The sequence below is a fragment of the Melanerpes formicivorus genome, unplaced genomic scaffold (genome assembly GCF_026170545.1).
Source record: "Melanerpes formicivorus ecotype bairdi unplaced genomic scaffold, bMelFor1.0.p_v2 SCAF_27, whole genome shotgun sequence".
NCBI classification, from domain to species: Eukaryota; Metazoa; Chordata; class Aves; order Piciformes; family Picidae; genus Melanerpes; species Melanerpes formicivorus.
The window spans coordinates 6793314-6865402 of record NW_027142379.1 but is presented as its reverse complement, the minus strand read 5'-3'; positions in this window follow the sequence as shown (position 1 = coordinate 6865402).

The following is a 72089-nucleotide window of genomic DNA, read 5'->3' as shown; positions in this document are numbered from 1 at the left end:
AAGCTGAAAATATCAGAAACTTTAAGAATGTGAAAATGTTGTCTACACAGCATGCCTCTTTTTGTTGCTGTTGCTGCTGATCTAAATACATTTTTTCCAGCCTTTTCAATATTCCTTCCTTTCCTCCAGAAATACATCTAGATTGCTCTTGAGCTAATTTTATATACAGGCACTGCCTTTATAATTTAGTGTTTCTGCAGTGAACAATTTTGTTTTAACCAAATCTGTGACTGGGAGCTTTCTTAAAGCCATCCTTCCTACTTTTGTTAATATTTAATCACCAATTTAACTTAATTTCACGTTTGTCATTACCTTTTTAAATATCTGAAGTATCACAGAATCACCAAGGTTGGAAAAATCCTCAAAGTTCATCAAGTCCAACCTGTCACTACAGACCTCATGACTAAACCATGGCACTAAGTGCCACATCCAATCCCCTCTTGAACAACACCAAGGCCGATGACTCCACCGCCTCCCTGGGCAGCACATTCCAATGGCTAACAACTCTTCCAGTGAAGAACTTTCTCCTCACCTCGAGCCTAAACTTCCCCTGGCACAGCTTGAGACTGTGTCCTCTGTTGGTTGTGTCAAAATGTGTCCCTTCAGAGTAAATGCATTATTATCCTGGTGATGAGATTTAGATTATAAAAAGGATCTCATCAAATATTTGACACATGAACCTTGGTTTTGCTGGTTTCCTGCTGAAGGAAAGCTAGACAGGTATCTGCATGTTGACAAAATGGTAAAACTAATCTAAACAAACATGTTTGCATGCCTGGGATTGTTGACATTCCCTTCCTTTTTTAGTTGCTTTTGATGCTTGTTTTATTTGCTTTACTTTGTTGTAGTAGTGTTAGCAAGTGCTTACAAGTGACCCCGATGTTAAACATACAATCAAACAAGAATCTGCAAATACATTTTTTGGTCCTGTTGTTATTTTTGTTGTTGTTTTTTTCCTTTCTGCAGAAACCAATTCTTTTCCTCTGTCTTTTCTTGTCAAAGCTTGTATTTTAAGTGAGAATATTCCCTGAGTAATAAGCCCACACAGCAAGTCATAGAATATGACTGGAAAAAGTCATATAGAATATAGACTTTACAGTAGTTGAGCTGACAGTCACAGTACTGTTTACCATATGTTCATTGTTATTGCAGAGGATAGTGAATGTTGTTCACTAATGGTTAGGTTTTATAGAGACAGTGTTTAGGATGATGTTAATTGTGGTGGAGAAAATTTCACAGTATCACAGTATAACTCAGGTTGGAAAGGACCTCGAGGATCATCGAGTCCAACCTATCAACACAGACCCCATGACTAGACCACGGCACCAAGTGCGACGTCCAATCTCCTCTTGAACGCCTCCAGGGTCGATGACTCAACCACCTCCCTGGGCAACCCGTTCCAATGACGAATGACTCTCTCGGTGAGGAACTTCCTCCTCACCTCCAGTCTAAACCTCCCCTGGCACAGCTTGAGACTGTGTCCCCTTGTTCTGGTGCTACATTTGCTACATTGGAGGTTCTTTGAGAATCTACTCTAAATGAAGTGCCGTTTAAGACAGGAAGAAGTCCTAGTAATTGAGATCATCAGTGTTATCTGGCCTCTTTTTAGAGGTTTAGGGAAAGGAAAAGTGAGACATTTAAATACTTAGTAGCCTAAATCTTATAAAAAGTCGGAACTTTTAATGTCTTGCATGACAAAACTGTGTGTAAAGAAACTTAAAAATGTGAAGTGATTTAAATGGACATTTCATTCAAGCCCTCTTGCCCATTGGTAAAGCTCAGATGTCCTCTACTTGTAACCCACTATAATGATAGTATTCTAGCACTTAAAAATCATATAGTTTGAACTGTAGGCTCACACTGTAGTGTTTTCCAGAATGAGGGTTAAAATTCATTTTGTGGAATGAAAAATCCTGGATAACTGGTGGGGTTTTTTTTGATACTGTCTGCCCCACACAGGCATGTTCATCATGTAAATTCTAGCTGCTGTGCAGAGCAGAAAATAATTCTTGCAATTTTATTTCTCAGAAGAAAAGGATAAGACTTGAAAGAGTAAATAAAGAAATGAGGCAGCTAGGAATTCTGTATTTCGTTTTAACCTCTTGATATTGGCAGATGGTTTTGAATCAAAGGAAGTGGCATCCTGGCCTGCATTAGGAATGGTGTGGCCAGCAGGAGCAGGGAGGTCATTGTGCCCCTGTACTCTGCGTTGGTTAGGTTGTACCTTGAGTACTGTGTCCAGTTCTGGGCCCCTCACTTTAAGAAGGACATCGAGACACATGAATGTGTCGAGAGAAGGGCAACGAGGCTGGTGAGAGGCCTTGAGCACAAGCCATATGATGAGAGGCTGAGGGAGCTGGGATTGTTTAGCCTGGAAAAGAGGAGGTTCAGGGGTGACCTCATCGCCCTCTACAACTACCTGAAGGGTGGTTGTACCCTGGAAAGGGTTGGTCTCTTCTCCCAGGCAACCAGCACCAGAGCAAGGGGACACAGTCTCAAGCTGCACCAGGGGAAGTTTAGGCTGGAGGTGACGAGAAAGTTCTTCACCGAGAGAGTAATTCATCATTGGAATGTGCTGCCCAGGGAGGTGGTGGAATCTCCATCCCTGGAGGTGTTCAAGAGGGGATTGAACGTGGCACATGGTGCCATGGTTTAATAGTCATGAGGTCTGTGGAGAGGTTTGACTTGATGATCTTTGAGGTCTCTTCCAACATTGCTGATACTGGGATACTGTGAAATGACAAGGTATCCTTCAGCATATGGATATATCAGGACATAAAGTTCCAGAGAAGTACTTCCTACAGAGCAAGGGCTGAAAGAAAAAGTTCCTGTTAGTTTCTCATGCTATTGATTCCAAAATGTTTGTGCCTTGTCTGTTTCACACTGAGATTGTAAATTGTGATCTTATGACTGTATGCAAGTTCCATCAATGAAATAGATTTTCTTCCATCTTGGACAAAAAATATTCCTCTAGGATATTAATTTTTTTTGTTGACCTGAATGTTATCTAATTTTTTTATAAATTGAGCATAGAACAGCACTCTGAATTGCTTAAATAGCCCAAAGGTCTTGAAATGGGCAAAAAATACTTGTAAATGAGGCAGTCACAGTTGGGTGAATTCTGGAAATCATGCAGGTAAATAAAGGCAACTTGCACTAAAAATAATCAGCTATTCTTAGGGCAACTTGAATCATTGTTATAAAGTTAACATTTGTATTAAAAACTTCAAAAGGATTCACACTAACGTGGGACCTTTATTTCTAATCTTCTTATTACAATTCAGTTGTTACATGACAATTTTTTAGTGTATTTAAAAGCCTCACTAAAGCATGGTAAACATAATTCTCCATTTGCATGTGGCATTCCACACACAAACATAAATTTGAAGAACAAAATGGTCTCTTCCATCATCCACTGTTGAACAGACATAAATAACCAGCAGAGGCTTTTCTTAGACCAACACCCTTCATGGGTGCTGAAACAGGCATTACAAGGGGGCAAACAGAGTATTATTTCAAGGTGTTCATAATAATAATGTTCTTGATGTTGAGTGTATTTCCAAGATAAAGCTATTGGAGTTATAAAACATTTGAATTTCGCTTTGCTCAATAGTCCTTAAAAGCCATTTATTTCTTCCTGCGCTCGTAACTCTGTGAATTATTCTTTAAATAACTGTTACTGAATTTGAATATCTCCTTTATGTTAAGACATTGCACTAACTTAACTTAAAAATCCAGTCAGTTACTGCAGACATATTTATCCCAGTACACAGAGGTGAGCCACTAATATGCAGTCTGGTTTCTAAATAATCGTAAGCTCTGAATTTTCTTTTCAGTCAAATTTAAGTAAAAGATAAAAAAGATGGGGTGAGGGGTTAGGGAAGAACCTGAGGAAAAGGACTGTCTCAATGCCTGGAGAAGAGGAGGCTCAGGGGAGACCTTCTTGCTCTCCACAGCTACCTGAAGGGAGGTTGTAGCCAGGTGGGGGTTGGTGTCTTCTCCCAGGTACCCAGCACCAGAACAAGATGACACAGTCTGAAACTGAGCCCAGTGGAGGTTTAGGCTGATGTCAGGAAGAAATTCTTCCCAGAAAGAGAGATTGGCCATTGGAATGTGCTGCCCAGGGAGGTGGCGGAGTCACCATCACTGGAGGTGCTTAGGAAGAGACTGGATGAGGTGCTTGGTGCCATGGTTTAGTTTAGTGTTGGGTGATTGGTTGGACTCAATGATCTCAAAGATCTCTTCCAACCAGGTTAATTCTATTCTGTTCTTTGTGTCCTGCTCTGCAGGAACCCATTGGAATGGTTCCTTCTGATTCTTTCTTTGACCCTAAAAGTGGAAGATGAAGGGAAAATCAAGATTCTTTCCTTAAAATAAAACAATCAACCAGCTCCAACCTCCAGCCCCCAACCAAACCACAAACAAATAAAAAGACCTCTACAAAACAAACAAAACCAACCCCCAAAGAAGTAATGAAATAAACCCAAATTCCACAAAAGCTCCTTCTTTCTTTCCCTTTTCTTTGCTTCTTGAAAAAAATATAAAACAGTAAATAATAATATCAAGAATACCTTGTGTCTTAAAATTCAGTTGATTTGTCTCAGATTCTTAAGGACAATTCCCTGGTTATAGTAGCTTCCCCTGCTGAATCATGGCTCTTTGGCATGAGAATAATAGGCACAACCCTCTGGCAATAGTGTTTGAGGTAGACATTACTTATTTTGAACTGTGATTTTTTTAGTAGCCGCAATCCTTTGATGGATTTAAGGTCAGCATATTCAGAAAAGCAAGGGGATTTATTAGAAAGGTTACACACAAGATAAGTGCATTTGATAAACACAGGGTACTCTGTTCCAGCTGTATTCCAGTAGCCCTACTTCAGAGTTAAATCACCTGTAGGATAAATAATCCTTACCTGGTTTTGCAATGGAATTTAATTTATAATGAAGTATAATGTGTCTCTTTTCAACACAGAAATGTAATTATCCATTGATTTAGCCATTCTAGTTGCCTATCATGCTTAACCTTAGCTTCAAATCCTAAATCATGGCACAAATGCTAAGCTCGGCTGTCCATTTTAAACCTCTCTTTCAATGAATGACTGAAGAGGGTCATGGGTTCTCGGATACCAATTCTCAGAAGCTTTTAGAAAGAGAAAATGAAGTTCTGGGTGACACCATAAAATACATTTTTTTTTTCCCCATTCTTTTATTCAGCAGGTCATTGCAGTACTCTCAAATTTCATAGCATCTCAGATTACCCTTGAGTTTACTTAAAAACAGATTTTGATACTAAACAGAGCACAGCTGCAGAGAATAATTTATGGAGGGATTTGAGTTTGTCTTCCTCCTACGTTTTGTCCTAATTAAAAATAATTTTACTATCATTAACCCCCCCACACATAAATCTTATGTAACATCCTTGTAACCTACTTAGTTTATCAGAGCAAGAAGCTTATTGATTTCTTAAAACATTTTATTTGTACTTTTTGTAATGAACCTCTTTAGAAAGAACTATATTAGGATGCCTTTCTGTGCTGACTACCCTAAGTGATCCTGCTTTGGTAGGGGAGTTGGACCCAATGATCTCTTGAGGTCCCTTCCAACCTCTAATGTACTGTGATATCCTGAATATATCTCCAATCAAGGAAATTTTTAGTCTCTATTTTGATGTTATTCTGAAATATATATATAATAGACCTGAATGGACATCTTTGAAAAACAATTTCACCTTCATAAAGTGTGATATTATGGACCCTGAAGCTGAGCATTACAGAAGTTGGCTGCCCATTGTAATTTGCCCTTCTGAAGGGGCAAACATCCATTATTTCACAGTAGGGAAGGATATGTTCATAAAGAGGGAATGAGAAAAATATTTGCTAATTTGTTCCCTTCTTTGTTCTCCTGTCCTTCTACAACAGTAACTTCCAGCGCTGCTGGAGCCATTCGTTGTGACCCAGGGGGCTGATGGAGAAGGGATGGAGACACCCTTCAGTTGAAGGCTTCACTTGAAGTTACAAACCCAACCTTCCACTACCAGAGCATTTGTTTGTGGTGAGTTTTTTCTTGACAAAAAGAAATCCAAGATGTAGACAATTACATAGCAGTTCTGTGGGTATGAAAGCGTGCCAGCAATTTAATCCATTTCACATTCAGAAGCTCCTGAAGTTTGAGAATACATTTGGTAACATCTATATTTAAATTTGTTAGACTTAGTCATAATTTCTAAACATACTCTCCATAAGTCCCTTTTTCTCTTATTTTTTTTTGTCTTGAAAGAAACATTTGCTTTAGAATAATGAATATGAATTATGCAAAGAAAATCTTTAAAGAAATTGTTCTTGCATATTTTAAGCCTGCTGTAAAGTGGAAGTTTGAAAGACATTGTCATCCAGAGAGATTCATTTCTTTTTTGTAATAAGAAAAAATTGCCACAAAATTGTAGTACAGAAGATGTCAGTTAAGTTACTCTAGGCAGACAAATTTGCACCACAGCTATTCTTCTGACTTTCCAGCCTTACAAAAACTTTACACTATTCATATCGTAGAAAGTGAAAATATTTAATTCAATGACCTTACCTCAACTTGAAGTAAAGACAAGGAAAAAAAGAAAAAACCACCACAGAACTTAATATTACCTGGTGGACAAAACTTTTCACATTTAAGATATAAATTAACTTAGGGAAGCGATTCAGCTGTAGAAGATGGAAGCCTGCTGCCCGCCTCAGAATTCAGAACCACTAAATTCAGCGGCAGCTCCTACATGAATTGCTGGCAACTCGAAATTGAGCTCTTACTCGAGAATTCAGTTAGAAAAGGGATAGACACAGAAATGAGGAAAGCTGTGCCAACACATTACACCTTCTCATCCCAGGGTAAAAAAAATCCTGACATGTCTAGACCTGGTTTATCTTCCATTGCTGACGTGAATCCTCTCCTGGATGCAGACGTGAACACTCATCTGGAAGCTAGCTTTAGCTTGGTGACCTATTCCTTCTCCTAAACATACTTTGAGGGTTACAAGTAACATCAGGTCTTAAATCTCCCTAAAACTCTCCTCCTAAATCTAGCTATGAAATGACCCTTGCTCTCAAATTTGGGCAGAGCATCTTCCCAGACCTGCCTTCAGTGCTGCATTGCCTATGAGGAGTCACCATGTGCAGTGATCTCAAGAGCATGAGAAAAAGAGTACTGTGAAATTCAGCACCTCCTAACAGCAGTAGATTGTAAGGTTTCCTTTAATCTAAAGCTTAACTACATTTCATTAAGAATACCTAAATGCACCATAAGCCCACATGTTTGGGAATACTCAAAATGAAATTGTAGTTTCGTTGGATAAACAAATAAAATACCATTCCTGCAACTTAAAACAAATCACTCTGTCATTTATCAAATAGCTTTTAAAATGTTTCTCAGACATGCTTTCTTCATACATACCTGTGCAGAGAATGTTTGGGGCTTTGTGATTATGTTTCTTTAATAAGCATCACTTGCTTTTGTCATATTACCATTTGCAGGGGTTTTTCCCCACTCCAAAGAAACTGTTCTCAAGATTAAAGATTTAAAGAATTACTTTTGTTTCTTTAGACAAATAGACCTTATGGGTCAAATCTTAGTCATATTCTAAGCATAGAAACTTTGTTCTTAAAAGGTCATCTAATTAGAAGGCAAATGGAGTGTCATTTAATAGAGGGAAATAAGCTAAAATGAAAAATCCAACATTTTGTGGAGTGTCCTGATGATTCTGCAGGCATTTTTTTCCCCCAAGTGTTCCAGTCATCATCATAGCTGAGGAAAAAGTCTTTACTGCAAGCAATAGTGCAAAATAGTCTGCTGCTGCAGGGTAGCATTTTTGTATAAGTATCATAAAGGTCAGACACTTCAGTTCAGGGGGGAAAAAAGGAACCCAACACACTACCAACACAAAACAACAAAAGACACCCCCAAAATTTCACAAAGATGTAATGTTAAACCATTCTTAAGCTGCCCTGATTTGTGAGACTTTGTGTAACATTTTTCTACCTCAGCCTGCCTGCGTTGCAAGCAAAATGAGTGTCATTTCTGACATTCAGCTGTCATCAGCAACTAGTCGTACATAGTATTTTCTTTTATTGCAACTAATAATTACTACTTGTACTAAGCAGATAGAAAGGATGGTGTAGAATTCATTCAAACTGGAACACTTGTTCAGATCTGCTGTGCAAGAAGGACACTTCATTTCCTCTGCACACATATATCTAACTATCAAAGTGTCTGTAAGATGCCCTGAACAAACAAGATCTTGGCTCTGCAAACACATATGCTGATTTTTAAGTTATTAATCCACTGAACTTTTTGAAGCTAGTCATAAGCTTGTAAACAAGGATACGTATATTTGAAGGACTGCAAGCATTTGGCTTGGAAGAATGGATTTATATTATAGACAAGTTAAAGAAATGATGATTCCTAAATAACATTTATAAAGCATAATAATGGATGAAAACCAGATAACCTTAATCATTTTTGGAAGACAAACATAAGTGTATGCAGTATTAGTTCTATTTTGACAGTCCCAGTAGCAGATGACCTACAATATTACATATCATAATATTACCCTGTAATATTATGACATACATTCCAGTTACTTAAAAGAGAATAATGATTTTAAATTTCAATACTTAAAACTAAAACTACAAAGCCACCTTGAACCGTGAATCTCTATAACACCACATAAACAACGATAACTCAAGTTTCAGTCATTCCATGTGGATGCTCTTTATATCAAATAAAAGTAAATACTGCCAGGGGAGGTTTAGGTTGGATCTTAGGAAGCATTTCTTCACAGAAAAGCTGATTAGGCACTGGAATCTGATTAGGCACTGGAATGGAATGCCCAGAGAGGTGGTGGAGTTGCCATCACTGGAGGTATTTAAGAAAAGATTGGATGTGGTACTTGGTGGCATGGTTTAGCTGATGTTGTGGTGTTAGGTCATAGGCTGGACTTGATGATCTCAGAGGTCTTTTCCAGCCTCAACAATTCTGTGATTCTGTGACTTCCAGCAAATCTTTTTAAAAGATGACATTTCATTCATCTTTGCTTCTGATCAGATGTTAGGCATGTTCAGAAGAATGAGAATATGACCATTCCACCAAGAACAGACAAAAACAAGAGTCAAGAATTAAATAAAGCCTCCAAATTAGGAATGAGACACAAGAATTGTCTTGTTCTAGAAGAGTAAAATGACAAACCACCACCTGAGATTCACTGTAAGTCAGGAAACTGGGGGGTTTAATACCTACATATGTGACTCTGCACTTTTTCCCCTCTGTTAACTATGTTTCCACTATTTTACCCAACAAGATCAGTCTGGCTCCGTAAAGTGATTTGGTATACAACTCTTCCTGTTGTGTATTTTTGTGGTTTACTAGGATAAATTAAAGTGAATAATGTGAAATGCATTAGCCTCTGAGAATAAAAACATCAACTTCCTCTTAGCATCTAGCCAAATATACTACTGTTTGTTGTCTTCCCATTAAGTTGACTTCTAGAAGTTCAGTGTCGCTGGAAAGCAGACAGAAAACTTCTACTCTTGTAAATATAAAAGATAGAGCAAGGCATGAGAAAATAAATTCTTCTCTGGCTGAGCCAGTGTCTTTTAAAAGCTGTATCTGAACCCTTTGGGAACAGTGGGAATACTACTGAGAAGGGAGAGTCTTGGATGTCTATCTAACATCATTTATATCTTGCACTTACAGGAATAGAAGCTCCTAAAAAGCAAAGTTGTGAATTCCTGGCTTTAAACTTTTCTGCTGGGATAAAAGCCACAACAGAACTCAAGCCAAATGCTTCTGTGTAAATACAGAAGGAATGCAATTACTGTTAGACCACAGCCCACAGAAACAGAATGCACAGGGTAAGGATGAAAGAGGTCCTTTCTAGAGCAATCCAAAGGTGATCTTTCCTTTTCATATCTTTTCTGTTCCTTGGGTGGGTGGTAAATAGCTGTAGCATTTCCAACCAAAACAATTCTATGGTTTACATAAGATTGAGACACAAGAAGCAGGTGCATAATACATCCATAGAGGAAATATTTTCTCTTGGACATCTGATGGGTAATTCCATTATAAACAGTAAGAAGAAGACATCTTAGTCCAGACAGTATGCATTTTCCACAGCAACAAATGTTCCTAAAGGCATCTTGGTTAGCTGGTAAGATTCCCAAGTCCGCTGTTTCCCTCCTGTTCTTCTATTTGAACTTCCCACATGTAGCCATATACCATAGTTTATCTGTGGAATGTATTTTGGTTTGTTGTCCCCATTTGCAAATCAGTGTTTTTATCATATACTTTATCATATATATTTTATAACCTATTAAAAAAAGGGAGAGAAAAAAAGGAAAGTTATATGCTGCTAGAAGTATTTTTAAACTGCTGGCATTGAAATTACAAAACAAACATTGGATAATTGGCAAGAATGCCAGATGAATGCATTTTCATTTTAAGTGTCATTTGGCATTGATTTGAGGTATTTCTATGCTAGAAATGTTAATAAATAAATAAGTAAATTAATGCATTTGGGAACTGTATTGTAAGATTAATTCCAAATTAGTATTTTTGTTCCGTGTTCTCTTCCTTATAGTTTGCCTTGTTTATATCATACTTAAATTAGATTGAAAGCTATTTGTAGAAGTAATCAGGCCTATTTTCACCAGCATCAGTCATGTCTTGTCATTATCAAAGAGGTCTCTGCTCAAGATTAGTTTCTATGGAAACCATGACTGATCTTACTGATGCTTGTAACTTTAAGCACGTGACTTTTGTTCTCACTGCTCATTTTCTCTCTGCAACTTTTCTGCTGTTTTATTTTGCACGCTTTAGGGATGTGGCAAAAACCCAGTAATAATTTTCTGCATCATCTACTAAGATGTTAAGGTTCTCAGAAGTCTCCTCTACACAGTGAGAGTGACTGCCCAGTGGGATGTGCTGCCTGGGGAGGTGGTGGAGTCACCATCATTGGAGGTGTTCAGGAGGAGGCTTGGGTGCTTGGTTGCATGGTTTAGTTGATTAAGTGGTGTCAGATTAGTTGATAGGTTGGACATGATGATCTTGAAGGTCTGGTCTGGTCTATTCTATTCTATTCTATTCTATTCTATAGTATATAGGGCTTTTGGAAGTGACCTCAACAGTAGAAGGCATTACAACAGAAACAGTTTAGACAAACAAGCACAGATAGAACACAGTCAAATCACATTCTATGGTGCAATAAGCAAGATGTCAGGAACCACAAAAAGAATTTAAGGCAGTTACAAAGCAATATATAGAAGAAATTTCAGTACTGATCATATTACTTGGCTAATAGACAGTGTGTTTGCCAAAAATGTAACAGATTGTAGAAATATCAGAAAAGATTATTTAAATTCAATAAACCATCTGCAAATTAAACTAGACTATGCCGGCTGTGCAATCACTGAAGGTGGCAGGGTGCCAAATGCATCCCAAATACAAGCTATTACATGATCTCTACAGCAGAAAGCATGAAACAACTGTAATAATTCCTAGGATTCTACAATCACTTAGCCTAATCCAAGTCTTGTTCAACCTACAATAGTGTTGTTTCAACCTTAAAAGGCAGGAGCTCCCAACAAAGTGTATTTTTGAATTATACATGTGTTTTGGTTGGAAAAAAACACCCAAGAGTGAGTCCAACCATACACCCAGGACTACCATTACCATCAAACCATGCCCTGAAGGTCCATGTTCCCAAGTTCCTTGAACGTCTTCAGAGATGGTGGAATCACCATCCTGGGCAACCTGTTCCAATGCCTGATCACTTTCAACATGGAAATCCTTTAGTCTACGTTCAATGATGTCCATTAAAATAGAATAGTTTCTATGTTTGTTGCTTGATTGTATTACTAGAAGTTGTGGTATGTAAGCACAGTAGCTGTTACCTTTTTTAATGTTCCTGAAATGATGGACATGTTAGCTCAACACATCATTGGGAGAAAAAGATGGAGCAATTGCTTAGGAATCACAGTTGGACTCTAGGTGAGGTGCCAAGCTGACTTTGTCTGAAAATCTTAATGCAAAATGCAACTATAAACAGTATAAATACAGTATAAATACATAGGAATCACAGTTGGACTCTAGGTGAGGTGCCAAGCTGACTTTATCTGAAAATCTTAATGCAAAATGCAGCTATAAACAGTATAAATACATTTGATACATGCAAAGATATATAAATAGATTAGACTTAAGTTGCAGGGAGGGGGAATGCTCTAGACTTGGTGCTTGCCATGGTTACAAGAGCGTGCTAATTCTAGTTCATTGGAGGAAAAAATTATCCTGAGGATTGTGTTCTGCTAAGAAAAATATATTAAGAATTCTAAGGGGTGATTTCTCTGTCACAGAACTCATGTTATCGCTCTTAAAGTAATTGGAAATCTTGGCCATCTGTATTAATGGAAGAGAATATTCCTAAAGCAGGTAATTTGTGAGTTGTTCTTGTTTTCTTTCTTATGTTAAATTTCAAGGCACATAAGCCTGAGCCATAATTTTAAAGGCTGCCTGATAGAATTCCCCACAGTAATGGTGGAGAAGTGGAAGTACAGAGTGTTATTTTAAAATAATTTAAATTAAAATCAACTTTGGATGTATTTTCTATTGCTAATTTCACTGCTGTATGACCTTTAGCATTGCCTGAATTGTCACTGTCTTCCTGTATGCACACACACAAAAATAATATAAGAATTAAAACTCAGGCCTTGAGTGTCCAAAGTTAGGCTGTGAAACATTCAGAATAATAAGATATTAAAGATATGGGGGGACAGGGGGAGAAGAGGGAGTGAGGAGCAGATGGGAGCAAGACTGGTGTTCAGATAGTCCAGCATATTGATTTTAATACTCTCCTCATTGGTAATAGGTAGCTTTGTGGAGGTGACTCACTTTAGAATTCTTGCAATGACTTTTTTTTACTACAGCTGTTAAAATTGGGAATTTTTTAATGGGTTTCAATTCTAGCCTGCTTCAAATTTAATTCCTGTTAGGATACAGCAGTCACAGATCATGAAAATGTTTCTTAGAAAGGTATGCTGGGTCTGAAAGGAAGCATTCATTTTGAAAAGACTTGAGGAATGTCTTTGAGGTCAGTCCTTTAGAGAGAGAGAGTTGAAGAGCAGGCAGGAGAGGAAACATGGTAGTAGTGTAAGGGGAAACAGAAAAGCAACACCATTTCAAAACAAAGGTATGGATGGGTATATTAAGTGGTTTACTTGGAGCCAATGGATCTTTGGGCACCTGTCTACAGCTGTCTGAAGGGAGGTTGTAGCCAGGTGGGGGTTGGTCTCTTCTCCCAGGCAACCAGCACCAGAACAAGAGGACACAGTCTCAAGCTGTGTCGGGGGAGGTTTAGGGTGGCTGTTAGGAAGATGTGCTTCATAGAAAGTGATTGGCCATTGGAATGTGCTGCCCAGGGAGGTGGTGGAGTTACCATCACTGGAGGTGTTTAGGAAGAGACTGGATGGGGTGCTTGGCACCATGGTTTAATTGATTAGACAGTGTTGGGTGATAGGTTGGACTCGATGATCACATCTTACAGGGGTGTAGCAGTGTTTTCTGCGTTTGTAGAAAACTAATGTATCTCAAAATGTGAGAGAAAACTGCCTGAAAGAATCCTGCTTCATCATTCTAGGCTGACTTTTGTATCAGGTCCAAAGCTGAATCCTGGAAAATACAGATATATGCCACATTTCTGATTTGCCAAGACATTAAGCTGGCTCCCCTAAGCACGTGATACATTTTAAAGTGGTAACGTGCCTTTCCACCTTATGGACTAGATTGCTTTTGTCTCCTGTTTTTCTTGTTCAGTGTTGTGTTTCCCTTTAGTGAAAATCTCCACCTCCCAGGAAAACCAATACCAAGTGGAGGCAGAGTACATTAGAAAGAATCCCGTAAAATATGACCTCAGGTTGTGCACTTCAAATGAGATGGATTTTCCAAGCCATCATTAAGGCACCCTATGACTTAGATCAACATAATGAGCAGCAGTGCCGGAGGCTGTGTCTGTTCTAATACAACAGTCTTGGGCTAAACATTTTCATAGGGTACTCATTGAACCTGGTAACTAAAGGAGAATAAATAAGAGGCAATAGCAATGATTCATTAAGTCTCCTCCTTTGTTTAACGCAAGCTAAAGCTAGTTAGGTGATGATTCAAATTAAGTTAGTTTATATATGCTTTGAGAAAGTGCGTGATTCTTTACCTGTGCAAGTGTGCTTTCTGATTCCATCAAGAGTTCATTCTGGTATTTGTCATGAGATACTATGAAAATTGTTTGGGGTCTCCTCATATAAAACCAGTTTCTATTAAACAGGCCTAGGTATGCACATGCATGCACATGTTCATTATGAAGACACTTTAAAAACTAACCTAGAATTTGATGCAGATCTACAGTTTAGTTCCTGCCTTCAGTTCAGAGCTTGTTTGGGATAAGAGCAGAACAAATAACTGCAGTATAAAATTTCTGGCAAGTTATTTGAGTGCAATCAAAATAATAAAATTGACTTGGTTTAAGCATTTTTTTTTTTTTAATTAGTGTGATGAAACAGCAAACTTAATTACCAACAAAGGTAATGTGTGAGGCGTGACTATGGGGACCACAAGAAGCCCCTGGTCTGTCTAAATTAATTTCTAGTTGTATATTTCTCAACAGAGCAAGGAAATTAAAGTTGTCCCTTTGCTGAACTGAGGAAGTTGTTAAAAAGTATAAAAACCACCAGTGCACTCTCCTGACTTTCTGTAAATGTTAACATCCTTTCTGCCATGTCTATTGCATTTATGTCTGTTCATTCAGGGTGAAAGTTGCTGGGTTTGTAACCTTTGCTTCTGAAGATCTGGATTTAAAAAAGCCCTGGAAGTTTTTCAGCAGGTCTGTTCTGTTATTGTCTAGTTTGTTCAGATGTTATCATACCTTGAACAAGGATATTTCAGTAAACAGATGTGTTTCCCTTAACTGTCTTGCTCTGGAGTGTGGCTTTTCCAGGTCTTAATGGTAGTCTACCTCACAAACAATAGGTATTCAGATTCTCAATATCGCTCATTTGCTTGGAGATTTCATTGTTTTGCTCTGTTTTGTCTTTTCTTTCAAATTAATAGAAATATAAATACTACTTCTCTTATATTCTTCTTCCTTATACAAAGTAAATTAAATTCAGATGGAATTGCTTAGAGGTAAAACAAGATGCAACCCCCGTGGAAAACCTGTTCCAGAGTCTCACCACCCACATTGTAAAGAATTTCTTCCTAATATCCAGTCTAAATCTACTCTCCTCAAGCTTCAATCCATTTCTTCTCAGCCTATCACTACAAGCCCTTATAAGAAGTCCCTTCCTGGCTTTCTTATAGGCCCCCTTCAGGTATTGGGAGGCTGCCATATTGTTACCCTGGAGACTTCTTTTCTCCAGGGTCAACAACCCCAACTCTTGTAGCACCTGTCTCCACAGGGGAGGTTCTTCAGCCCTCTGATCATCTTCATAGCCTTCCTCTTGACCAAATTCAGCAGTTCATTTTCCTTTTCTTATGCTGAGAGTGCCAGAACAGGATGCAGTACTCTAAGCAGGGTCTCACGAGAGCAGAACAGAGGGATAATCTCCTCCCTCGTTCTGTTGGTCGCACTTCTTTGGATGCAGCCCCGGACACAGTTGCCTTCTGGTCTTCAAGTGCACATTGGTAGCTTATGTTGAGTTTTCATTTTGAGAATACTGTTTTAGTCTGCATATGAAGAATTTAGGGTAGTGCCCAAACTGACAACCATGCACGCTGAATAACGCAGTTAGGAAAGTTATGGACTGTTAATCTGGTATCACATGACATTGCAGTTGTAGTATGAATTTATTTTCAGGAAATGAGAGAGACACAGTAGAAAGGAAAACTGACTTAAATTAAAAATAAATACACCTGTGAACACTTAGCCAAAATGTACCAGCTCTCAGATGATGTATGGAGGAGTTAAAAACAGACCTGGTGTTTATCTTGAAAATATGTGTTGCTGACATTTGATAATATCTGTTTTACCAGCCTAGTAAAATTGCCAAGAAAACAGGCTGTTAGCAAGGTTTCAGGTACACTTACATATTGGAATTACTGTCTCAGTTAGTTTCCTTTATCTGTTCTGCAGAAGATCATATCTGATGCAGTCCTGGTGTGATGAGCTGTTAAACTGCTAATCTGATTTGATATGGTTGGTCTGCTTCACCTAGAATATTGGTGTTCAGATTGGTGAGAGATATTATTTCTACTTCTTAAACGTGGATTTACTTCTGTAGTAGAATGTCCCTGGAAACTTGGGGAAACATATATTTTACTTTTCTTTGCTTTTCTGCAGCCTGCATAATTGGAACTTTCTATTATTTATCTTAATTCCTCCGTGTTTATATCAAATTAAGAAGAGATGCCTTAACAAAACTCTTAGAGCCACTACCAATAAATTTAAGCATGCCTCTTGTGCCAAGACAGCTGGCAGGACTTCCATTGTCTTTTCCCGAGTTGAATTATTTCTTTTTCACCTTCTGTTCATTAGCAGCTGTGCAATCCCTGTATGCACTCAATTATGTATGTTTGAAAATAGCCACTTGAAAAAATTGTATCAGAGTTTTGAGATTTTTTTCTACAAGTCTTTGAAATTTCAGGCTTTTTGTTTGGAAAAGCTGAATGAGAAAGGGCTGGATACAATGTCACATACTCTTTTCTCATTTTCGTTGAAAGTGTGCTAATCTGTTTTTCTTTGCAGATTGAGGTCTACCCTGTGCTCTGAATGTTCAACTAAAGTAATCAGTAGGTAAGTTTACACAGCAGCTCTATTTGGGAGATGGGAATAGAGCCATAGGCTTTTTAGTTCTCTCCTTCATTTCAAATAATAACAGGTGTGATCCATACTTCTGTGAAGATCTCTTCTGTTCACTAAGCCTAATCTAAGTTTTTGGGGGTTGGTTTGTTTGCTTGTTGTGGTTTTTTGTTTGTTGATTCCCCCACTTCAGGATTTTTGAGTGCAAGTGATCTTGGTGGGATATGTGCTTAGTTGTTGTCTTTTTCAGATGTGTTGCTTCAAAGAGCCAAATCTGCTTGGAAAGATAAGCTGCTGCTTTCATGGCTTAATGATAGTGTTCTAAATGTGTTTGTCAAGTATTTTAAAGTTCCTGTGCTGTTTTTCTTCCTTCCAGTGTAAAACCACGTGCTTTAAATCGTACATCCTTCTGCCAGTGGAATAGTTAAAGTCATTGTCAGACCACCTGGTAGTAAATATAATTAATTTTCCTTATCAGCAAACTAAGCAAGCCTTTATTAATTCAAATCCAGTCTTTATTAATTTTGAAAATTCTTAAACACTACTATTTTTTTAGTGGCATGGATTACTGCACAGTTGTATAAAGCATGCAAACTGGTTAGGCTGCACCTCAAGTACTGTGTCCAGTTCTGGGCCCCTCAGTTTAGGAAGGAGGTTGACTTGCTGGAGTGTGTCCAGAGATTGGCAACGAAGTTGGTGAGGGGCTTGGAACACAGCCCTGTGAGGAGAGGCTGAGGGAGCTGGGGTTGCTTAGCTTGGATAAGAGGAGACTTAAGGGTGACCTTATTGCTCTCTACAACTACCTGAAAGTGGGGTTGTAGACAGGCAGAGGTTGGTCTCTTCTCCCAGGCAACCAGTAGCAGAACAAGAGGACACAGTCTCAGGCTGCACCAGGGGAGGTTTAGGCTGGAGGTTAGGAGGAAGTTTTACACAGAGAGAGTGATTGCCCATTGGAATGTGCTGCTGAGGGAGATGGTGGAGTCACCATCACTGGAGGTGCTTAGGAGGAGACTTGACAGGGTGCTTGGTTGCATGGTTTAGTTGGGTGGTGTTGGATGACACATTGGACACGATGGTCTTGAAGTTCTCTTCCAACCTGGTCTGGTCTGGTCTGGTCTGGTCTATTCTATTCTATTCTATTCTATTCTATTCTATTCTATTCTATTCTATTCTATTCTATTCTATTCTATTCTATTCTATTCTATTCTATTCTATTCCCATTTTTTTTTACCCAATATCAAGACAGGAACCAATCAAAAAGTGTGCAAAGACTCCAAGCTCCTGTAAAAACCCTTTCAATCACCTGGGACATCAGACAAACTGCATCATTTCAATAAATAACTTAAATCCAGTAAAAGACACTAAGATAAGGGATTCTTGTGAGCTGGAGTTTCTTGTATTAAAACAAAACTCAAGCTAGCAAACAAACAAAACTTTATAGTACACCCATTAGAAAATTTCATTCTATAGCAGGGTCCCATTTCATGTCCTAAAGTATATTGCATTCCTATTAGAAATAAAGTAGCTCTATAGAGAGGATAAGTGTGATTTAACCTTACATGTTAAGTCACTGAACTGGAGCAAAGCCACTTTTACATGTTATTCATTAACTCTGAATATCTCAACTGCTCAGATACTGGCTGTTTCAGGATGTACAAATTCATCAAGAGGGGACCGAACGTGGCATTTGGTGCCATGGTCTAGTAGCCATGATGTGTTGGGTGACAGGTTGAACTCGATCTTTGAGGTCTTTTCCAACCTTATTGATTCTATGATTCTCTGTACTGCCTCAAATAATGCTTTTAGAAATATAACCAAAAATATTGATTTAATTCTGACATGATGAAATAAACCTAATCCATTGCTTGATAGAATTAAGATTTGTTGTTTTACATCACTTTGAAAAATGTTAAACAAAGAAATTCAATTTACATAAGCAAACCATTCATTCCTCATTATATTTATTTCTTAATCTGATATTAGGCAGAATTTATGATACAGGCACCTTCCCAGGATACCCATCTTAGACTGGACTGAAAGCAAACTTTTACATAAGAGACTCCAAACAACAAAACGTCCCCCCTAAGTTGTTGCTAACAAGAGCTTTACCACAAACAGAATGCATCAGCACAAGAGTATTTTACAGCTCTGTCACCTCCTCTGAATTAAATCATGACACCTGCCATTTTCTCGTATTTCTCCTTCCTTTCTTTCATTTATATTTACTTTAAAGGTGAATGGAAGGTAAGAAAGAGAGAGGGGGAAAAAAAAGCACCAGAGCGGAAAAAGGAAAATTGAAAGTAGATAAGAGAGGACTTTTTTCTAAGCTTGCTAAAATGAGGAAGAGCAGCATACACAAAAGAACAAAAGAAATTCTTCTCATCGCTTCCCTACAGCACGGTGATAAAGCACAGTGCATGAATCTGATCTGCCCTCTCTTCCTCTTCTGGGAAGTAAAGACTCTCTCTCTTCTGTACTCAGGGCAGAGCAGGAAGTTGTCAACTAATTTTTAACCAAAATGAAAGTAAACTCAGGCTATAGTCCACCCTTTGCCTCTAACTGAAGCCCTTCACTGCTATCTGCCTTGAATTATGCCAATACTGGCATTTTTTCTTCCCTTTGGAAAGGATGTAAGACCTTTTACATTAGACAGAGATTTTAACTAAGCCCATGTGAGGCTGTCATTTTGAACACATTGCACTTTCATTTTATGTCTCTCTTCCTCAGTGATGATGAGAGTTGTTAGTCTTTCCTTTAATATCCATCACTAGTGCATAAAACTTTTTCTTCATGAAGCAGTCGACACAGGTTGATAAATTTCAAGACAGAGAGGAAAGAAGAATGGGAAGAATAAAAAAGGCTCAGAGCTCCAACATTAACAGGTGGGGAGCAACAGTTCTCTACCCAGCCACCACACAGAAACTTATTTTCAGTTTCCTGACTCATCTTGAAATAAAGTACTGGTGAAGTTGTATGTACTTTATCTCCCCAAAATGTTCTGAAAGTGCTTTCAACTGCTTCAGTAGAGAGTTTGTTTATTCATTCATCATGTTACGTATTGAGCAACCTTTCTTCTTCCTTAAAGTAGCCTAGCCCCACAGCCTCGCAGACTCAGAGTACTCTGGGGCCTGGTGGAAGAAAATCAGTTGGCTGTCTCCTGAGGAAGTCATTTAACTTCAGCAGCAGATCTAGACCTTCATTAGTTACTTTCCCTAAAGTAGTTCTCATAATTCCTCCTTAAAGAAAAGAGGTATTGGCTTATTCTACACTTAACTTCTACTTATTGCACTGGTCATTACCATAATCATAACAGAGCCTGATCACTGGCGGTCTTTTTTGACACAGCAATAATGTGAAGGAGTCATAAGGCTGCCTTAGGCAACAATCTATGGATATTAGCATATATCAGGTGCCCAGGGCTCACCACTTGAGAAGTATGCAGTAATATCAGGTGAAGACAAAGCAATAGGCAGTTATGAGATAACTTGTCCCCAGGGAAAGTTTTATTCCAGCTTTCAATAGATATTGGTTTGTGCCCTGAAAGCAAATAATTCTATTCCCTCTAAAAATCCATATATATATATATAGTTTTCTTCATAATTTTTTTAGCAGTATTCTAACTCTATGGCTTTCTTATTCAAATAAATGGATGAGCCTGCTCTGAAAAAGCTGAGGTGCCAGGGCTAGCAACCTAGTTCAGGGGCTTCTAGATTTATACTACAATAATACAATGATTGCATCCGAGTTTCCCCAACTCTCTTTTGGAACTTATTGCTTTTCATAAGATGTTGAAAGATAAGAGGGGAGGATTGTCTAATCACCCTCATTGAAATGCTGAGAAAGCAAAGCCACACAATGCTAGAAGTCCAAAATGATAATCAGTAATGAAATATTAGTTACCATAAGTGGTATTATGACAGCTGGAGGAAGTGTATGTGCCACTTTGTAATAGATGATTAGATGGATCCCTGAAATAGGTAGGATAGGAAAATAATAGGTACTGTTAATATAGCATTAAGGGTCAGGGAAGGTAAAATACATTACTGCAACATTTTAATTGGTTTCATAAATTGAAATGTAAAAAGTTAATCTTTGAGCTTTCTGAGACTGTTCAGATATAGAAATTCAGACTACAGTCCACAAAAAGTATGGAGTTTTATCTTGTGTAAGTACCACTGGGAAGGGAATAACATCATTATGAACAGCTCAGAAGTTGGACTTCTATTCAAGCAATCCAGACTTTATTCTTTCTTTTGCAACTCCTACTGCATTTTACTTAGCTCACCATGGATCTTCCCCTTCTGACCACTCACTGGCACATCCTTGTATTTTAACTGTAAGGATATGAGGAGTATAAAAGTAACATATATCTGGAGCAGAAGAGTATCTCATTTATGAGCACAGAAACCAAGAGACAGGACAAATATTAAATCTCAGACTGATATACCAAAAAATAGGAGATAGGTAATGGAGACTATAATGAAGGCCACCAGTGATGCTTGCCGGCTGAAGGAACCAACCAGAGCTTTGTAACTGGTAGGAATATGGGGAGCAAAATTCTGCTATTACACATCTCATGGGAAAGAGCAAACTTATTACAGGATGAGTAAGATACTGTGAAACATTATGGGATGTTTTAAAGATGATTGTGGGAACATATACAGCTTATTGTTGGGTGTTTAGGAGAAGGACCAGGACAAAAAGAAAGGACTAAGTGTGGGAGAACTAAGAGAAGGAAGATAAAAGAGGAAAAGTTACACCTAAAAATGTTGCTCTCAGCACACTTACCCTAATCAGCCCTGCACCTGACTGAAGTTTATACCAGCTCTGCTAAGCTTTAATCCTAGCCAATTTCTCTGACTTCTGTTCTCTCTGTGTGCAGGTGCATGAATTCACTAGAGCAAGCTTTAACTGGACAAGCCAGAAACAGACTAGAACCTGAAAATTTGAGATTCTGGAGAGACTGGAGGTCCAGGAGGTTGCAGAGAACAGGACTGAGTGTCAGACAGGTATTTGTGTGCAGTTCTGCATATCTTCCAGTGAACTTCAGCCCTCATCAGCCAGTGAAAGAAAGCAGGAGGGGGATGTGCAGTTCAATTGCTGTTAGTTTTTATGTGGGTGTGCTACTTTTTGAAGCCACATACGTGTTTGTGCTTACCAAGTGTGATGCATGCTACAATTCCTTAACCTGGAGCTGCAGAAGTGCCACAAGCACATCCAGTATTATTTCTCTGGTCTAGTTAATCGTGAAAAAAACCCCACACCTTTTTTATCGAGCTGGAATATGACAATTATTCAGATTTTTATTTTTAATTATTTGCTTTCTGCAACTACCTGAAGGGAGGTTGCAGACAGGCAGGGGCTGGTGGTCTCTTCTCCCAGGCAACCAGTGCCAGAACAAGAGGACACAGTCTCAAGCTGCAACAGGGGAGGTTTAGGCTGGATGTTAGGAAGAAATTCTTCATAGAGAGAGGGATTGCCCATTGGAATGGGCTGCCCGGGGAGGTGGTGGTGTCACCATCCCTGGAGGTGTTTAGAGGGAGACTGGATGGGGTGCTTGGTGCCATGGTTTAGTTGATTAGATGGTGTTGGGTGATGGATTGAACATGATGATCTCGAAGGTCTCCTCCAACCTGGTCTGGTCTTTTCCTATTCCCATTCATATTCCCATTTGTATTCCCATTCATATTCCCATTCGTATTCCTATTCCTGTTCTTTTCTATTCTATTCTATTATTGGGGGTGGGGGGTGGGGGGGGGGTGGGGTGTGGACAAAGTATCAATCACCAAGCTCAACTTAAAGACTAAAATCATAAAGAAAACTACTAAAAAAACCCCTAGAACTTCTCTCACATCTTGCTGTGGATAGTGGGAAATACTAATTAGAGTTACCTAACCTGTCAGCGCTCTTTACATGCAAATCTGTATATAAATGCCTGGCTTCTTTGGTAGCCACTCTCTCAAATCTGTACCAACAACATATATATCCATACCCTAAAAAAAAAAAGTAAGCTTGAGTTTCTGAGACTAATATTAGTTGAAGGACAGCATTTATTCATTTATTTCTACTGACAGAGGAACTGACAAGATTATTTCTGTCTCTACGTGTATCAGCCTTGCGCTTTTCCTTACTCTCTATAGAAATACTTCAAAAAAATAAATGACATAAGCAAGTATATTCAACATGAAATCACTTAACATTTCCTGACACCACCGTGCAAGACAATTATTCTCTGGATTGTACAGTAGGGTATGCACAGCCCTTGGCTGTTCTGCGAGTTTCTCTTACACAAGTATAATTACTTGAGGGGGATTGAGTACATGGAACTAATTGATGTTTAACATTTAAGAAATGTAACACAATTTTATGCCTGTGTAAAAATGTCAAAAGCAATTCACAGGATTTGAGGGAATTTCACTCTTGGCAGAATCAATAGCTACACATGGGAAATTATCCCAAATAAGAGTGTCACATCTAATATAAAAAACTCTTACTGAAAAAGTAAACTTTGCAGATGAAATTGATATAGCTACCTGGTGACAGGTGAGATAACCAAGGTATGGGGGGGGGGGGAACAACCCAAACCCACATTCATCAACATGTCTGTTGATAAGTTCAAATTAATTTTGCTGCTCTGTTGTTTTCAGTGCAGAAATCACTTTGCGTTTAAATCGATTAGTATATAAATAATGTAGGTGTAATGTTAAGCTGGGAAGAAACAGGGACTTTAATCAACAAGTAAGCTTGTGACATGCATCACGATCTGGAGTTAATAACAACTCCATAACAACAAAAGGGATGGAATTCAGCCTCTGCAGTCCCCAAACTATAACAAATCTTTGAAACAATGAACCTTTCTCTTAGCTTTGGCCAAGAATGCACACATCAATGGAGTGAAAGCAAATTAACCACACCTCCTGCTTCTGCATATATGACCATTAAAAGCCTGATTAATAAAATCAAGAGAATCAGCTTTTTATGATAAAAACACTTTAAAAAAAGTATTTCAAACATTATGTTCAAGAGCATAAAACCAATTCCACAGAGCCATCCTATAAGAAATTCCCAGGCTTGTTGGGAAGATAAAGAGAAATCATTTCTTTAATAACAAGTTATGAAATGGTGTCATTCCTGGTAAGTTTGTGTATTTTGTATGAAAACATCACCACCCTTTCAATTAACCCACAATGCTGGATGTAAAATGTGTTTCAACAGATTTCCTTGGCTGTGTGCATGTACAGGTTGCAGAAAGAGTCTAGTTTAACAGAGCTGAAAGCTAGGATTTTCCTTGGTTACAAGGATGGTCTTACAGGTAGATCTTGATGAGTATTAGCAATGTGACTGTGAACCAGTGTTCATGAAGGTAAAATTCACTCTAAGAGTATAAGTTTCTCAAGTTTGTTGTTAGTCAGCCCTTGTGAGCAGCCTTGAAGAGTAAAGCAGCACAGACTTTTGTTGAGTCTAGGGGGAATAATTTCTGGCTTAACTTTGAGGATAGCATCATTATTCCAACACTTCAAATTCTCTTCTGAGATTGGTTTCAGAGAGCTCAGCAGCTTGCAAAATGGAGCTCAATGGGACACAGTGAATAATATAACACGGATGTAAAAGTTAGATGGGATGTTTTGAACTGCTTTTACGCTGAGCCAAATTGTCTTTACCAAATGAACATCTTTGATTTATTATTTGTAAACACAAGAAATCTACATTTACATCAGAGTAGCACTGCTCCTTTCAGCTTCAATAGACAGGAGAGCACAAGTAGTGAACGAGGCAGGGAGCCAGAGTTTCCCCTGCCTATTCACCATGATCTTTGAGACTGCAGCAAATGAATGAGGGAGGTATTCACTCATTAAACACTGAAAATAAAAATAAATATTGAACATCTGCATCATTAACAGTGTGCAGCTCAATCTGCACGCTAAATGAGGCAAAGATCCCATGGAAATAACACTGTCATGTAATTAATAACCGTATTGTAATGTTTGTGCACATGTACTAGAGAGAGTTGAACATTTCTGGTTGTTGCTTTGCTTTTATTATTTTCCCCCATAATTGTCAGGAGTCATGTTGTACAGATATTGTAGAAAGTAATGCTTAAGGACATAGAATACATAGAATAAACCAGGTTGGAAGAGACCTTCAAGATCATCGCGTCCAACCCATCAACCAATCCAACCCACCTAAACAACTAACCCATGGCACCAGGCACCCCATCAGGTCTCCTCCTGAAAACCTCCAATGACAGTGACGACTCAACCTCCCCAGGCAGCCCATTCCAATGGCCAATCACTTTCTCTGTATAGAACTTCTTCCTACAATCCAACCTAAACCTCCCCTGGTGCAGACTGAGACTATGTCCTCTTGTTCTGGTACTGGCTGCCTGGGAGAAGAGACCAACATCCGCCTGTCTACAACCTCCCTTCAGGTAGTTGTAGAGAGTGATAAGGTCACCCCTGAGTCTCCTCTTCTCCAGGCTAAAATGGTGAAAAGGATTTATTACACTTAGGCTGACAAAATATTTACAAGAAAAGTGGTATTATTAACCAAGATCAAATAGTAAGTAGTTAAATTAATATTAACTGTTAGAGTAGGCTAAAGATAGTATTAAAACTCTTTTTCTTGTTTTTCTGAAGATCAGGTACCAACCCATGTTCAGAGCACAATACCAAAATGGTGTTTAGGTAAGTGTAAGGCATATAGTTGGCTGCTGGCAGCTGTTTGTTTTTTGCCTGTTTTTTTTTTTTTGGGTTTCTTCCCCCACCCCCTTTTGATCGTAGCTTGTTGTTCTTTTCAAGTTGTTTTAAGAACCTGTAGCAAGATTACAAACAATAGGAAAACAGAAAGAGGAATCTAGTTTTGTAGTTCCTGTTTTAAAGTATTAACCTGCTTTTAGAGTGGAGAAACAAATGTTAAGGCAATAGGAATGTCGATTTTGAGGCCAGGCAATAAAAAAATTCAGTGCAGGGGATATTTTCCTCTTGCACTACCACTAGCAGCAAAAGCTGTGTAGTTTGCTTTATGAGTTTGAATAAACCATCAATTTGCATATGGAAATATGTATATATTTTTAATGCTGAAAGGAAAAAAGAATAACATATTAGCTAATCTTTATAGCCTCTGACAGAAAAATGAAGACCTCAAAGCCTTCATGGATATCGTATGGACATATGGAGCAAGTGAGTAGCTGGTAATGCAAATGAAGCTAACAATAGGTTTGTAGTGTTCAGCTAGAGGCAACGTATATCATTATCTGCCTTCATTAAAGTTCAGGGCATCTGTATCCATTTCAAAATCAAAAGTCACTTTCTGGATGAAATATATTTTGAGATGACACACCCCTAGAAATGGAACATTAGAAATATCTACTACTTGCTGTGCCTTGTCCACTCTTCCAGATAGGAGGTGTTAGCTACATTAGTGCTAGCATTGCCTTTCAACTTGAATCAGGCGCTTGCTCAGACTCTAATCCGGTGTACTGGGGAATGGAGACTTGCTGTTGTTCTTTTTCCTGATGGAAGCCTTTGTATTTACAGAGGCTAGATCACCATCTTAATACTTTTTTTTCCCCCTGTTGATGTCCTTGGTGACAGATGTTGAATAATATGTACTTGGCATGACACTATTGCCGAACAGCTTCATAGCTGATCATTATTTTCACAGATCCATATCTCTTTGATGTGATGGGTGGCAGAGGTATGAAAGATTATCTAGAGTGGGAAAACCTATCATAAAAATAACATTTTTTTAATTTGATCTCCTCTTAGAAATTCACTCCTTTATCACTTTATATACATCAGAAGATAGGGAAGTAGAAAAAGCTTCACACAATGTGCTGATCGAGTGTCTGCAGAATTTCTACTTCACAGTTGATCCTAGTGAATGTAATTATCTAATAACATTCCTATAAAGAAAGAAAGAGCACTTCATCAACTGTGAGGTGAGGTAACATAATTGGTTAGAAAGTTGGTCTTGACTTGTGTGGCCAGGAAGACTTTGTTTTGTTGTCATGCTTAGTGGTCTATTGTATGAGTGAAGAGACCACGACCTACAGGCTAAGTGACCCCTTTGATTTCTACAGTCAATGAATTTATAGGGATTGCATGTTGTACAAATCAGATCACTCAAATTTTGGGTCACTCAAATTATGCCCAATTGTCATCCAGGTAAAATCATTTTGTAGCCTCATACTTGTGCTCTTAGGTTTTTTAATTGTCCTTATCTTTGTGAAATGACTTTCATCAGATGGAAAGGCACTCATTCTCTCACTTAGTGCCTGCACTGCTATTTGAAATACAGGCTATTACTGAAGTTTATAATATGTAGATGAGGTATTGTGAATACTAAGCAAAACCTTACAGATCCTTAATGTGTAATCCAGAGATTGTTATTACAGTAAAATGTCCCTGATTTACAAAGCAATATGGGCAGCCTATATAGATGAAAATTACTTCCAAACTGAGTGGAGCACTTTGTAGCTGACTTCTGTGAAACTGCAAATTAGTACATGGGCTGTGACATAGGAAATAATCCTTCTGATGTGTGTTTGTGTTCCAAAGCCGTGAGTAAAAGGTATAAATATAAATCTTGCACTATTAATACCCAAACGTGTAAGAGAGATGCAGACATAGATGTACTGGAGAGAGCCCAGCAAAGGACTACTGAAGTGAGTAATGGACTAGAGTGTACCTTGCACAAGGAAAGACTGAGGAACCTGGGACTCACAGAGAAATCTCATCCATGTATTATACAAACATATGAAGGGAGAGCGCAAAGGGGATGGAGCGAGGCTCTTTTCCTTTGTGCCCACTAACAGGGCAAGAGCTAGTGGGCATGACTAAGACACACCAGGTTCCTTCCAAACATCAGGAAAGACTCTCCAACTGAATGACAGAGCACTGGCACAGGTCTCCCAGAGAGGCTGTGGCATCTCCTTCCGTGGAGATATCCAAAAGCCTTCTGGATGTGGTCTTGGACAGCTTGTTGTAATGCAATCCTACTTGAGCAGTGGTGGTGGACCAGATGACCTCCAGAGATCCCTCCCAACCTCAACCATTCTGTGATCCTGCATGAATGTCCTAAACTGACCAGCCTGGGTCCTGTCCTCAGGGCAAAAGTCAGACTTACTCCCTTCTTTGGATTACTAAGGGTTGGCTTCTGCCATATTATATTACACTGTTGTATGTGATGTGATTTAAAGTCATAGAAGTGACCCAGTGTGGAAGAGGGAAATTAAAGGATTTTTTTTCCCACTTTCCCTACAGCTGTATTTTAAATTGCAAATTCCTTGCTTATTTTTGTGCTGCTTTAATTTGCTGAGAGAAGCTGTGAAATCACCCTGTCTTGCAGTGCTAGTTTTGCTACCCATCTAGTCAGCATGTGAAGTCTATAGATAACTGATCTGAATGGGGTGGATGGAAACTGGGGAAACAACTCTCAGTGGCAGTTCAGAAGGATAAATGACATAGAGCACAACTTGAAAAATAGGCAGACATACTTTACCATAAAGCAAGGAACTTTAAATTCCTCTGGATTTATTATACTCTGTAGATATTGCAAAGCTGTATAGCTAAGCCAGTTTTTCAATAGTTGCATTTGAATCTAGCTTATGAACAGAAATTTTTGCCCTGATACAACTTGAAGCATTTTCAGATTGCTAAAGGTTTTAATGGTTGTGTCATTTACCAGTTAAGCATTTCTAAATAACTCACCATCTGGTCCCTACTGGGGCATTCAGAAAGGCTATTCCCACTGAAATGAGTTAGATACCCAGGAGCTCTTGAAAAGTGAACTGAAGAAAGCTTCAACAGAGCCATGGATCTTAACAGCTTACGAGACAAGCTTTCCCCTTTTCCCCCTTTCTTTTTTTTTGTTTGGTTTGGTTTTGATTTTTGTTTCTTTGGGGTTTAGTTTTGTTTTAACCTCATTTGAAAGCATAACCAACTTAATAACAAATTCTTCAGGTTTCATTGTTGTCTTCAACATTTGAAGTCCAGAAAACTTGTTACTACTTAGGAATTGTGTACCAACTGAAAAGAATCTATATCTCAAAGCTCTCTTCCAACCTGTTCTGTTCTATTCTATTCTGTTCTGTTCTGTATTCTGTTCTGTATTCTGTTCTATTCTATATTCTATTCTATTCTCTGAATAAATTTGTGGGTGTCAGGTAAAGAAAAACGTGATGGCTCTTCAGAGTTTTCAAAGGATGAATCTGCTGTACACCTGCCTAAATCTTGTTTTCTTTCAGACTTTGCAGTTCATGATCTTTCTGCTGCAGGTTTGTACTCACATAACTCCTATTGTCTAAACATATCAATCCTTGTTTATTGGGGACTGGTTTTGTATATTTGAGATCAGTGCTGGGCCCCATCCTCTTTAACATCTTTATTGATGATCTGGATGAGGACATTGAGTCTATCATCAGTAAATTTGCTGATGACACCAAGCTGGGGACAGGAGTTGATCTGCTGGAGGGTAGAGAGGCTTTGTAGAGAGACCTCGACAGGCTGGACAGATGGGCAGAGTCCAAGGGCATGAGATTTAACACATCCAAGTTCTGAGTTCTGCACATTGGCCAAAACAACCCCATGCGGTGCTACAGGCTGGGGTCAGAGTGGCTGGAGAGCAGCCAGGCAGAGAGGGACCTGGGGGTGCTGGTTGATGGTAGGATGAACATGAGCCTGCAGTGTGCCCAGGCAGCCAAGAGGGCCAATGGCATCCTGGCCTGCATTAAGAACAGTGTGGCCAGCAGGAGCAGGGAGGTCATTCTGCCCCTGTACACTGCACTGGTTAGGCCACACCTCGAGTACTGTGTCCAGTTCTGGGCCCCTCAGTTTAGGAAGGAGGTTGACTTGCTGGAACGAGTCCAGAGAAGAGCAACAAAGTTGGTGAGGGGCTTGGAACACAAGCCCTATGAGGAGAGACTGAGGGAGCTGGGGCTGCTTAGCCTGGAGAAGAGGAGACTCAGGGGTGACCTTATTGCTCTCTACAACTACCTGAAGGGAGGTTGTAAACAGGCAGGGGTTGGTCTCTTCTCCCAGGCAGCCAGTACCAGAACAAGAGGACACAGTCTCAGGCTGCGCCAGGGGAAGTTCAGGCTGGAGGTCAGGAGGAAGTTTTACACAGAAAGAGTGATTGCCCATTGGAATGGATTGCCCCGGGAGGTGGTGGAGTCGCCGTCACTGGAGGTGTTCAGGAGGAAACTTGACAGGGTGCTTGGTTACATGGGTTAGTTGATTAGGTGGTGTTGGGTGATAGGTTGGACGCGATGATCTTGAAGGTCTCTTCCAACCTGGTTTATTCTATTTCATTCTATTCTATTTGTGGGATTTTTTTCTTATAAACCTTACAAAGCACTGGGTGACTTGGAAGACTTTGTACTTGTGGATGGATAAACTGAAGCAAAGAAATCATTCCTCTTGCTTAAGATTTTAAAAATACATATGTGTATGTGTATCTGTATATAAAAATAACAGTAGTTCTTTCATCTGATTTGCATTGTGCAGGCTTTTCTTAGGTTTGTGTTTGAAGTGTGAAATGTTGTCCATTCCTACGTGATCTCCCAGCGTTAAGTATCCATCCTCTTTTCTTTAAATGGAACACAGGACCAAGTTTTTAGAAAATAAAATTGAGAACAAATGATTCCAGGTAGGGAGAAGTTTTTGGGCAAAAAGAAAGTAATCAATTGGAAACCAGTGATTGCTGAAGACTTCACTTATCAAATACGTCATGAAGTTTGTACCTCTGGAAGTGTCTCAAAGATCACGTTAGCTAAGGTGTCTCATTGTACTTAGCAGTGAAGAATACGACTTTCTGAAAGTTTTGCTGGGTGAAGATGAGTTAATTTTTTTCTATGTTTAATTGAATATCAACACATTCATGTTCAGTTTGATATTTTATAATTTTTTTTATCTACTCACCCTCACTTTCCAGCGAGATGTATTATGTTTTATCAAATATCTCAACAAATTTTTCAGAAACAATTTAGTAATACAATTAATGAGAAACTTCAATATAGCTATCTAGTGTAGTCAGAGAATGATGGAGTATTTAATCTTAAATGGGTAAAAAAGATATGGAATGAAATGATAGACAGAGCTTTGATCCTTTAATATGGTTCAGATACGCACATTAGAAGAAGCCCTGGAATTCTTTTCTCTGCTTTAATTCTATTGTGTTTCTATGCCCATAGCTAGCTCTAAGCTTCTAGGTTGTCATTTCCCCGTGATTTCAGCTGAAAGGATCTGAGATTTAAAATTGAAATTAAAAAAAGTTGGTAAGCCAATTTGAGGCAGTTGACTGACAAAACTAATTAACTACTCAAAGAAAATTTCGAGGATAAAGACTCTAAAACTTAAGAGAAAGAAATCAAGACAATGTTCCTCTGGATCCTAGCACTGATACAAGAGAACTAATATTTGTCAGACATAGATTCTGAATAATACTTTCCTTTCAAATCTCATTTTCATTAGAATTTGATTGTGAAAGCAATGTATGCAAACAGCCTTTTATAAAAATGTAATATTTAGAGCACACAAGCTTAAATGAGTTGCCTGTCTCTTATGATCTAATTAAAAGCTTGACAAACCATACTCTAAATCCTTTAAGAGGAGTCCATTTTACTTACTGAGATTATATCAATGCCTAGTTAAGTTAATATTTTACTGATTTGTTTTTAAAAGATACTCATCAACTACAGATTTCTGGAGAGCATCATTTAAAATCTTAATTTCTAAGAGGAAGAGGAAATCTAACTTGTTCAATGATAGTAAAATAATTTATGACAAAATACGCAAGCTTGTGGCCCTGCAAGTGAGATAAAAGCAATAGAGTAGAGTAGAATAGAGTAGAGTAGAATAGAATAGAATAGAATGAACCAGGTGGGAAAAGACCTTTGAGATCGAGTCCAACCTATCACCCAACACCATCTAATCAACTAAACTGTGGTACCAAGCACCCCATCCAATTGCTTCCTAAACACCTCCAGTGATGGCGTGTCCACCACCTCCCTGTGTAGCACATTCTAATGGCCAATCTCTCTTTCTGTGAAAAACTTTTTCCTAAGATCCAGCCTAAACCTCCCCAGGTACAGCTTGAAACTATGTCCTCTTGTTCTGGTGCTGTTTGCCACGGAGAAAAGATCAACCCCCTCCTGGGTACAACCTCCCTTCAGGTAGTTGTGGACAGAAATAATGTCTCCCCTGAGCCTTCTCTTCTCCACCAGAATAAAATTGACTGGTTGTGGTTAGTATTTACTGACATCCTTTTCTTCCATGTACAGTTTCTGTCATGCATACATCTACAATATTAAAACAACACAAATCATTTAGTAAATGGAAAAAACAGATGTACTCAACAAGTGACCCAGTAAAACCAGGCATATAATGTCAGTCTCCTGCCACAGGTATCTGTGCTGCTTTTGTCTCTTCAGTTAGCAGCCAACTAAATAATGTTTCATTATGTGTATATTAATATCCTTAAAACTGAAAATATTAGTGCCATTGACTGTCTTTCATCAATGACTGGCACAAATGACTTGAATCAATCAGTTTAGCTTTGAAGTGACGTTAACTGAACACCATTCCAGATGTCTGCTAGCTGCAGGATTCTTAAAAATAGCATTTTTCTAATTGTTTCCTTTCCAAAATGAAGTAAAATATTCCTTCCTCAGCCCTTCAATTTACCATGATTTATTCCAGTAAAGGAGAATTATAGTCCTCTAAGGGAAAAATATTTACCATTTGGATGTTTAACATTATTTCTATGAACATAGTGACTTGCTGGACAACAGAGTAAGGCCATTGTAAAGTATTTAAAGTAAACTAAGGAAAAAGAACAACACCCCCCCCCCAAAAAAAAAACAAAAAACAAAACAACACCAAAACACAACCCCCCACAAATAACAACAAAAAACCACTCCAAAACAAACAACCAGCAAACCCAAAAAGAAACCCCAAAATATATAAACCAAAATCAACCAACCAAAATAAAACAAAACAAAATAGCAACAAACCAACCATTAAAGCACCAGAACAAGAGGACACAGTCTCAAGCTGCACCAGGGGAGATTGAGGCTGGAGGTTAGGAAGAAATTCTTCATAGAGAGAGTGAAGAGAGTGATTGCCCATTGGAATGTGCTGCCTGGGGAAGTAGTGGAGTCACCATCACTGGAGGTGTTTAGGAAGATACTGGATGAGGTGCTTGGTGCCATGGTTTAGTTGATTAGATAGTGTTGGATGATAGATTGGACACAATGATCTCAAAGGTCTCTTTCAACCTGGTTTATTCTATTCTGTTCTATTCTATTCTGTTCTAAAGGCAAACACCACAAAGACTTACTCAGTAACTTGTTGACATTCATACTTCAGAATCCCAAGACCTGTCAGAAATTTCCCACCTATCCATGAATAATACACAGACTAGTATTTTAATAGTTTGTTTTGTTTTATTAGCAGAGTTTTCATTTAAAATTGCTGGGTTCAGTGACCTGAAGGATACGTTCCAACTCTAAAGATTCCACTTTCCTACAGAGGAGATTCTATGTAAAGACCTTTATGGTTAAATGATGTATGTGTAATTTAATACAGCAGTGTCACAAGTGTAACTCATCCTAAGCCTGCTGTAAAATGATCTGATTTAAAATGTTGAAAGGTCATCTTCTATGAGGTAAAACTGATTTGTAGATTAGGAATGCTCTTCCTGTTCTACAAAGTACTAAAGCAATGAACTGCATATTCTCATGTACAATACTTTATCACAGTATCACCAGGTTGGAAGAGACCCCAAAGATCATCAATCCAACCTGTCACCACAGACCTCATGACTAGACCATGGCACCAAGTGCCACATTACTACTCAGAGCTAAGCTATGGGAGAATGCAAGATGAAACAGACAACATGAGAAGAAGTAATACAGCTCTGCAACAAAGTTCTTACTATATATACATAAAAAAGCCCTAAGTGTGAGTGAAATACCTCTATCCAATGATTCATCACGTGTGAAAATGCAGGGAACAATAGAAATTTAATTTTCTTAAGAGCAGCCAAAGATTTGTCCCATTGAGATACAGTACCCATCTCTGCTTGTTACCGAAGTCATATTTTTATTTGTTAAACTGTGATAGGCAACATAACCACTTCAAATGGGAGAGCTCAAATCAGGTTTTCATTATTTTAATGTAAGAGTTTGGAGAATGAAAATACAATGCTCAGTGGGCTTATTATATAGATGCTTATCTAGTAACTTGTAATACTTGCACACAGCTATTTATGCACACAGTGGAGTCCAATAGGTGCTGTAAAAAGAACTGTGCCATGGTTTAGTCATCAGGTCTGTGGTAACAGGTTGTACTTGATGATCTTTGAGGTCTCTTCTAACCTTGGTGATTCTGTGACTGACTGTTCAGTCATGAGAAGAGACGGCTTAGGAAAGACCTTATTGTCATGTGCCAGTATATAAAGGACAATGGAGACTCCCTTTTTACAAACAGTCCATGTGGAAAAGTCAAAGGATGATGGGTACAAGTTACTCCCAGGGAGATTCCAATTGGAATTGAGAAGAAAAATTGTCACTGTGTGAACAGATAGAGAGTGCAACAATCTCCCAAGAGAAGTAGTGGGTTCCCCTCCATCGGTCAGTTTTAAGACTCAAATTGACAGACTGCTGGGCCATGTAATTTAAACTACGCAATCACTTATGAAAGGTTGGACCAAATGATCCTTGGGATCCCTTCCAACTTGGTTTTCTGTGATCCTTTAAAGATAAAACTACCTTTGGCTACTAATGTCTTTCTCGCTGTAAAATTAGATCAAAATACCCATTGCTTATAAGTCCACTTCAGAATGCACACATGGACTAAAATATGTGTGTGTGTGTGTGTGTATGCATTCACAACATGACTTCAGAAAACAAAGGTTTTGCAATGGTACTGCAAGAAAGCAATGAGTGTGTGATTGTAACCTAATGCCTAAATGTCAAGAATAAGAATTACTTTTTAGTAGTTGATCTCTACCAGAGTCTGTAGTTTGAAAACTTATGGTGTCCAAGGCAACGAGGTAGGTGGTTAACACGTTGCAGTAAATTTTAGTATAGAATATTCACTTTACTCTCTATTTTTAGCAAGATTAAACAACATCAGTTATGTAACATAAAAGCTTGGTGTCCTACCAGTCTTATTTATTTACACAGTAACATAAAGATGAGTTTATTAGGAATGAAATCACTTAATAGTTGCATTTACAACTACCATTAACTTCTCCCATAAACGAGAATTACCACTAGTACTTTAGCTCACCCATTTAATTCATGTTATGATGCTCTCTGAACAGGGACTGGTTATTTCAAACCTGCTGGGATAGAAGGGAAGAATAGGGGCAAGGAAAAATAAGGACAAATCGTATTAGTTGTGAATCGTAATGCTTTAATTACTCGGCGTGACTGTGCCATGCTGTTTTCAAGTCTCTGGTACAGAAGCATTAAAAAGAGGCTGAAGCTACAGGACAGAGAATCAGTTATATCAGCAAATTGTACTGATAGATCACTTGGAAAAGATGCATCCTAAAGTTAATGTTATGAGTAACAGCAGAAGGACACGGGCTACCTTAATGTTCATGAGACTGTTTAAGCAGGTTTTATGGATCAAAAGAAGGTGTTCAGTGTACTGAATGATTGAATTTCCTGGTTTTGGGGTGTTTTCCACTTTTCAGAGGCATTTTCTTTTTGCCCCTTCTTGCATCTGGAAAGAAGGAATTCCTCAGGACTCGGTGCCTTGGAGTCTGTGGGTTCTCTGGACAGATCTTTCTGCCTCTGCAGTCGCTCTGAAGTGTTGGCAGCTCTGCTTTTTGCAACAGAAAATTGGCAAAAGGGTGTAGGTGGACTTCACAACCACTGAAAAGACTGTTTCCTTATTTCTCCCTTCCTATCTGTGAGCAGATTGTCAATCAGCTTCAATATATGTAAGTAAGAAAAATTGAGAAAAGTGAGTTGCAATACACCTTTTTGTAAAACCGAAATAAGCCTAGCATCAAGAGTGCTTTTCAAAGCCACATCTAACTACAGTTGATCTACCTATACCTATTGACACTCTGTCTGAGCAGAATGGATCAAGCAATCCTTTAGAGCTTTATTGCTCATTTCTGACAACTTTGTGTCATGCATGAGTTTTTTTGAGGATTCCACCATATTCTGGAGTACTTTGTGATTCTGGAGAAAATGCTTATATGATGACAAACCCCTGAAGAAAAGATTTCATATTCAGTAAAGATACTTCATGGTTTCTGTCTTATGCCTACCAATATTAATCTAATTTCTTTTAGACTGATTAATTTTCTGAGCGATCCAAACGATCAGCAACTTAGAATAGCCTTGTTCCCTGTAGAAGAGAGAAGACTGCTAAAAGCAGGGAGTCAAACAAGATGACTTAACTGTCCTGGAGGGATTAGGAAACTAAGATTAGCTCAGATATGTATCTGTGGGAAATCCACAGATGCCTTCGCAGAAAGGATATGCTTAAGGACTCATCTAAACGTTCTCTAACTCAGAGTCTAGCCCTGAAGCAGTGTTTGTATGTTTGTCTATACATTTCATTGTCTCCCTTTAAACTAGTAGTTTATACTACATGCTGATAGGATTTTTTTCTTTCCTTCTGCTTGCTTTTGTGTTGCATTTAAACAAAAATCGGTGACACAAAAATTCATATCCTGCAGCCACCATGTCCTTAATGAAGTTTCAGGGATCTACTACATGACAAAAATAATATCTAGTGGTGTTCATTTCCAGGGAGAAATATTTTGGTGAATGTTACAAACCCTTCATGGTTGTGCATGCCCATTCGGTCGCACTTACTAGCTCTATACCAGCATATTCAAGGACAAACAGGAACAAGTCAGAGGAGCATGGCCTAGCTCTAGCTTCATTCCTCTCATTTCTCCTTTGCCTTGGATGCTGATTATCTGTGCAAATGGCCCCAGGCCAGATCATGGAGAGGAGAAAGGGATTATATAGAAACAGAGCAGTGTTGGGGCATGTATTTTAGGTTGGTATTGTGGATGTAAGTAACACAGCAGTAATAATCATGCCTAATAATTTAGTGGGTTTGGTATTGGATGTATTTGAGGTTATGATATAGTTATGTGTTGGTGTGTCACCTGTCACTCTCAGGTGGTCTTTTCTGTTAACATTCTTGTTACTAAAAGCAGAGAAATTTTAAACACTGACTCTCTTCTTCCATGGATTATATATTTCTAGTATATAATTGCACTAGATAAGGATTTATGATTTAGATAAGGATTTATGTCGAGATTCCTGTGAACAGCTCAGTCATTGAACTAGAGGGTAATCAGTAATAAAACAGCTTTCATACAATGTTTAGGTGTCAATTCTTCACAAACCAATCCCCTTTGTTATAGAAGTTGTGCATACCTGGTTTGCAGCCATGATACAGTCCAAGTGCAAAAGCTTTGCAAGCTTTAATTTTAATGGGAGAAATCCCAACATGACAAAGGTGTACCAAGCTTACCAGTTTAGTAGGTGTTTTATAAACCTTACCTAAGTGAATTTTGGTTCTTGTTTTTGCATTGCCTTGTTTGCTCAGATTCTTGTATTTAGCAATATATTCAGTGACTGCTATGAAAAAAAAGTGTTTTGATATAAAAAGTTAATTTTTCATTTTCCTTGAGAATGTTGTGTTTCTTCTGAAATCAAAGTCTGGCTCGAGAAAATCTTGGTAGGCTATTTGAAATCTTATACTTATGTGTATGAAACAGATATTTGGGGAAGTGAAAGTATTTCAAGCAATAATAATCCCCTTGAAAACACTTCCTCATTTTTGCCCTCTCAAACAACAAGCCAAAGGAGAGCCTAACAAGTCATTGTTTCCAGAGTCTGTTTGAAGAATAATCCTAAATACTTTTCAGTTTCCTGTGTGCTATAAAAAGACAGAAGATACTTCATTTCTGTTTGACTTGGTCATTTCACATTCTAGACACAAAGTTGTGAGTGTGCATATAATTTCATAGTTTGCTTCTTGTGTTGGTTTTTGGTGGTTTTCAGGCTTTATTTTTTTATAGGTACCTTTAAATACCAAATACCTAAATGTATTTTCACAGTTATTTGAGAAATCTTCCCTGTTCAGAAAATTATCTTTCCAGCTAGCAATTTTAAGATGAAGAGTAGAATTTCATTTTATTATTAAAGACATTTGAGTCTTAGGTATGCTACAAGTCAAAGATTATTCTTCTAAGCTGATAATTTAGCATGATCCATTTTGAATACATATAGTCATATAGACCTAGTCCAGTGTTTTGACTGGATACTTCTATTTTTTGGGGTGTTCCAGTGATGTTAGTACCTATAGGTACAGATACAAACAATATTTTTCTCGCCCTTGGTGAGATATATCAGATTATAAACCATATGAAACATTCTTTTGTTCTTATTTGTTAAATTGCAGTTTATTTTTCTTACATTTGCCTGGCTTTATAAAACAGTAACTTAACTGACAGGGAAAATTAAATAGGCAATAATTAGAATGATACTGAAGAACAACAGACCCTATTGTGAGGATGCTCACAGGAGAAGAATACATAGAGCAAAAGGTAAAGTCACATCAAAGGGAAATGTGAGTCAACAAAGGCAGAGTAGTAACCAAAGCTGTTGTCTGCCACAACATAGGAAACAGGTTCCTAAAGCTCTCTGTGCTTTTTCTCTCTCCACTTCAAGGCTGTCCTTTCTGTTAACAGTGCCTGCCACAGCAGTGACCTGATCTGGATGAATTTTCATGTTCAATACTACCAGCCAGTGAGTAGAAGACAGCTATGATCAGATGATAGAGAGGGACTTCAGTGACACGAGAAATTAGGATTAAAGAGATCCCATCTGTCAGAAATCTCAGAGCTCTCACTCAAGGTGGTGGCAATATCTGCACAAGTGGAAATATGCTGCCTTCAAAAAATAAGAGGTAATATTTGTTTATAAATTTTGTCCATAATCTTCATATTTTCAGTAAGAGCAGAATGGTTCTGTTAGGCTTTTGTGACTATTAGGAGCAAAGGGGTATAAACACAAATTTATTCCACTAGTTTTATCAATGAATGCAAGAGATAAAAAGAAAGAGATTAATATCTCCCATTCTTATAAGATGCTAATGAAAGATTTAATTAGCAGTGGCAGTATTGTTGCATAATAAATCAATTACTCTCCCCTGCCCTTGCCCTTGTGAACCTGTAAAAAAACCACCACAATTAATTAATTGAAACCTTTAGTCACTTAATCAGTGCCCCACAACCCTGGATTATCCCATGATGGTGTAGAGTAAAACATTGGAGGTTTTATATGTTTGAGATGATCCTTCTAGCTTGAATTAATTTGCAGTGGTTTTGCAGAATAATTCAGTAAGAAGAGTAATGTAACATATATTAGGGTAGTATCTGCTGGTTTGTTTTTCCTTAAAGCATGTCCTTTGTACCTTACTGTTCTTCATGAGATCAGAGAGGGAGAAACATCTATGTGTGAAGTGCTTGTCGGAAGAAGACAATACTGATTCAGGGCAACTCCTTGTACTTGGGATGTGGTAAGAACTTGAATCATATATTCCCTCATATTTCTACCATACCAAAACACTCATAAATATTTGAAATGAAAGACATTTTCAGAAAATTATGTGCTTAAAGAATGAGGCAAAGATTCAGGAGATGAATATTCGACTCTGGCCTACTACAGGGTCCTGTGTGTCCTTGAGCCACAAAGACAAAGCTACAAGCAAGCTCAAAGTTTGCTTATCCACTCAATTACAATATCTATAAAAATAGGTCAATAAATCATAAAAGTTAATTAGGATGTGTTGGATATCTTCAGAGAGAAGATGGTATTAATAGCTATCTTTTTATATCTTACCTTTACTCTTATTCATGGGTTAACCTGCTATATATGTCATTTCAAATAACACTTAAGGTGCTTTCCAGAATTACCATAGCCGTGTCTGAAAGCCTGACATGAGGGAACAGCAGCCAGCCTCTCCCCAAAGGTCAGCAGATGTTTGAATATGTTTTTTTTTTGGCCACTAAGTTGACAGTGATTTTAATCACTGCTGGATATGGAGGGTTCAAATGTATTCAAATATAAAAATTCAGAAGTGAGTAACACATACTTGGAAGAAATCCATATTGTTGGCAAAGTCTGTTTTGCTGCTGATGTTTATACAAGCACAGGTGTGTGATAAAACCTTTTGAGCTGAAGGAAATACACTCCTTTGATTTGATTGGCCATGCTGCATCTTTAACAAATGATCTTCTCAAAAACAATTAGTATTTCCTCAAGTATGCACTTTGATTGTGTTACATTTTTATATGTAGGTTTCAGATCCTGTTCTGAGATATGCAGTGAGGAGATGCTGTTTTGGTACGGGGAAAAACAAATCTGTGAGTTTTGCTAGCAGGGAACTAATCCAACAGGTGCTACATTGGCACAAACAAGCACCTGAACTCACCCATGCTGGTTCTAAACTATGTCCTCCTCCTCTTAGAATCAATAAGGTTGGAAGAGACTTCAAAGATCATCAAGTCCAACCTGTCACCCAACACCTCATGACTACTAAACCATGGCACCAAGTGCCACATTCAGTCCCCTCTTGAACACCTCCAGGGATGGTGACTCCACCACCTCCCTGGGCAGCACATTCGAATGGCTAACAACTCTATCTGTATCACGAATAGTGTGACCAGCAGGAGCAGGGGAGTCATTGTGCCCCTGTACTCAGCACGGGTTAGGCCACACGAGGAGAGGCTGAGGGAGCTGGGATTGTTTAACCTGGAGAAAGGGAGGCTCAGGCGAGATCTTGTTGCTGTCTACAACTACCTGAAGGGAGGTTGTGGCCAGGAGGGCGTTGGTCTCTTCTCCCAGGCAACCAGCACCAGAGCAAGAGGACACAGTCTCAAGCTGCATCAGGGGAAGTTTAGGCTGGAGGTGATGAGAAAGCTCTTCACAGAGAGAGTTGTTAGCCATTGGAATGCGCTGCCCAGGGAGGTGGTGGAGTCAGCATCCCTGGAGGTGTTCAAAAGGGGATTGGACATGGCACTTAGTACCATGGTTTAGGCATGAGGTCTCTGGTGACAGGTTGGACTTGATGATCTTTGAGGTCTCTTCCAACCTTGGTGATTCTGTGATTGATTTGAAAGAGAATGTGCTAAAGCATGATATCTGTCAATCAAATTACAAATAGTATTTTTTTTCCCAATGATTTATGACAAAAATGTAAACATTTTGATAACAGCTGATCTGTCTGGCAGATGGTTTTGCCCTCTGAAAGTAGGATATTAAAATACAGAATGCTGCTTTTGCTTTGCGTGCTCAGTGTAGCACGTTGTGTTTATGCTAGTGTGGGCATTTCTCGATCATGAGAACAAGGCAATAAAAGTGGAAGGAAATAATTCTGAAATAAAATGGCTTTCAGTCTAATTGATTGACTTAAAAGCAAACAATACTAAATACTAAATACTAAATGACGGCTGAAATACTGAGAAATGATCAGTATATGAGGAAGCACAAATAGAATAGTATAGAATTGGTTGGACGAGACTTTCAGGATCATCGCGTCCAACGCATCATCAACACCATCTAATCAGCTAAACCATGGCACCAAGCACCCCATCCAGTCTCCCTCTAAACACCTTCAGGGATGGTGACTCCACCACCACCCTAGGCAGCCCATTCCAATGGCCAATCACTCTCTCTATGAAGAATTTCTTCCTAACATCCAGCCTAAACTTCCCCTGGTGCAGCTTGAGACTGTGTCCTCTTGTTCTGGTGCTGGTTGCCTGGGAGAAGAGACCAACCCCCGCCTGTCTACAACCTCCCTTCAGGTAGTTGTAGTCAGCAATAAGGTCTCCCCTGAGCCTCCTCTTCTCCAGGCTAAGCAACCCCAGCTCCCTCAGCCTCTCCTCACAGGGCTGTGCTCCAAACCCCTCCCCAGCTTTGTTGCCCTTCTCTGGACACCTTCCAGCTGCTCAACATCTTTCCTAAACTGAGGGGCCCAGAACTGGACACAGAACTCAAGGTGTGGCCTAACCAGTGCTGAGTACAGTAGATATGGTTCAGAAAGGTGACAGCAATTCTTGCTTTACATGTTGGGTATCTTTGTTTCTGTTCCTTTCTCTATTTTTCTTTCCTGTTTCTTTTTCCTTTTTTTAAAAATAAACCAATAATATTAAACATGAAATTGAAAGTTATCACATGTAAGTCAAAGATCTTAAAGGATATATAGATATTAAAGTTTCACAGCGTTATTTTTTTGTTGTGGGCATTAATTTTGTCTTAGTGAAAGGAAATGCAAAGGATTATTGTGGGGATAACCAAGTCAGAGCAATCTGGAATACCTTTGAGAGCTGAGAATAAATATGAGGCAACTGAACCATAGAGGAATCAGGATTAGCCAGCATAGAAGGTATTTTTTACTTTATTTTATTGCAGCAAGCTTGTGAGCCTACTTTTTCTATTCTTTGTGTTTGTTTTTTTTTTTCCTTTAATTAGCTCTGTGTTGCAATCACTAAAGATACTGAAATAAAAACCTTGCTAAGCAGATGTTGTACGAGAAAATGGGTCCAGTCCATTAAATGTATTTGTCTCATTCAAATGATTTACTATGATTTAAAAAAAAACCAACCCAAAATAATTAAAAATTCAGTTTAAAACCCCCTAAACTACTAAGGATGAGAGGTTGTTCCTCCTAAGAAGAAATATATTTAATCTGTTAAAATTTAATGCTGAGACACAGAGAGTTGATAAGTTGCAAACTTTGTGTTCTTTTTTTTGTAGATGATTACAATCCATCCATATGAAAATTTTAGTGGCTTTATGTGCTGCAGAGAGGATAGGAAATGATTGGAGAAGGTGGGCAATGCAAGTTCTGCACAAGCACAGGCTTGCTCTCTTGCCTGACTTGCTTGCAGTAAGTCTGACAAATGCACATCCTTCAAATTTGGGTCAAATTCTGCCACCTTGGTGAATCCTCATTTTCTCACTTTTGTGTGCCTAAACTTAATAACCTATTTTTATATTGGGTGCTTTAGATTTATATTTTATCTCTTATTTGTTAAGTTTAGGTTTTTTGTCACAGAGCTTTGAAACATTTTTTTTTGGAGCCATTCTTTGCGAGTCTTACTTGATGATCTGCACTGCAATAAGGTAACACTGAACAAAGCTATGAAATGGTATCCCATGAACTTAACAGAGAGCCACAGGCAAAATCTATAGCTTTCACTGTACTGCTTTTAGATCATAACTCTCAAATAACTCCTGCTGGAAGCAGTCAGCATGAATTTACCAGGTGCAAATAGCGCTTGACAAAACTGATCGACTTCTGAGATGAGATGACTTGCTCTGTGGGTAAAGGGAGTGCAGTGGACAGTGTTAACTTTGATCAAAGTACCTGTTCTTTGTTTAAGGCTCCCTTGGAAATTTTATGTTGTCAAGCTATTCAGACTGCCTTCTTTGCGGAAGCTGTTCTATGAAATATCGCCAGGAAGTCAAAGGAATATTTTTCATTCAATGAAATACTGCCAGGAAGTCTAAGGAATATTTCAAACATTTTATATAAGTATCCTATTAGCTTTCTATTTTCAATTCTGGTGGTGCAAAACCTGGATTGTGACAATCCATGCTACTCTTCTTGAATTTTAAGACAATGGTTTTGTAATTTTATATAGGCTGCCTCTCCAAGTTAATCTTTAGTGAAGTTTCTTCTAAACACTTTTCACAATGATAAATATTATGAGCAACATTTGTATGCCATGGGTCATGAACTCATGCAGATCCCACGGGATAAGGAGACAGAGGCTTTGTAAGTCTGCACTCACATGATGTGATAACACAAGAAAGCTGGGGATTGTGTTATATTATCTCATTTCATTTTTTCCCCTGAAGTAGTTTAATAAGCAACTGATTCTAATTCACAAATATGTTTTTATTCATGGAATGTGATTACAGAATTCTTCCATGGTAATATGCTGTGAGAGATTTTGCTTCTTTGTACAACAGGTCTTCCTGATCTTATTGCTGAGAAGTTGTCTTCATGTAAAAACTTTCAGTAAATTTCTTTGCAGTCAGTTGAGCTCTAAATGCCCCTTTCTATGGGAATGGAAGCAGATATTTTGCCTTGGCACCTCTTTCATATTTTAGTCACTCTTCATCAGTCTGTTCCTATAGCTGCCTCCTGGTCACTTCAACATCATAGTCCTTCGTCTTCTCCTTCTCTTTATAACTGCTCAACATGCTCAAGGATCTTAGTTTTCATATAAATTTTGTCCTTCAGTCTTGAACATTTTGTTCCGTCCCTGATCTGGAAACCACCCCACTGTCCAGTTTTCAAGGCAGATTTTGTTGGGCCTTACTCATGATACAAGACAGCTCACCTGAAAGCTAAGCAGAAGTGGATGCCAGTGATTGTTATTGAGAAATAAAAATAGATGAATGGGTCTTAGATTAACAACTTATGTTTGAGTTTAAATTAAATCTCATGCCTTTATTAGAATAAACCAAACCAGGTTGGAAGAGACCTTCAAGATCATCGTGTCCAACCCATCAACCAATCCAACCCACCCAAACAGCTAACCCATGGCACCAAGTACCCCATCAAGTCTCCTCCTGAACATCTCCAGTGACGGCGACTCCACCACCTCCTTGGGCAGCCCATTCCAATGGGCAATCACTGTCTCTGTGTAGAACTTCTTCCAAATATCCAACCTGAACCTCCCCTGGCGCAGCTTGAGACTGTGTCCTCTTGTTCTGGTACTGGGTGCCTGGGAGAAGAGACCATCATCCGCCTGCCTACAACCTCCCTTCAGGGAGTTGTAGAGAGTGATAAGGTCACCCCTGAGTCTTCTCTTCTCCAGGCTGAGCAACTCCAGCTCCCTCAGTCTTTCGTCATAGGGCTTGTGTTCCAAACCCCTCACCAACTTTGTTGCTCTTCTCTGGACTCGTTCCAGCAAGTCAACATCCTTCCTATACTGAGGGGCCCAGAACTGGACACAGTACTCAAGGGAAACTAACAATGATAATTACTTTTTGTTCTATGCTGAATGCAAAAGTATTGGCACTTGGTAAGAGCAGGGGGGAACCTACAAGAGGATATCTGTTTCAACAAGTCTGTTGAAGAGTTGCTGTTATCAAACTGGTTTTGAGATGTATTTGTGTTTCTTGTTTTCATGAAACATGGCCCATTAAAAAAAAGGGCATAGTATCCTTGAAGATGACAACAATCTAAATTACAGACAGAGATTTTATATGAAAGCATAGGACAGCTGTCACATCTTCCTCTGTTTGGAATTGCTCAAGTACTTGGAGGGCAACAAATGCCAAGTCCAGCTGTTTTCAGAAGTATTATGTTACATATTCTTTATGGGGAGGTAAGATATTCAGAAGTAATTTATGCTCTTATTATTTTGGGGTGAAAAATGGCTCTTGGTCAAATTCTATGAATCTATGGAAATACTGAATAGTAATCTAGAGCTAGCTCTCAGATCCAGGCTTACTGCAATAGGTCTGTCTTACCCCCAATTGGGAATAAATATCACACCTGTTTTTCTTACGCTGCCCTGTGCCACCCCTACCTCCCTGCTCCAGTGTGTGTAGATAGATCTTTAGGAAAGTTGTTTTTAACTGGTTGCACGTTCACTTCACTTTACAAGACAGATGTGTGTTACTGGCAAAGGGAGTGGCATCCATTTCAGCTGCTCCTGTTCAGTTTGACAGTGATCATGACTCAAAGCCATTGCAATTCGGGCTGCTGTAGAGAGAGAAATCAATGACAATTTACATTAGTATATGGCAGCAGCTAAAGTGGTAAAATTGTCTTTTTAAGTGAGTTTCTCTGCCTTTTTTTGCAGTAACCTCTGGCTGCAAACCTTTAAATCCAGCATAGCTTACATTGCTGGGGTTTGCTAGAGCCTTCCTTATCTGCCATTCCCAAGGGCAGAAGATTAATTTATTTTTAATAATAGCAATAAGAGTAATAGAAAACTGGTCTGGGGCTACCATGGGACACATGACATGGTTCAGATTATTTTTCAAATAAGAAAGCTGTGTCTGTGAAATCTGGAGGGCATGTGGTTCCTAATGGAAACTAAGAAGTTGATTATTAATCCATCTTTTCTAATAATAAGGCCAGCTGAAGGTTGCGTGATAGCGATTATAACGGGCATAAAACACCACACCAGAAATTATAGTTTAGGGTTCAGTGCTGAGCACAGGGAAGAGCAGCAGCAATTTATGTGTGTGCATTCAGCTTTCTAAATGTGGAAGCAACATTATCTGACACAAATATTCTGTCATGACATTAGAAGTATGTACATGTGCTTTTTTCATTGTTCTGATTATTTTTTTAAGCTTTCTAACAGTGTAGTTATGAAAGAAATATTTCTTTCTGAATTAACTGTTTCCCTATCTCAGTGGCCAACCACTGAATCCAATTATAATGACATAGAGATAGAGAGAGAGATTAGACGTCGTGCCCACATTCTAGCACTCATCTTGATTGTCCCCGCTCACTGCGGGGAGATTGGACAAGATGACCTTTGAGGGTCCCTTCTAACCTGATGCATTCTATTGTTCTGTGATTCCATCACTTTTATCATCAGTGGAAGGAGATGAAAAGGCATAATGTGATTCCAGCAGTATCACTTTAGCACTTCATGTTTTCAACTACACTCTTACTGAAAACGGTCACAACTCTCAGCAAGCTGCACAAATATCAAAGTAGTTACTGTTAGCAAAATAACTTTATTTTGAAAAAAACTTTATGTAGTTCATTTTTGAAACTATTTGAGATGCAGTGAAATGATTAGAAGTGGTGATTTCTCATTTCTTTAATTCCAAATTAGAATAGAATTAACCAGGTTGGAAGAGACCTTTGAGATCACAAAGTCCAACCTATCATCCAACACTATCTAATCAACTAAACCATGGCACAAAGTGTCCCATCCAGTCTCTTCCTAAACACCTCCAGTGATGGGGACTCCACCACCTCCTTGGGCAGCCCATTCCAATGGACAATCTCTCTTTCTATGAAGAACTTCTTCCTAACATGCAGCCTAAACCTCCCCTGGCACAGCTGGAGACTGTCCTCTTGTTCCGGTGCTGGTTGCCTGGGAGAAGAGACCAACACCCACCTGGCTACAACCTCCCTTCAGGTAGTTGGAGACAGCAATAAGGTCTCCTCTGAGTCTCCTCTTCTCCAGGCTAAGCAACCTCAGCTCCCTCAGCCTTTCCTCACAGGGTTTGTGCTCCAAACTCCTCACCAACTTTGTTGCCCTCTCAAGTTTTTCAAGGTCTGCTTTGAAATTTGGGATTGTTTATCCATATTCATTGAAACATTGCACTTATAAACACATACAATTTCTGTATTAATTTAGCATAAAAGAAATTAAAAAGATGGAAAGGAAGTATTTTCCTTATGAGAAGACAACATATTGTGGTGTCAGTTTACCATTAGAAATCCCTTTCTGGACAGCAAGGTTTAGGCTTGAGGTGAGGAGAACGTTCTTCACAGAGAGAGTTGCTGGCCATTGGAATGTGCTGCCCAGGGAGGTGGTGGAGTCACCATCCCTGGAGGTGTTCATGCGGGGATTGGATGTGGCACTTGGTGCCATGGTTTAGTCACGAGGTCTGTGGTGACAGGTTGGACTTGATGATCTTTGAGGTCTCATTCAACCTTGGTGATTCTGTGATTCTATGATTCTATAAACACGTTTAAATACTAGTGAAGGGGGAGGGTTTAGAAAGGTAATGATTCATGACGAGAATATTGGTCCTGTGTAGGAAAATACAGTGTTAGGTCAGACAAGCACTGCCTAGTTTTCATAAAATGTTGCAGTTGTGAGGAAATTTTATCTCCTTTTCACTGCTGTTCCACTGGCACCTCACACCTGCAAGGCTCAATTTTTGTGTTTTCAAAGGGAATGGTGAAAATCCAGAGTCTTTGCATTTATAATGTCCTGGGGGCAACATTACCCTGAAATAAGATTTTAATCTATCAGCAAGTTGAAGTAGCCACAGGCTAGATGCTCTCAACTTGATAAATTGGTTAGGAATGATTAAACAAAAATTAAAATTGCCACTTTATTTTTGTCTGTTTGTTTGATGTAGAAATTATGCAAGTTGTTAGACTTGCTTTAAAAAAAACCATAAATTGGAAAAAAAAATTAATCTACCTTTCCTTTGTTGAATCAACAAAAGGTAATACAAATTTTGAGAGCAGTGGAAACTGATGGAGAAGCAGGCCAAAGAACTTCGGTGAGAAGAAAATATAGAGGAAGGCAGGTGTCAGATGTGGAGAATGAAGGGAGGCAGTTCACTCTATTCCCAGAAAGTTTTAATCTTCATGTTAATTTAGTAATTTGTAGGAAATGGCAAATTAGATCAACTAAGTGACCTAGTTTGCCTGTCACCCTTCTTCTGACAGTGTTTCAGTATAGATGACTCTTACAGACAGGCTTGGAATCTAAATCAATTATAAGTTGAGGGATGCACTGAGCCTTCACATTCCTTAATTAAAACTCTGCTTGCAGTTACCTGTTTTGAATTTGTATAAGCACATTTATTGTGTGTGTGTGTGTGTATAATTATAGCTATAAATATGTGTGTACATTTGTATGTATCTATAAAGGGATACGTGTGTGTGTATATGTGTGTGTGTGTTTATGTGTGTGTGTGTGTGTGTGTATATGTGTGTGTGTGTGTGTGTGTGTGTATATGTGTGTGTGTGTGTATGGGATGAGGGGCCTGATCTGTTGGAGAGCAGCTCTGGAGACAACAGGATGACCATGAGCTAGCAGTGTCTCCTTGTGGCCAAGACGGCCAATGGCATCCTGGGGTATATTAGAAGGGGTGTGATTAGTAGGTCAAGAGGGAGGTTCTCCTCTCCCTCTGTTCTGCCCTGGGAGGCTGTATCTGGAATCTTGAGTCCAGTTCTGGGCCCCTCAGTTTAAGAAGGACCTCAGGGAACTTCTTGAAAGAGTCCAGTGCAGATGGTGGAGTGGAACTTCTCCCTTATGAGGAAAAGTTGGGGGATCTGAGTTACTCATAAATAAAGGTGCTGGAGGTGTTTAAGACCAGGCTGGACGAGGCTCTGGGCAGCCTGATCTAGTGTGGGGTGTCCCTGCCCATGGCAGGGGGGTTGGAACTAGATGATCCTTGTGGTCCCTTCCAACCCTGAATGATACTATGATACTATGATCTAGGTCTCTTTAGCTTGAAGGAGACTGAGAGATGACCTCATTAATGTTTATAAATATGTCTGAAGGATGGAGGCAGGCTCTTCTCAATGATGTCTAGACACATTATTGCACTTTCTAAGCATATTGTCATTTCCTTTCCTCAGTTGTCCTTAACCTCTTTAGCCTTTCTTTGTGAATTAGTCTTGTAGATACTCCCATTTAAAAAGGAGAGTGTGGAAGGATAGTAAATTGTATACCAGATGGTACCTAAATCAGAGTGAGTAGACTACTATGCCAAGCTTTTGCAACCTCTGTGCTTTCTCAACTTCACTATTGCTGAGAGAGAGATGAGAGAGGAAGAATGTGCAGCACAAACATGGAAAAATTTAATAAATGAATCAGTGGGATGGCTTTATTAACCTGACAAACCATTTTCCTAGAGTCTTCTTGTATAAGCTTTTGCCTTAAAATGCTTGTTCCAAAAGTAATGGAACGTTGTAGTAATTAAATGTAAACCAACTTCATATGCCTGTCCTTTACCTATATGAAACACAATATTGAAATAGAGCTGATAAGGTAAAATGTAAGTTGTCGGGGGGGGGTTAATGCTTCATTGTGTATTTTGACTCTATTTCTTAATTATTGTTAATATTTGTTGTTATAGTTCATCCAGAAAATCAGCCCTGTGCAAAATGAAGTATGCATTGTGTTTTGAGGGGTTGGGTGAGTATGTATTTAATTAAGCAAACACAATGAGGGGATAGGTAAACGTTCTTCATTTGCCAGGATAGGATATGGGTGATCACTGCAAGATATGGAAATGCTTGTTTCATTACAAAGCAATACCTGTGCTTGATTACAGTAAAACATGAAAAATTGGTGTTTGGCTAGTTTTTGCTTTAGGTCTAGCTTCCACTGCTCACATCTTGAAACCTCCTGGTTTTGAATAGATGGCCCATCTCCAAAAGAGATGGTTGAGGTTGGTAGTAAAAGAGGTATAGTACTTGTGTTGAAGATAATTTAGCAAATCCCAGCTATTGGCTGTATTCCATCTTTCTAATTTTTCCAAGAGTGCTGGAATAGGCTCAGTACTCCCTGCATCGTGGAATTAAGTTGTGGAACTAATCATAGAATCAATAAGGTTGGAAAAGACCTCAAAGATCATCAAGTCCAACCTGCTGCTTAAAACTAAATACTCCGTGCTCTGAGCTGGGCATGAATCTATTTCCTAGCCTGGAGAGGAAGAGGCTCAGGGGAGACCTTATTGCCATCTACAACTACCTGAAGGGAGGTTGTAGATAGGTGGGGGTCAGTCTCTTCTCCCAGGCAACCAGCACCAGAACAAGAGGACACAGTCTCAAGCTGTGCCAGGGAGGTTTAGGCTGGATGGTAGGAAAAAAATCTTCACAGAAAGAGTGATTTGCCATTGGAATGTGCTACCCAGGGAGGTGGTGGAGTTTCTATCACTGGAAGTGTTTAAAAAGAGCCTGGGTGAGGCACTTGGTGCCATGGTTTAGCGGATTAAATGGTGTTGGGCGATAGGCTGGACTTGATGATCTCGAAGGTTTTTCCTGCTTGGTTAATTCTGTATTCTGTATTCTATTCTCTTTATACACGTGTTTTCCAGTTTAAAAGACAGTTCCCCAATGATAACATGCACAATATGATCTCCATGGTAAGAAACAGAAAAAAACAGTGAAGAGAGAGAGAATAGGCTTGTTGATGAAAACGTGGTAGAGGAAGAAAAGCAGGCTGGCTGCCGACTGGAGTTAAAAACATGTAATAATAATGAATAATAGTGATACAGTAAGATGGACACATTGCAATTTGTATCATTATTTTGATGAGATGACTGATGCATGCAAAGGCTTCTTCTGCTGTCTGGTGTTTCCTATCAGTGATGTGACCTTAGCAAGGCAGGTTGACAGCTTTATTGAAAGTGAATGTCTAACCACATATGTAATTTTTTCTTCCATATGGTCATAAACACACAATTATTCAACACATTGAAATTAGGGGAAAAAAGAGAATTCTGATCATCTTACCGTGCAGATTTTTTAACCATTCAGGGGCTGAGAAAAAGAGATTTGTGCAGTACTTTAATGGAAAAGATTATGTTTGTGCACAAACATATAAAATACCATTCTGTTTATGGGGATTCGTGGGGAAATCTGGGAGTGCACACAGAAATGGTCCTTTATTGATTCATTTTAGCACCAAAACAGGGGGCAAGTGGGACTTGAACTGTGTTCTTTGTTTCCTTGTTACTTGCCCAAATACTGGGACAGGGTTCCATTTCATGACGCCTGTCACACACAGCTCCTTTCTGGCTAAGTATTGCTAGTTTGAGATGGCTTAATAAACTAGTGGACATTGATTAAAACCCCTCATCCCATATAACCTACTGATAAAAGGCACGTAAATAACTCCAAGTGAGCTAAAACTGTTGGGGTTTAGTCTTTAAATTTCATAAATCTTTTTGCTTCAGTCCTATCACCATGCCAGCATGTATCTGTACTTTTCTACAAGCTGCAATTTTTTTCTTCAGAGGAAGAATCTACAGTGTAAGTCACACATGAAAATAAGTGGATACATTTGGGGCAAACTGTGAAAATTACTTGTTTTTATTTATTTATTAGATGTAGCCCACAGTCATAAATATTTCAAATGTTCATAAGAGTACTTGTATCTGTAGGTACTGCACAGTGCATTACTATTAACTTGAAATAGAGAAGAAGAAGAAGAAAAAAGAGAGCCTAAACCATTTGAATATTAATTATTTCCCCTCTTGACTATAAACAAGGTATACGTGGCTGCCCACATAGGACATTAATTATATATGCCTACTGAAAATAATTAACAGCATTTGTTGATTAGGATGGATGAAATCTGAATCTAAAAGCATATTTTAATTGTTGTGGTTTTTTCTTTCCCTTTCAGGGGATTGCTTTGTTCAAAGGTCAGGTGTCATCATCTTTGGGGATAATGCAAGCCAACAGGGTAGGTGTCTCATGCACAGACGTGCCTTTTTAGCTTGTCAATTCATTACTGTATGTTTGACTTTCCTTTGGAAAAATATTCTTTCTGTCACTGCCCTTGAGCCAGTCTCTGTCAGTTCTATTTATACTGAATAGTGATAATTTATTCAGAACTACTCTGTTTGATTCTAAGGATGGTTCACGCACTAACTGCTTCATGTTATGAATGGCAATGTGTGGACATTTAGAATATAATCAACCAGGTTGGAAGAGACCTTTGAGATCATTGAGTCCAACCTATCATCCAACACCATCTAATCAACTAAACCATGGCACCAAGCACCCCATGCAGACACTTCCTAAACACCTCCAGTGATGGTGACTCTACCACCTCCCTGGGCAGCCCATTCCAATAACTCTTTCTGTGAAGAACTTCTTCCTAACATCCAGCCTAAACCTCCCCTATTTCCTGCTTTTAACTCCTTTTTTGAGGAAAACAATTTATATAAATTAAGGGGGGAAAAATTGGAAATACTAATCACAGTGACTTTCATCTTGATGTCTTTAAACATCATCATTTTGTCAAATATTGTGTGATAGCCTCAGTTAGAGCTGGCAATACTAACTGTACTCATAATCTTTAATAATAATGTTTGTCTCCAGACACCTTACTTGAATCCTGAAACTTGTGTGCTCCCAGTTGCAAATAATTTTCTATATTTTTCTTTAAAATTTTCAGCAATGTCAATCTGTTTGTGGGGTCTTTACAAGATTCTGATGGCAAAAGAGACACAAAAACCATTGTGGACAATTTCCCTGGCTCTTCAGTCCTGTGGAAAAGGCAATGGTTTTGTCAGTAGAGTGTAAGTTCAGAATTCACATTCTGAATGAAGGAATACATGATTTATATAGTTTTATTTGTTTTCCTTTAATAATAGGTATCTAAATTAATTACATATATGTTTTCAAGGATATTTGCAACTAAGTTTTCCAAACTGTGATGAGGATAATGTGGAAGCTTCTGATGCTGAAAGTTACTATGCTCGCTGCAAGTTATGCGTAAGGAGGGACCAAATTTCTCTTGTCACTGTCTCATGTCTTTTGCTAAGAAGCAGACTGCACTGCAGAATAGAAAACACTCCTCTGCCACTCTCACCTGGACTTATGTTTGTCAGGTGGGTCTGGGATCTTAGCCCTGTGATGTTGTTGTACCTGCCACAAAACCTCATTAAAATCCTGCGAATGATGAGTAGCCACTGCTAGATATCATAGACTAGATTAGTGCTTTGCTGAAAAAGTGTATTGTAATTCCATGATTTTAATTAAGAGCTGGGAAGGAATGTTCACAGTACCACTGTATTCTACCCACATGAGGAACCTTTGCTACTCAGATAATATTTTAGAATGTTATTGGGCATGTGTGAGAGGGTTTTGTGGGGGGGTTGGTTGGGCTGGTTTGGGTGTGTTTTGTTTGGTTGGTTTAGATTCATTTTGGTTTGGTTCTCATGGAACCAAATTAGTGTTGCTATGGAGGCAACACTGATTTTGAACAGTTCTCTTCCTTCTAATATCTGTTTATGTTCCAGAGTGTTGTTGCCTTGAATAACATAATTGCAAAATGCTTTGGTAAAATATAAATCCCATGAGAACAGATTTGTATAGCAATTTAGGTGGCAAACTCTTGCATATGTGTTTGGAGCTGCTTGAATGCTTCATGCGTATCTGTACCAGTGATAAGAGAAAGGATTGAAGGGGCTGTTCAGAAGTAGAGCACAGCAAGACTGGAAATATGCAACTGGGGGCTTGAGCAAAAGCTGGAATGTATTCATAACTTGCTGCCCACTGTCTCGATTGATTCTGGGTGTTGAAGGTTTAGTTCTGATTTTTCCTGTTTCCAGAGTATTCCTTATTCTTTGAGACAACTAAGTGTAATAAGATCTTTTCATAATTAATATAGAATAGCTGTTACATGTGTTTTCTCCTTTTCTCTATGACATTATTTATACAGACTTGTACTATACCACACTTAAGATCCATAGTGCTCAAAAGCTCTATTCAGGAAGAGAACAGAGGATGAGATTCCTTCCTTACATTAGTATAAGGCAATATAATGTTCAAATACATTTGAAGAATGGGTTGTTTTTAGGACCTGTTAAAGCAAGTTAAATGGTTTTGATTGATGAATCTTGCCAGGTAAGTGAACTGTTACTTCTTACCAGGTCCACAGCTAATTTTCTTTTTAGCTTTCAGCTGCTGTGAGGTATGTCTGGAGTGGAATGCTGCCATTGATCACTTGGTATCTCCTCTAAGTTCTTACTGTTGTTTTGTGTGTATGTTCACGCACACAGATGGTTTTCAGTTGGATCTCTGACATTTAGATGATTCTGTCTCCTGGAACTTATCCTGAAGTTGTAAACTTTGGCTGGTGCACAGCATTTTACGAGATCTGTTATAATTTGGGCATGTTTTACTGTCTGACAATTTAATAACTACATGCTGCTTCTCTTCTACTACCTAATGCTGAACAATAATTACACTTGAAGGTTTGCATTTTCTGTGTGTTATTAAAAGGAAAGGTATGCCTCAAGGCAGTTTGTAATGATTCTGCAGTCAAAAGCAGAAATCAGAAGGGACAAAATTGATCTGACACTGCTACAGCTCACGTGAAACAGTAAATGTATTAACTGCTTCATTTGGGAAGTAGACAAAATTTGGGATTAAATATTACAGTGTATGTAATCAGGGTTTACTTAAACAACTGGAGCAGTATTGTTGAAAATACTGAATCAGAAGATGCTGAGGAAGTACTGGGGATTTGTTTGTTACTGTTCAGGTATTCAGGACAAGTTGAATTTTACTCGTGCATGAGATGAAAAGGACCTTTTTAATATCTGATTTAAGAGATATTAGTGTATTTAATCATATATATTTGACCTATCATAAGTTAATTCTGTTCAAATTTAAATTGAAACAAATCTGTCAGATATCATTGAATTAGAAAAAGACTTAAGCATTTGCTTAGTTTGGAAAAGGCTCTTGACCCTAGGAATGTTCTGACCACAGGGTCCTTACCATGTAGGAAAGGGTCTGTCTCTTCATTTCTTTCCCATTTATCTCTTTTCTTTGGAGACAAGCACCCCTGTGTGTGCAGATCTTGCAAGAGAAACATGATTTAATTTGTTTGCAGCTTTCCATCTTATTCTTTCCTTTTTCTCTAGTGTACTTCAGGAGTCCATATTTCCATTATACAGCTTGGGGGCTCTTACAAATGTTTGATATGTTGGTTGGTTGGATTTTGCTTGCTTGTTCTTATTTTCTTTTTTACTCTAATACCCACTCTTAATTTCAGTAACCTGGCCTTTTCAAGTAGGGTAATGTTCCTCATGAGAATTTCTTGCTCTGTCTACTGATGCTGCCCCAATGAAAGTATGATCTCTCTTGACAGCAAAATGAGAGCTGGCTACCCGTGAATCTAACCAAGAATTTAGGAAAATCTTCCATTTAAGTAACTGGTTGCCTAACAAACTACCTTTGGCTTTAAGCTCCATACATAATGAAGTGCTTTTCTGGGCTTGGGCCAGGAGCCCCAGCACCATGTGAAATCATGTCATTGATTTGCTAGTGTGCCATTATTTCTTATAAGGCTAACACTATAAATCCCCTCATACTTCACTGCAGATAGCAGGTAGTCCCTTGACTCTTCTCTTAAAATGGTCAGCAGAAAGTTGCTGAGTTCCCAGGGCTCATTTGAGTTCCCCTACTGACATCTAGGCTTATTCCAGGAATGATGATACATTCCTTTATCTCCAGGATCTTGTAAATGCAAAAGAAAATATATAACACATAAGCTACTGTTATTTCAGGGAGCTTCATATATTTTTTGTGTCCAAAGGCTTGAGAAGCCATTTGATCATGCAATTTGACCTTCTGCATATTTAATGGCCAGAGGGCCATTAAATGCTCTCAGTTAACCATGCATTAAGCTCAGTAACTTGTGTCCTGTTGCCTTGAGGAGCCTCTAGCATAAGCATTTAATTTTCAAACCCATATGTCTGAAGTTCGGTTTCTGAACTCTACAGTTAGTCGTTGCACATCTGAATCATGTGATCCTCCCAAAAGGCTAGAATTTTTGCGTTTGTTTTCCAAATCTCATCATAAAAGTGAGTGATACACATGGAAGAAGTTATCAGAACTATCCATAGAGAAATTCTTTACCTTGATAAGTTTGATTATGTTATTAACCTTTTTGAATCCATCTGTCTTTGCTAGCGATGCTTAATTTGTTAAAAAATAAAGTTTAAGCTGGGTGCCCGCTGCTGCTACTGCACAAGATACACCTTTGGTGCCCCGGGTGTCCAGCCCAGTGGGTAGACACAGGAAGTTATGTATTTCATTCTCACAATGTCCTGCTCCTTATAAAACCACCTGCAAAGTCCTGTACTTCCTCTTTCTTCCCTCGTTGCCGTCGTGGGAGACGCTCCCTGTCTGCTAATGGAGGGAGAGTTATCTCAAGTTGCCGTCATTGGAGGTTTTCAGGAGGAGACTTGATGGGGTGCTTGGTGCCATGGGTTAGTTGTTTAGGTGGGTTGGATTGGTTGATGGGTTGGACCCGATGATCTTGAAGGTCTCTTCCAACCTGGTCTATTCTATTCTCAAGTCATCTTAGGCCTGGCAAGGCTTAATGCCAAGAGGAAAAGGAGAGATGCAATCTCAGATCTGGCCAGCTGAGATTAGCCTAACAGTGGAGGGAGGGAAGAAAGAGCCCTGGGGATTTTGGGTGTACCCTCAGGTGGTGAGAGGGGAGTGTTGGGATGCTTCTGGGCATGCTTTGGGATCTCCTTTTGTCACTGTGCTTGTGGTTCTCTGTAAAATATTCACTGCTTTTCCATTTAAACTTTCCATCACTTCTGCAACCCGTTTGTGTGAGTCTCGGGGTTTTTTTCCCTGGTGGGAGGCAAGAGAGGATCTGCCTTCCAACCCACCACACTAAACAAACAACCCCTCCATGAAACAAAACAATAAAAAGCAAGCAACAGAACGAAAAGCAGAGCAAACAAAATAAACCCCCCAAACAACCCAAAACCCACAAAATATCCCACTTTTTTGTAAAGATGAAACAATCCTTTCTTTCTGAGAAGTGTGAACAAATGTGCTAATATTTCAAATACAAAATCCACTAATACAGTGAATTACTTCTTGGGGAAAATCTGCTTTGCTTTTAATACTCTCTGACAATGTCTCTGTTAATGGTCTGCTGGCCCTGATCCCCAAACCAAATCTAAATACACTTTAAAAAGACCCATATATATATATATTTTAAAGAGGAATAGCTTTCTGTTGTATTAAATTACATTAATTCCACTCCACTGGGCTTTAAGTTCTGTTCCTTTAACTTGTGATGTAAAAAGGCACATGAACATTGGGCCATTGAGACTTGTTTCTGTTGATGTCAAAAGAATTCTTATGCAGGGGAAATGGAAAAGCATTGCTGAAGCGTAGCAATGTATAAAATACAAGTATGCAAAATAGGTACATTAAACTCTATAAATCATAGTTAATTGGAATGGGACTTGCTTTAATTTAATTAGATGTGGCTCTCTGGCACTAATGCTCAGAAAATGTTCTGGTCTTAAGGTCATTGTTTCTATAAAATGCTGATGTTCTAAAGGCTTTCTCCCTTTCTAATTGTCAGTGCAACTATTAATTCCTGTGGTTTGTAGGGATAAACACTGGAAACTAGAAACCAATTTAGATTCCTCTTATTGTAAGCTTTGGCTAGCGATAGTAATCCTGAGCTGGGTACAAGTAACTTCCATTGTCTTCCCTGAAGAATGCAACTCCATGTCGTTTGAGTGCTCTTTATTTTAGAAATGAATTTCAGTAGAAAAAAACCCTAAACCAAACCAGTACATTAGTTAAATTTGTCTTTATCTTTCTCATTGTCTCTAAGCAGATTTTAAACTCTGAGAGACAGAAGCTGTCTTTGTAAACAAAGCCCTGCTAATAATCGTATCTCTAATGAGAATGAGGTTTGAGAGGGTAAGATGACAACATCACACATAAGGTTTTGTTGTGTTGTGGGTTTTTCTTTTTCCCTTTCCCAAAAGTGACTCCTAATATTGAAGATTACAAAAATGGCATCTTTACAGCAGAAGGTAACATTTCAAGATGAAAAGTTAGCCTCTGATGAGTTCTGCTTTGTGCATTAGGGCTTTGAAAATACTTCGGTATTTTGCAAGTAGAATTGGAAGATCGGCTTTACGAAAACAAAACAAGTAAATCCCACTTGAAACTTGGCAAAAAAAAAACCTTAACTGATTGCATGGTAAGGTGTACAAACAGGTTGGTTTTGTTTTTTTTTCCCCAGAAGTTTTTATTTTGCAGCTATGAAAAGGTGGGGTTGAATTACCCAATAATGTTAAATAAATCAACAATGTTAAATAAATGTTGAAGAAACGGCTATAAAAACCCACCAACCTCAAACAAAATAAGCAAACAACCCTCCCCCAACATCTAAAAACCCAAAACAAACAACCCCCCAAACAAAAAAAGCAAACAAAAAAAATCAAATAAAAGACACCACCTCAAAAAAAAACCCAAATCCACTCCACAAAAGACCCCAAAACAAAACCAAAACACCCCCAACAGAATCCCCAAAGGAAAGAACAGCCACAGAAAACATTCCCTCCTTAAAGACTTTCAGATATTCATTTCTTAGTTAAAAAACAAAAATGTTATTGATAAACCTACAATCCTGGATGCTGTCCTGTGACCTAACTCTGAAGTACCCACAAGAAGTGCAGACATACTCAACCAATAGTCCAATTTTAATGATTTGAGACAGATTAAGATCCAGAACACTTAACAATAAATGCTGTATTTTTGTGATGTTTTAAGAGTGATGGTCCAATTAAAAATACTTGCCGATGGAAAGTGATCAGAATTCAACAATACCATAGTAGTCCTCTAAGGCATTTTTCTCCAGTTTAATTTTGCAGCTTCACTCTTCCCATGCTCTTTCCAGGTGATTTTGGTAAATAAAGGGGCAAAGCTTTTTACATTTTGACATTTTGAATAATCGTTTATCTTGGGCACAGGTGAAGAAACACAAGGTGCAAGGGAATGCCATAACTGTAAAATGTAACTGGGAATTCTTCTGGGAACTTCCAGTTATTTATTTGTGGAAGTCATGATTTCTTTCTTAAAGCTGACAACTGTTTCTAGACCCATCTTGGGAGCCCCAATGACTTGCTTTTCCTTAAGAGGATATAGGAAAGATTAATTACAGTATCACAGTATCACAGTATAACTAAGGTTGGAAAGGACCTCGAGGATCATCAAGTCCAACCTATCAACACAGACCCCATGACTAGACCATGGCACCAAGCGCCACGTCCAATCTCCCCTTGAACGCCTCCAGGGACGGTGACTCCACCACCTCCCTGGGCAACCTGTTCCAATGATGAATGACTCACTCGGTGAAGAACTTCCTCCTCACCTCGAGTCTAAACCTCCCCTGGTGCAGCTTGAGACTGTCCCCCCTTGTTCTGGTGCTGGTTGCCTGGGAGAAGAGGCCAACCCCTTCCTGGCCACAACCACCCCTCAGGTAGTTGTAGAGGGCAATGAGGTCACCCCTGAGCCTCCTCTTCTCCAGGCTAAACAATCCCAGCTCCCTCAGCCTCTCCTCATAGGGCTTGTGTTCAAGGCCTCTCACCAGCCTTGTTGCCCTTCTCTGGACAGGTTCAAGTGTTTCAATGTCCTTCTTAAACTGAGGGGCCCAGAACTGGACACAGGACTCAAGGTGTGGCCTAACCAATGCAGAGTACAGGGGCACAATGACTTCCCTGCTGCTGCTGGCCACACTATTCCTAATGCAGGCCAGGATGCCATTGGCCCTCTTGGCCACCTGGGCACATTGCTGGCTCATATTCAGGTGGCTGTTGATCAGCACCCCCAGGTCCCTCTCTGTCTGGGAGCTCTCCAGCCACTCTGACCCCAGCCTGTAGCTCTACATGGGATTGCCGTAGCCAAAGTGCAACACTCGGCACTTGGACTTGTTGAATGCCATCCCATTGGACTCTGCCCATCTGTCCAGTCGGTCGAGGTCCCTCTGCAGAGCCTTTCTACCCTCTAACTGACTAACATCTGCTCCTAACTTGGTGTCATCTGCAAACTCGCTGATGACTGACTCGACCCCCTCATCCAGATCATCGATGAAGATGTTGAAGAGGACGAGGCCCAGCACTGATCCCTGGGGGATGCCACTGGTGACTGGCCACCAGCTGGATGTGGCACCATTCACCACCACTCTCTGGGCTCGGCCCTCCAGCCAATTCCTAACCCAGCACAGAGTGTAGTGGTCCAAGCCACGAGCTGACAGCTTAGCCAGCAGTTTGCTGTGGGGGACGGTGTCAAAGGCCTTGCTGAAGTCCAGGTAGAAATTATATTTAGAAATTACATCTGATGCTGGAATGTCTTTCCTGCCTGTTTTGTTTGTTGTGAGGTTGTTGGTTGGTTTTCCCATTTATTTTTGTCCGTTTGTTTCTGCGAGTCTCTTTCAACGTCTGGTACAATTCTACTATGTCTGACAACCAGACCATTTTTAACGAGAGCTTCACTGGACTGAAGGAAGTCCCAATGGGACTTTCCTCTGCACCCAGGTTTCCAGAGAATTTGACATTTTCTACAGGAGTTTGGTTTTGGTTTGGGCTTTTTTTATGTGTGGTGTTGTTTTTTTACCCCCACATGGTGCTTTTGAGGAATCTCTTTACAAAGTGTGACCAGTTTTGTTGTGTAAAGTTCAACATTCCTTTTCCTTCAGCCATGTGTCATTATTTAACTTCATGAATAAAATAATGCTTCATTACATTGTATACACGGTAAAATTAGCAAAAAGCAAAGGAAAACAAATTCTTTTAGTAGCACTTCTAGACTGATTAGCAGTGTTCTGTGCCAAATCTCACCTGGCTGATCTGCCCTGTCTCACAGGTGTCTTCTCTCCAGCAACTTCCATCAGGCACACACTTTGGAAGAGGTGAAAAGTGAAGAATTTGAAATCTGCTTTAACTTTAGACACCTTTCTTGTCTCCCCTGCCTTTCCTCCTAGCTCCTTTTTATTTCCTTGGATCACTGGTACATGTCACTTCAGGACTGGTCTTTGTCCAGTTTTGGGCCCCTCAGTTTAGGAAAGTTGCTGGAACATGTCCAGAGAAGGGTAACAAAGCTGGAGAGGGGTTTGGAGCACGAGCCCTATGAGGAGAGGCTGAGGGAGCTGGGGTTTCTTAGCCTGGAGAAGAGGCTCAGGGCAGACCTTATTACTGTCTACAGCCACCCAAAGGGAGGTTGTAGCCAGGTCAGGGCTCTTCTCCCAGGCAACCAGCGCCAGAAAAAGAGGGCATAGTGTCAAGCTGTGCCAGGGGAGGTTTAGGCTGAATGTTAGGAAGTAGTTCTTCATAGAAAGAGAGATTGGCCATTGGAATGGGCTACCCCGGGAGGTGGTGGAGTCACCATCACTGGAGGTGTTTAGGAAGAGACTGGATGGGTGCGCTTGGTGCCATGGTTTAGTTGATTAGATGGTGTTGGTCTCAAAGGTCTTTTCCAACCTGGTTAATTCTATTCTAATTCTATTTTATTCTAATGGCCATGGTGATGTTAGGTCAGTGGTCAGACTCAAGGGTCTTAAAGATCTTTTTCACCTGAAGCAATTCGGAGGTTCTATGGGAGCAGATGCTTTGTTGTTCTCAAGGAAGAAGCAGTGATTGTGTGTTTCTGGGTGGTATCAATGAAAAACAAGTTTTGCCTGTTGTAGTTTTTAAAGGAACAGAAAACCCAGCAACATTTGATTGCTCTGCACAGCCAAATATACTAACTGTGCTCTGCCCAGGGTACAATACGTTCTTTAATGTTGGTATCAGCATCACTATGGATTGATTAATTCAGGTTTAATTTTAGTGCTTTCCAAGGGTTTTTCTTTTTATTTCAATCATCTCCTGAAAGTGGTGCATTTTACACAACTTTGAGAAGTGTTCTGTGCTGATTGTCTGATAGAAAAGCTTTACTGATTTCTCTAAAAGTCAGCTCTCTTAAGCTTGAAGAGAACTTTCTTTTTGCTTTGCCTTGCCTTTTTGTTTTTTTAAAAGGATGTATACAAAACCTGAAAATTGAGGTCTCCAACTGGGATAAAATGCTGATGTCTTGAAACAGTTACTATGCTTCATCTCAGGCTATGTTTAGAGGCTGTGACAGAGCTGATAAGTTGATCTGTTAGAGTACCAAGGCTCAGACCTCAAGTCATCCTCTGACCTGCTCACTGAACCGAAGGCAGATGGATATGATGTCAGTGAGTTGTACAAGACTGGTTATTGATACTGATGCATATTAAGCATGCTCTCTTGCAGTCCCTCTAAGCTATGAGAGACCTATGGCTTTGATTTCCATCTTGAGTTTTCACAGTTGTGTTGTGAGGGAGAATTTTTACTACTAATTCTGAGCAGAGAAGAACTTCATGTTTACATTTTCATTCAGGAACGCAACCTTCTAGCAGATTGCTGCATTAGGAAAAAAAAAGTGATTTATAGATATTATTTGGCAGTGGATTATTCCAGTGCAATACTGGCTCCCAACCTTACAAAAGGTCAAAGCTATTATAGATGGATCCATTTAATCTTGTAGTGAAATCAATGGGAAGTCTTCAATGACTTCACAGGGAGCTTAGCTAGCACAACAAAGGCTTCCTGAGAAGCACTGTGTCAAGTTAGCACCATTTTCATTAAACCTGAAATACATAACTGTAATGATAAATTTGTCTTGTTTGGCAAGGAAGAGGGGTTTGAGTTAGCTTGCCATTCCACAGCGGTAGTGATTGGTGTTAGACTATGGTCTTTGCCCTACAAGTGTATAACTGTGTCAGTTAAACAAGTTTATTAAGTATTTAAGTGTTGGTTTTCTTGAGTAGAGTCTAGAGGCAGGCTCTAGAACAGTCACTCTTAAAAATACACATATCTTAACCTTCCTTAGTATTCTGAAAGCATCCTGAAGTGATGATCATCTGCACACAATCTACTATAATTTTCTGTTTCAGACAAGCGGTTTTTCCTGATTCAAGGACCATGGAAAATTTGTCATTCCATTTTCTTTTCCTCTTTCCTAACAGCGTATGAGATACCTTTTGATTTACTTCTTTCTGAGAGAGTCCCTGTCTGGTAATAAATAAATAAATCTCTGGTTCAATGCTATTTCTCCCCTTGGGTGTCTTTCAGATGCTTTTAACTAGAAGGGATTTTGCTGGAGTAATCTATCAATACTACTAAGATCTAGTGTAAAGTGTGGAGACCAGCAGCAGCAATATGGCTGGCTCTAAAGGAAGTTAAAAGAACGGGAAACAGGCATGGCTTCATGGAAAGATACCATGAGGATGCTGCTCTAGGCTTGACAAGTTTAATTAAGGAAGCTGAGCATAATTTGGAAATGTTTCCTGAGCTTTTTAACATTTGGGAACTGGATGTAGGTAAAAGCCTGTGCTTTAGCTGTAGAGGATGAAAATGGAAACAAAGAAGAAGAATAAATCAAACCCATTTCTGCTGTTATCTGGAAAAGAATTATGTATTAATGGTACTACAAAATTACAGACCTTTATTTTCATTCTCTTCAGCTGATATAGAGACAGAAGAGAAAGCCAAGTACCAAGCAGCAAAATGTGCAGTTTCCTTCAGCTGCCAGAACTCTATTTCAGATTCAGCATCAGACAGTAAACTCTTAGAGAAGCAGACAATGAATAACTATAAATTTTGAAAAATAATAATAATAAAAATCTGATAAAGAAGTGTCAGCTCAGAAATTGTGCAGAGTTTTCTGAAGAGTTCTGAAGGGATAAATTATTGTATCCCTGGAGTTTAGCTATAAAACAGCAGAAGTGGATATCTGAAAAGGATAAATATTATTTTTCAAGTGTTGCTTGTTTTAGATATAATGTGTTTCATTTTCCTTATTTTAATCCTGTACCATAAGAGCCATTGTGCCCTGGATATTTATGTGCAACTCAATATATCTGTATATTACTGCTATTATTTATCATACAAGAATGCTCTTCAGCTATTTGGTGGTGATAACAAGACTGAGCACACTGATAGGTTTTCCAAGGAAAGAAAGTATTTAATTGAATGTAACTTTTAGGTATGTAAATGCTCAGAGTTTAGGATCTACCATTTCTTGAGAGACTTAAGTGTGTATCCATTCCACCTTGCAGCTCAGTGCCAGGCTAGAGATACATGAGCTGTCTTAGAGGTAGGTGATATCTCAAGATGCTTTACTGCAGCAACATGTAAGAAGACTAACTTTTGTCCAAGAATGAGGACCTCATTATTCCCATGTGTGAATATGTGAACTCTTCCTTACCTTTGCAGCAAAAGAAAATTAATTTAACCACCTAACCTACTACAGGTTGCTCACCTGACACAGCAGAAATTTGTGGCAGGTGCAACTACCTACTTCCCACCAAGGGCCTCGTTCTGACAGACATTGAGCAGAGGCTTCTTCTTGTCTCTGGCAGCCTAGTATACTTTTTTGCTTGGAGAAACCAGCCCTCCCACTAATTAAGCAATTGACCACAGCCAAACCCACAAGGGTATAAATTAACTTCTTTATGAAGAGGACCTCTCTTGCTCTACAGAAGCAGCCATTGCAGCTCAGAACTTCTTTCTATAGAACCTGAGGAACCTCACTCTGAAACACACCCCTTGGTGAGTATCGATCTATCTATCTATCTATCTATCTATCTATCTATCTATCTATCTATCTATCTATCTATCTATCTATCTATCTCCTGGGTATCCATGGGAGAATTTCCTATTACAAATGAGTTTTGTGCACATTTTGGCTCATCTCCCCAAATAGTTTAATTGTTTAATTAGTTGTGCAACAGTATGTTCCCAATTTGTGTCTGAACTTGTAATTCTATTGTGCTGGAAAGTGAGCAGATTTAATTGCAATACATCAGTGGCTGTTAGCTGCCTGGGTTTTATGTTTCCTTCAGGACAGTGTTGCCTAAAGCAGAGTGTTTTGGGTGTGAGTGCATGCTGGCCCAGGTGCTGCAGGTAGGTTGTTAAAAGTATGTGTGGCCCATGGCCTTTCATTCCTCACAGGGCATGAGACAGGTGTTGAGCTTCTCAGGCTGAAGAGTTTCTGAACATCTCCTGACGTAGAATTGAAGCAGCTAAGAATTCTGAATTGAAAATATTTGTGCCTACAGATTCCTAAATCTCATTTTCAATAGCAGAAAGAAATACCTGGAGAAGCTTTGGCGTCTGGACATTGGGAATGTGCTTTGGTGGTAATAAATTAACATCAGTGCTTTTTGTTTAGGACAGCTTGTCAAAATTGAACTGTGGCCACTAGAAGAAACTATCATTAGCTCTGGTCAACCTTTGGGAAACCAAGGAGAAATTGGGAAAAGAAACCATCCTTCAGGTTGATGAATTCTCCTTTTTTTTATCAGCTGTGATACTGTGATCTAAGGCTGAGAATTAGAGGCACTATGGTGAATCACTCCCATTGGAATTAATTTAGGGAATTTTTGGCATTAATTACCTTGTTTCTTGTTAGGATCAAAATAGATCACAACTAATTCTAGTAATAATTACTGACTATTCAGATGAACAAAAACCTTGACATATGGCGATGTATTGCTGCAATCCAATATTTATAAAGTGCTGTTTTTTTACATAAGTAATGAAATGTGGTTATTCCCATGAGAGCTGTTTTATTTTCTCTACTTTAATGTTTTAATTAAGAGACTTGAAATTACAATTTGTTAAAATGCCAACAAATGGGGGAAAAAAAATCTTTCAGATGAATCCCACCTGTTACTAGACAGTAAAAAGGGACTTAGTTTAAGGTTTTGTGTAAAACAACCTGTCAACACCTTAACTCTAGTACCCACACAGCCCATGCCACCATGTTCCTTCCATTCTGTTTTAAATGCAGTTCTGAGGAGGAAGGGTGGGAATCTCCCTTTGAAAATATCTATGTTTATGTTTGAAGAGTGGGAGACAAATGAAAGATACCATTTCAGCATCCGTGTCCTTCTGTAATCGCTTGGTAGACTTCAGTGGGGAACAAACCATGTTTATGCTATGCATTGCAGAATGATGTATGCTGGCTTCTGAACAAAAAACATTCTAAGTGACTGTGTTAGTGCAGTACTGAGCTAAAGAATAATAAGCCCTGCTGAGAGGTTGTGGAATGTTTTATAGTGGTAGCCAGAGACAGCTTGTGCATATACAAACTGCCATCTCTTCCCTCCCTTCCCTTGGCTTCAGCTTTTGGATCTAGGTGGAATAATGTGAATTTGCTGCTGCGTGTTCTTAGAAGGAAGGCACCAGTGAGTATTTCTCATTGCCAAGAGGTGCCGGGTTTTGGGTTATGCTAGGAAATATTTATCCTGGTTCTTGGATTAGTTAGTCTTTCTATTAGCTAAATTATTCGTTGTGCCTGTAGGACTTGCAGAAACCTACAGTCATGCAAAATATTGACATAAAGTGCATTTTTAAAGGAACTTTCCTGCAGAGATTCAAAGAATTCCAAAGAAGTGCATGAAAAGATATTCACCACACAAATGATTTGTTTTTCCTACTCCCTGTTTTAAGCTGTGCATGACTGCAGATTCATTCTTGCGCCCCCTCACTGCTTTGTTTTTTCCCCTCTGTTTGTTTTCATGTTGAATGAAAACCTGCAGACCAAACTACCCTATAATTCTGGATAATTTGGTTATTCATTTTTGAAACCCATGGATGGTAGGAGGAAATAATTGCTGTGTCTCTATGAATTAGAAAGGTGCCACTCCTTTGAAACCGAGGTGAGACAATTTTGTTTCTAGAATCCTAGCGAGAAGTGAGCTGCTGGAGAATGAATACCTTTTGAGATAAAACTACACTAAACAACTCTAAGCTTCCCTGTACTTCTTGATGCCTGCAGTTCTGAACATTTTAATTGGAGTTTTTCTTTTGTTCCACCAAAAAAAAACCCAGGAAGCTTTGTCCATCTGTTCGAAATGAAATGTTATTTTGTTTAAAAGAACACGTTTTGACAGTAGAACTGCAATGTATTATTCTAAAGGCATTCAATCATATCCTAAGTTGAAGTAAAATCAATAATGAAGTTAATAAGAACTATACACCAGAAAATAATTGAATCCATTTACCTCTTCCTCTACACTGAATTTATAAGAGGGCCAGCATTTAATAATATCCTAAAAGTAAGCAACACCATCTTGTTTATCATACAAATTATTTTATCTGTCCTTTTTGAACTGTAGTGTGTGGAGCCTTAGACATCAATTAAAAGGTCTGGCCTTGGACATGATGTTTCTGCTTTTATTTCTCTGCCTCCAAGATAAGAATATATTGAAGTTTGTTCTTTTTTTTTTTTAATATTTATGCTTTTATTACAAGGTGGAATCCATAAGTCTAAATGTTATCTATTGTTAAAATATATTTACTGGAATGTCTTGCAGTTTGAGCGTCTCTAAACTTCACTGCATGGGGAAGAATGCAATACTCAGCTGACAACACTAATATTGAAGCTGAGCATCTAAAGATTGGCTTTATTAATAAAACATTCTATCACCAAGCAGCTGAATACGTTTTAACATCCTTTATCAGATGTCCAAGGAAAGTGATAAATTCCGAAGAAAGCAAGATGATGCTGTCACTGTTTTTAATAAAAGACAAATACTTCAGGGGATACATTTCTATTTCCTTTCTGATAATGACTAAGTTCTAGCACAACTGTACAGAATATAATGAGCTGTTGAAGGGTATATACAAAGTTATAGCTGCAGTCATTGAGGACATTGCCGTACATGTGAGCCCTTTAATATTACACATAACTGATCATAATCTATAAAATCTTCTGCTAAGTGAGTTTTTCTTTGGAGCTGGTCAGTGTCATTTTTGCTGTTGAATAGTACTTACTATAAGCAGCTTAAGAAATGTAGAAGTCACAAATCTTTAGTGCACAGAAGAGCAAAACCAAGAATAAGAAAAATAATGGATGCAAGTTTCATTAATGCAATTGAATAGTCACTAATTATTCTCTTTAAAGAGATTTATGTTAGTGCATAATATTTACTTTAAGCAAGTGCTTGGAAAGTATTGTATATGACCATGAGCCAGTAATGTGCCCTTGTGACCAAGAAGGGCAAAGGCATCCTGGGGTGTATTAGAAGGGATGTGATTAGTAGGTTGAGAGAGGTTCTTCTTTCCCTCTGTTCTGATCTGGGAGGCTGTATCTATAATATTGTCCAGTTCTAGGCCCCTCAGTTCAAGAAGGACCTTGGGCAACTGCTTGAAAGTGCCCACAGCAGAGCCACAAAGATGATAGTGTGGAGCAGCTCCTTTATGAGGTAAAGGTGTGGGATATGGGACTTTTTAGCTTGGAGAAGAGAAGACTGAGGGGTGACCTCATTCATGTTTATGAATTTGTGAAGGGTGAGTGTCAGGAGGACAGGGCCAGGCTTTTCTGTTCTAGGTGATCCTGCCTTGGCAGGGGTCTCGGACTAGATGATCTTTCAAGGTCCCTTCCAACTCCTGAAGGTCTCTGACTCTGTAATAAACCAAATTAAGAATAATATATATATTTTAAAGAAGACTAGGCTTTTCTAGGAACTCATGGCAATTCCCACCTGCAGTGTTGTTCAAAGACATAACATGCATTTCATTTTCTTTTGATTTGCACAAACTACTCTCCATGACCTTTTCCTTGTCCCATCCTTCTTTGCCTATTTACCTTGACCTTGCTGGACCAGAATTAACTATCAGATTCATTTTAGCTAATGTCTGTCTCCTTTTACAGTGAGTGAGGATTGACTGCAGCAGCTGCCAGGCATTCTGTCTTGAGAGAAGAAACCTGGATGGATGTCTTGTTGTGTATAAAAACCAACTAAGCTGTGACAGAGAGCATAACCCCCAAATTCTTCTCTCATTTGAAAACATGGAGGTCCAGGAGCTTCTGGAGGTAAGTTGTTGCTTATGCAGTGTATGTGATTTCAATACTAAAGTTCATATGGTTAATATCTGTTGAATATATGTAGTCTTAGTTTGATGTTTTCCATCACAAAAAAAACAAACCCAAACAAACAAAACATCATACTGTCCTTATAGCTAAATGTTTCCCTCTTGAGAAGAATAGTGGTGGGTCACCACCCATGGAGGTCTTCAAAAACCATGTAGGTGTGACACGTTGGAACGTGGTTTAGTGGTCATGGTGATAGTGGTTTGATAGCTGGATTTGATAATTTTAAAGGTCATTTCCAACTGAAATTATTCTGTGTATTTCATGAGCAAGCAGTCAGGTGAAATGCAGTTTTCTGTGGATTTTTCCCTCCTGGTTCTGCCCCATGGTGTTCAGTATGGTGTGAACTACAAGTGACATATTCCCTCTTCTGTTAGAAACTTCATAGCTCCTCTTGGTAGCTCAACTTCTCTGATAGAAAAGCCAGAGAAAACACTTTAGAATGTTTCACAAATCTGCAGAAACTGAAATCTTTTGAAAACTAAGACGTCTCTCAAATTATACTGAAGCACAACTGACTTCAGAACTGTTACAGAAGTGGGGGGACAGAATGATTTACATCTAAGAAGTGCGATCAAATATTTTATGCCCTGGCCTACTTTTTAATTCCATGCATGTACAGAAATCCTGCTGATTTCAAAACCTGGAAAATGGCCCAGGGACTTAGCATCCTTATCTCCAGATTTAAATTTACTGCAGGAGATGAAAAATAGCATTTCAATGCAAACACTCAGCAAAACATGGGAAAGTAACTTTAATTTAATAAGCCAATTATTTTCCTATTAATTAAATGTGTATTGATTGTTGCAAGAACAATTATTGAGTTTAGCTAGTATGAAAGAGATTAATCTAGTTGCAATCTAATTAGTTCAGAATTGCATGGGCAATACAAATACATAATTAGAAGGAACTGCACTTGGAGGAAATTTAAGGATTTATTAATAAAAATCTGTTCTAATTGTATGAATGCATATTGTAGAATTCACATAAGAATTACAGAGAAGTAATGGCTTTAGAAAACTGATAGTTTAGCATCTCTGCAGTTGGCTAAAGAGTATACTTAGGTGTGTGAAGGCAGAAATGAGGTGGGTACCAGCCATGCCTATAGCCTAAGTCTGTACTTAAAACTATTTTTATCTAATTGCTAGAAAAAACCCAGTTTTCTTATCAACAAAGCACTGAAAACCTGCTGTAAACAACAAAAAATACTGCACTTCTAGCAGATGGAAAAAGGAGAAGATGATTAAAAATCTGTCATTACAACATTGTGCTCCTGCTTGCAGAGTAAGGCAAAGTAAAGTACAGGACAGCTGGGATCTGTCTTGTTGGAGGATTTGTCCTGCCAGGGGATCTATGCATGGTAGAAGCCTGAATGAAACAGCTCACTGAGAATGTATGCAGAGCAGAGTGATGAGTGGCACAGGCTGAATGAGGCTGAACAGCCTCTTTTTCTTCTACACACACAGGCACACGCACACAGAGCTCTCCTGAAAAAGCTTACACTGTAATTCCTAAATATTGTCAGATTTAAATGGTTTCACTGACAGAGCTGAATGATTCTCATACAGGGGATTTTAAGAAGATAGACCATAAATTCTAGGGGTGCTGGGCAGTATTTCATAGCTCTATAGGATAAATGAGGTTTGTGGATCATTTTGAAGGCCTTGCTAGCTAAGCAAGCAAGCAGTGTGTTTAAGTATATTGTCGCTAATGGGAAAGGAACTGTTGAGATATGCCTCATAAAATGTTTAGAGAAATCCGATGAAGCATTATGTTTGGAGCAAAACAGAAACAATCAATCAAGGAGAATGGATGAATTAATCTTGTTGCTGCAAGATCACACAGAAGGGACTTAAAATGTCAGGTGGCTCGGAAGAGCTGTTGTTAGGCGTTTACACTTTTCCAGGGGTACTCAGACAAGAGCTACTAGTATAAGATGCATTATTTATTGATTGATTGATTTACTGGTAGAGTTAATCTCCCTGCCTGGTGATCAGAAACAGTAAAAACAGAAGTGTAGAACTAGAAAAAAATTGTAAAATAGAACTCTTAAATATCTTTTTGAGCATATTAATGAAAGAAAAAGCATTTCCTGAGGTATGTGGTACAGAAAACAGTATATTTGTGAAAGATAAAATAGGATCTATAATAATTGGAAAAGAATTTGCTTCTGTCTAAATAGTGAGGACATTTTCTTCAGGATTGTGTTTTCATTCTTGTTTTAAACCCAATATTAGTTCATAAAGCTTTCCAAATGTGTCTCAGGAATTGTAGCCCTTATTAGTATGTGCATTTCAGAACATACAGCAATCAAAAGACTTTTTAGAGTGGATCAGAAATGGCTGTGAGGATCATAGCCCATGAACTCCTGTTTCAGTTCTTTACTTCTGTTACTAAACTGATTCCCATAAATTTCTCTGGGTATGACAATTCAAAGCCAGGCCAATAATTGTGTATCTCATCTTTGCTTCTCCTTTGTACTCTCTACAAACCTCTTTATTTTTTGAAATAGAATGAAACTCCATTTGTCTCAATTTATTTGGGTTCACTTTCCTTTGCACTTGTCTGAATTAAATATTCTAGGTCACAGGCTCCCGGCAGATCACCAGCTCCTTGCCCATGTTTTTTCCCTCCATTCACAGTTTCAGTGCTGTGAGAGCACGGGACAATTAGCAGTCTTCTGCTGCAGCTCTTTCATCCACTGAAAAGACACTGTGCATTACTGGCTTTTAGAGTGAGAGACCCAGTAGTGCCTCTTGACCTATCCCTCATGTGTCAGTGAAAGTAGATGAAATAGCTCTTTCTCAGAGGACAGCATATGTATCAACAAAACACTTTGGTGAGATAGCTACCTTACAAAAAATCTAGCCTCTGTGTCTACATGTGGCAAATAAAGGCTATTTTGGGGTGGCAAATATATAATAACTCATGTGTAGAGATTTGTAAAAAGCAAAGTTTGTTCTGTGCAACTTCAGTCTTTTCCATGTGTAAGAGCCTAAGAAAAGTTGGTGTTCCTTTAGGTCA